This window comes from Pongo pygmaeus, chromosome Y (assembly GCF_028885625.2).
Source record: "Pongo pygmaeus isolate AG05252 chromosome Y, NHGRI_mPonPyg2-v2.0_pri, whole genome shotgun sequence".
Taxonomy (NCBI): domain Eukaryota; kingdom Metazoa; phylum Chordata; class Mammalia; order Primates; family Hominidae; genus Pongo; species Pongo pygmaeus.
The window spans coordinates 29,419,147-29,491,235 of record NC_072397.2 but is presented as its reverse complement, the minus strand read 5'-3'; the positions used below and the strand labels follow the sequence as shown (position 1 = coordinate 29,491,235).

General features: G+C 40.0%; 1 pseudogene; it reads right to left on the bottom strand.

The window, feature by feature from the left end:
- Window positions 1–42,160: 42,160 nt before the first annotated feature.
- Window positions 42,161–48,142, bottom strand: LOC129025720 (adenylate kinase isoenzyme 6-like; annotated as a pseudogene).
- Between the last annotated feature and the right edge of the window lie 23,947 nt (window positions 48,143–72,089).

The window sequence follows — 72,089 nt, the reverse complement described above, 5'->3', positions numbered from 1 at the left end:
TGTGAAACTGCCTTGTGACAGTGGATACAGCTCACAGAGTTAAAACTTTGTTTTGATTCAGCAGTTTGGAAACAGTAGATTTTGTAGAATCTGCAAAGGGACATTTCAGAACACAGTAAGGCCTATAGTGAAAAACCGAATATCCAATAATATAAACTAAAAAGAAACTATCTGTAAAACTACTCTGTGATGTGTGGATTCAGCTCACAAAGTTAAACCATTTTTTAATTTAGTGGTTTGGAAACAGTCTTTTTGTAGAATCTGTGAGGGGACATTTCAGAGCACAGTAAGTCCTATAGTCAAAAATTGAATATCCCATGATAAAAACTAGAAAGAATCTATCTGCAAAAATGCTTATCAAGTTTCCATTCAGCTCACAAGGTTAAACAATTCTTTTGATTCAGCAATTTGCAAACAATTTTTGTGTAGAATCTGTGAAGGCACATTTTGAGACCACTAGGCCTACAGTGAAAAAGTGGACATCTCACAATGAAATCCAGAAAGAACCTATGTGAGAAACTACTTTGCTATTTGAGGATTCAGTTCAAACAGTTAAACTGTTTTTTTGATTCTGCAGTTTGGAAACACTGTTTTTGTAGAATCTGTGAAGGTATGCTTCAGGGTGCCAAGTCTACAATGAGAAACAGAATATTCCTAGATAAAAACTAGAATGAAGTTATCTGTGAAACTACTTCCTGATGTGTGCATTCCACTCATAGATTTAAACCTTATTTTGATTCATCAGTTAGAAAACACTCTTTTTGTAGAATCTGCAAAGAGAGATTTTGGAGTACAGTCAGCCCCATAATGATAAAGTGAATATCCCATGATAAAATCTAGAAAAAAACTGTCTTTGAAACTGCTTTGTGAATGTGCATTCAGTTCACAGAATTAAACTGTTCTTTTGATTCAGCAGTTTGGAAACACTATTTTTGTAGGATATGTGGAGACATTTCTGAGTGTAGTAAGGTCTAAAGTGAGAAACCAATAATCCCACAATAAAAATTAGAAGGAAAATAGTTTTGAGTCTGCTTTGTGATGTGTGCACTCAGTTCACAAAGTTAAACCTCTCTTTCCATTCAGAGGTTTCATTCAAAAAGAGTTCGGAAAAACTCTTTTTGTAGAATCTGCGAATGGACACTTTTGAGGACATTGAGGCCTATAGTGAAAATGTGAATAGCCCATGATAAAAATCAGTAAGAAGCTGTCTGTGAAACTGCTTTGTGATGTGTGGATTCAGCTCACAGAGTTTAGCTTCTGTTTTGATTCAGTAGGTTAGTAACACTCTTCTTGTAGAATATATGAAGGGACATTTCAGAGAAAAGTAAAACCTATAGTGAAAAACAAAAAGTCTCATGATACAAACTGAAAAGAGGCTATCTGCAAAAATGCTTTGTGATGTGTGCATTCAGTTCACAAAGTTAAACTTACCTTTGATTCAGCAGTTTGGAAACACTCTTTTTGTAGCATCTGCTAAGGGACATTTCACAGTGCAGTAAGAAAAAACCTGAATATTCCATGTGAAAAAGAAAGAAGCTTTCTCTGAAACTGCTTTCTGAAGTCTCCCTTCAGCTCACAGTGTTAAAATTTTTTTCTGATTCAGTGTTTGGAAACACTCTTTTGTAGAATCTGCAAAGGGACATTTTGGAACCCAGTAGGCCTACAGTGAAATGTACAATATCCCATGATATCCAGAAATAATCTGTCTGTTAACCTGCTTTGTGAAATGTGGATTCAGCTCACAAAGTTAAACCACTCAAATGATTTAGAAGTTTTAAATACTCTTTTTTAGAACCAGAGAAGGGACATTTTGGAGTACAATAAGGCCTACAATGAAAAACGAAGTATCTCTAGGCAAAAACAAGAAAAAGTTATCAGTGAAATTGCTTTCTGGTGTGTACTTTCAGCTCACACAGTGAAATCTTTCTTTTCATTTTGATTTTGTATAATTTGGAATATATTGAGTCCTGTAATAAAAAATTGAATATCACATGATAAAAACTAAAAGAAGTTACCTCTGAAACTGCTTTGGATGTCTGGATTCAGCTCACAGAAGTAAACCTTTCTTTTCATTCAGCAGTTTGGAAACACTGTTTTTAGAACGTGCAAAGGGGCATTCTGGTGGACATTGAGGCCTACAGTAAAAAACCTAGTAATCAACAATAAAAACTAGTAAAAAGCTATCTGTGAAAATGCTTTGTGATGTGTGTATTCAGCTCACAAATTTAAGTCTTTCATTTGATTTGGAACGATGGAAACTTTTTTTCTAGAATATGCGAAGGGACACTTCAGAGCACAAGAAGGCCAACAGTAAAAAACAGAAGATCGTGTGATAAAAACAAAATGAAGCTATCAGCACAACTGCTTGGTGATGTGCGCATTCAGCTGAGAGAGTTAAACCTTTCTGTTGATTTAGCAGTTTGGAAACACACTTTTTGAAAAAATCTGCAAAGGAGCATTTCAGAGACAACCAGGCTGAGAGTATCTCACCATAAAATAATAAAATCATAATAAAACAGAATATCCAACAATAAAATCTTAAAGAACCTATATGTGAATCTTCTTTTGGAATGTCTCAATTCAGCTCACAGAGTTAAATCTTTCCTTTGATTCAGATATGGAAGCACGCCTTTTGTGAAGTCTGCTAAAAAATATTTCAGGGTACAGTGAAACATTCAGTGAAAAACATAATATCCCATGACAGAAACTAAAAAGATGTTGTCTGTGAAACTGCTTTGTGATATCTGCATTCAACTCACAGAATTAAACTTTTCTTTTGATTCAGCAGTTTGGGAACAATCTTTTTGTAAACTCTGCAAAGAAATATTTCAGAGACAACTTGGCCTGTAGTGAAAAACATAATATCTCACAATAAAATCTAGAAAGAAGGTATGTGTGAAACTGCTTTGTGATGTGTGGATTCAGCTAACAGAGGTAAATTTTTCTTCTGATTCAGCAGGCTTGAAACCCTCCTTTGGAGAATCTGAGAAGAGAAATTTCAGACAACATAAAGGCCTTTTGTGAAAAACTAAATATTGCTGATGAAAACTAAACAAAAAAAAAACTATCTTTGAAACTGCTTGAGGTATCTGCATTCAGCTCACAGAGTTAAATCTTTCTTTTTATTCCACAGTAGGGAAACTCTCTTTTTTTAGAATCTATAAGAAACATTTCAGAGCCCACCATGTGAATAAGAAAATATTGAATATGTTGTGATAAAATCTACAAAGTAACTGTCTGTGAAACTGAATTATGAAGTGTGGATTCAGCTCATAGAATTAAACTGTTTTTTTGATTCAGCTGCTTTGAAACACTCTTTTTGTAGAATCCATGAAGGGATATTTCAGTATACATTAGGCCTATAGTGAAAAGCCAAATATTCTGTGATAAAAACTAGGAAGAAGAAATCTGTGTAATTGTTTTGTGATGTGTGCATTCAACGCACAGAGTTAAATCTATCTTTTGATTCAGCAGGTGGAAACACTATTTTTATAGAATCTGTGAGGGATATTTCAGAGAACAGCAAGGCCCATACTGAAAAACCAAATATCCCTAGATAAAAACTAGAAAGAAGTTATCTGTAAAACTGCTTTGTGATGTATGCATTCAGCTCTGAGTTAAACTTTTCTTTTCATTCAGCTGTTTGGAAACTTTCTGTAGAATCTGCAAAGGTACATTTCATCCAAAAGACACATGAAAAATTGCTCATCATCACTGGCCATCAGAGAAATGCAAAGCAAAACCACAATGAGATACCATCTCACACCAGTTAGAATGGCAATCATTAAAAAGTCAGGAAACAACAGGTGCTGGAGAGGATGTGCAGAAATAGGAACACTTTTGCACTGTTGGTGGGACAGTAAACTAGTTCAACCATTGTGGAAGTCAGTGTCGTGATTCCTCAGGGATCTACAACTAGAAATGCCATTTGACCCAGCCATCCCATTACTGGGTCTATACCCAAAGGACTATAAATCATGCTGCTATAAAGACACATGCACACGTAAGTTTATTGCAGCACTATTCACAATAGCGAAGACTTGGAGCCAACCCAAATGTCCAAGAATGATAGACTGGATTAAGAAAATGTGGCACATATACACCATGGAATACTGTGCAGCCATAAAAAATGACGAGTTCACGTCCTTTGTAGGGACATGGATGAAATTGGAGATCAACATTCTCAGTAAACTATTGCAAGGACAAAAAACCGAACACTGCATGTTCTCACTCATAGATGGGAATTGAACAATGAGAACACATGGACACAGGAAGGAGAACATTACACTCTGGGGACTGATGTGGGGTGGAGGGAGGGTGGAGGAATAGCATTAGGAGATAAACCAAATGCTAAATGATGAGTTAATGGGTGCAGCACACCAGCATGGCACATGTATACATATGTAACTAACCTGCACATTGTGCACATGTACCCTAAAACTTAAAGTATAATAATAATTAAAAAAAAGCTACATTTCAAAGTGCATTAAGGCCTGTAGTGAAAAACGAATATCCCTAAACAAAAAGTAGAAAGAAGTTATCATAGAACTTCTTTCTGATGTGTGCATTCAACTCACAGTGTTAAACCTTACTGTTGATTCAGCAGCTTGAAAACACTCCTTTTGTAGATTCAGCAAAGGGAAATTTGGGAGGGCATTGAAGCCTATAGTGAAACATTGAATATTCCTTGATAGAAAATTGAAAGAAACTCTGTAAATCTGCTTTGTCAGGTATGGATTCAGTTTACAGATTTAAACCTTTGTTTTCATTCAACAGTTTGGAAACACTCTTTTTGTAGAATCTGTGGGAGACATTTCAGAGTGCAGTAAAGTGTATAGTGAAAAAATGATTACTCCACAATAAAAACTATAAAGAATTTATCTCTGAATCTGATTTGTGATGTGTGCATTCAGCTCACAGAGCTAAACCATTATTTTCATTCAGCAGTTTGGAAACACTGTTTTTTTAGACTCTACCAAGAGATATTTCGGAGTATATTGAGGTCTTCAGTGAAAAACTGAAAAGCCCAGGATAAAAACTAATAAGAAGCTATCTGTGAAACTGCTTTGTGATGTGTACATTCAGCTCACAGAGTTAAGCCTTTGTTTTTATTCAACACATTGGAAACATTCTTTTTGTAGAATCTACGAAGTGATATTTTGGGGCCCAGTAAGGCCTACAGTGAAAAACAGAATATCTCAAAATAAAAACAAGTAAGAAGCTGTTTGTGAAACTGCTTTGTGATGTGTGCATCCAGCTCACAGAGTTAAACTTACCTTTTGATTCAACAGTTTGGGAACACTCAACAGTTTCTAGAATCTGCGAAGGGATATTTCAAAGAGCATTGAGGTCTATACTGAAAAAATGAATATGCCACTATTAAAACTAGAAAAAAATCGGCCAGGCATGGTGGCTTATGCCTGTAGTCCTAGCCTTCTGGGATGCCTCTGTGGGTGGATCATGAGGTCAGGAGTTCAAGACTAGCCTGGCCAAGATGGTGAAACCCCATCGCTAGAAAAAAAAAAACAAAAATTACCCAGGCACAGTGACAGGTGCCTAAATCTCAGCTACTTGGTAGGTTGAGGCCAGAGAATCACTTGAACCACGGTGGGAAAAGTTGCAATGTGCCAAGAACAAGCCTCTGCACCCCAGCCTAGGTGACAGAGTGAGACTTCATCTCAGAAAAAAAATAATCTAGGAAGAATCTATCTGTGAAACTGCTTTGTGATGAGTTTATTCAGCTCACAGAGTGAAGCCTTTATTTTGATTCAGCAGATTGGAAACACTCTTTTTACTCTATCTATAAAGTACATTTTGGGGCATAGTAAGGCCTACAGTGAAAAACAGAATACAGAATATCCCAAAATAACTAGTAAGAAGCTATTTGTGAAACTGCTTTGTGATGTATACATTCAGCTCAGAGAGTGAAACCTTACTTCTGATACAGCAGTTTGGAAACACTCTTTTGGTAGAATCTGCGAAGTGACATTTAGGAGCCCACTGAGGCAAATAGTGAAAAACTGAATATCCCAAAATAAAAACTTGAAAGAAACTATCTGTGAAACTGCTTTGTGTTGTGTGTTTTCAATTCGTGGTGTACAGCATTACATTTGATTCAGCAATTTCAAAACACATTTTTTGTAGGTTCTTCGAAAGGATATTTCAAGGCCCAGAAGGCCTGTACTGAAAAACACTATATCTCATGATAAAAACTAGAAAGAAGCTGTCAATGAAACTGCTTTGTGATGTGTGCATTAGACTCATAGAGGGAAACCTTTCCTTTTTTTTAATTCAGCAGTTTGGAAACACTCTTTTTGTAGAATCTGAGAAGGTACATTTATGAGGGTTTTGAGACCTATAGTGAAAAACCAAAAATCTTCTGATAAAAACTAGAAATATGCCATCTGTGAAACTGTTTTGTGATGTGTGGATTCAGCTCATAGAGTTAAACCTTTCTTTTAATTCAGCAGTTTGGAAACCCTCATTGTGTAGAATCTGCAAAAGGACATTTGGGAATGCATTGAGGCATATAGTGAAAAACTGAATATCCCAAGACAAAAATTACAAAAAAGCTATCTGTGAAACTACTTTGTGATGTGTGAATTCAGCTCACAGAGGGAAACTTGTCCTTTGATTCAGCAAGTTGGAAACACTCTTTTTGTACTATTTGCAAAGGGACATTTTGGAGGGCATTGAAGCCTGTAATGAAAACCTGAATATACCATGATAAAAACCTAGAAGAAGCTATCTTTGAATCTGCTTTGTGATGCATGCATTCAGCTCATAGAGTGAAACCTTTTGTTTGATTCAGCAGTTTGAAAACACATTTTTTGTAAAATCTGCAAAGAGTGTTTTGGAGCTCTTTGAGGCATATAGTGAAAACGTGAATATCTCTAGATAAAATCTAGAAAGAAGATATTTGTGAAACTGCTTTCAATATATGCGTTCAGTTCACAAAGTTGAATCTTAGTTTTGAATCAGATTTTTTAAACGTTTCTTTATAGAGTCTTTGAAGAGACAATTTAGAGACCACAGAGCCCTATAGTGAAAAACCAAATATCCTGAAATAATAACAAGAAAGAAGACATCTGTGAACCTGTTTTGTGACATGTGCATTCAGTTCACAGAGTTAAACCTTACTTTTGATTCAGTAGTTTTGAAACACTCTTTTGGTAGAATCTTCAAAGGGATATTTCTGAGCCCACTGAGAACGAAAGTGGAAAACTGAATATCATGAAATAAAATATCCTAGAAAGAATCTACCTGCCAAACTGCTTTATGATGTGTGCATTCAGTTCACAGAGTGAAAACTTTCTTTTGATTCAGCAGCTTGGAAACACTTTTTCTAGAATCTACAAAGGGACATTTTGGGGTAAAGTAAGGCCTACAGTGAAAAACAGATCACAAAATAAAAACTAGCAGGAAGCTGTTTATGAGACTGCTTTGTGATGTGTACATTAATGTCAGATTTCAACCTTACTTTTGATTCAGTAGTTTGGAAACACTCCTTTTGTAGAATCTGCAAAGTGACATTGCAGAACCCACTGAGGCCTACAATGAAAAACTGAATATCCTGAAATAAAATCTAGAAAGAAGCTATCTGTGAAACTGCTTTGTGACATATACAGTCAGTTCTCATTATTCAATGTAACATTTGATTCAACAGTTTGAAAATATTCCTCTTACAGTATCTGCAAAGAAACATTTTGGTGCCCACTGAGGCCTATAGTGAAAAAATAGGTATCCTAAAATGAAAATGAGAGTGTGTCTGTGAGACTGCTTTCTCATGTGCGGACTCAGCTTTCAGGGTTGAATATTTCTTTTGATTAAGCAGTTTGGAAACACCCTTTTTGTGGAATCAGCAAGGGGACATTTCAGTCCACTGAGACCTATAGTGAAAAACAGAATACCCCATGATAAAACTAGAAAGATATCTGTGAAACTGCTTTGTGATGTGTACATTCAGCTCACAGATTTAAGCCTTCCTTTTGATACGGCAGATTGGAACGGCTCTTTTTGTAGAATATGCAAACGGAAATTTTGGAGGGCTTTCAGGCTTACAGTAAGAAACCGAATATCCCACAACAAAAACTAGAAAGAAGCTATCCATGAAACTGCTTTGTGATGCATGGATTCAGCTCACAGAATGAAACCTTTCTTTTGATTCTTTACTTTGGAAATATCCCACGATAAAAACTAGAAAGAAGTTATTTTTGAAACTGCTTTGTGATGTCTGCGTTTGGCTTATAGAGTTAATCCTTTCTTTTGATTCAGCAGCTTAAAAACACTCTTTTTGCAGAATCTCCAAAGGGAGAATTTAAAGCCCACAGAGGGCTTAAATGAAAAACAAAATATCCTGAAATAAAAACAAGAAAGGAGCTATTTGTGAACCTGTTTTGTGACGTGTGCATTCACTTTACCGAGTTAAACCTTACTTTGGATTCAGCCGTCTGGAAACACTCTTTTTGTAGAATCTGTGAAGGGATGTTTCTGAGCCCACTGAAGCGTGTAGTGAAAAACTGAATATCTTGAAATAAAAACTAGAAAGAAGCTGTTTGTGAAACTGTTTTGTGATGTGTGCATTCAGCTTACAGATTTAAGCCTCAATTTTGATTCAGCAGTTTGGAAACATTCTTTTTGTAGATTCTACGCTGGAACATTTCAAAGGGCATTGAGTCCTATAGTGAAAAACTGAATATGCTTTGATAAAGACTAGAAAGAAGCTATCTAGGAAACTGGTTTGTTATGTGTGGATTCAGCTCACAGAGTGAAACCTTTCTTTTGATTAGGCATGTTGGAAACACTATTTTTGTAGAATCTGCTAAGGAAATTTTCTCAGCCCACTGAGGCTTATAGTGAAACACAGAATATCAAGCCATAAAACTGGGAAAGATGCTGTCTGTGAATCCAGTTTTTGAGGTGTGAATTCAGCTGACAAAGTTAAACCTATTTTTGATTCATCAGGTTAGAAACAGTTTTTTGTGGAATCAACCAACGGACATTTCTCACTCCAGTGAGACCTATAGTAAAATCTCAAATATCTCACAATACAATTTAGAAAGAAGCTATCTGTGAAACTGCTGTGTGATATGTGGTTTCACCTCACACAGTTAAAGTTTTTTTTATTTCATTCATTAGTTTTGAAACATTGTTTATGTAGAATCTGTGAAGAAACATTTCAGAAACACCTGAGGCCTTTATTGAATAACTTAATATCATGTGATAAAAACTAGAAAAAGCTATACGGGAAACTGCTTTACGATGTGTACATTCAGCTCACAGAATTAAACTTTTCTTTTGATTAAGCAATTTGGAAACACTATTTTGTACAATCAGCAAAGGGTGATATTGCAATGCAGTGAGGCCTATGGTGAAAAAAAAATGCATATCCCATGATAAAAAGTAACTGGGAGGCACCCCCCAGCAGGGGCAGACTGACACTTCCCACAGCTGGCCAGGTAGCACAACAGACCTGCAGCTGAGGGTCCTGTCTGTTAGAAGGAAAACTAATAGAAAGGACATCCACACCAAAAACCCATCTGTACATCACCATAATCAAAGACCAAAAGTAGATAAAACCACAAAGATGGGGAAAAAACAGAGCAGAAAAACTGGAAACTCTAAAAAGCAGAGTACCTCACCTCCTCGAAAGGAAAGCAGTTCCTCACCAGCAATGGAACAGAGCTGGACGGAGAATGACCATGACGAGCTGAGAGAAGAAGGCTTCAGATGATCAAATTACTCCGAGCTACAGGAGGATATTCAAACCAAAGGCAAAGAAGTTGAAAACTTTGAAAAAAATTTAGAAGAATGTATAATTAGAATAACCAATACAGAGAAGTGCTTAAAGGAGCTGATGGAGCTGAAAACCAAGGCTCAAGAACTATGTGAAGAATGCAGAAGCCTCAGGAGCTGATGAGAACAAATGGAAGAAAGCGTATCAGCCCTGGAAGATGAAATGAATGAAATGAACCGACAAGGGAAGTTTAGAGAAAAAAGAAAAAAAGAAATGAGCAAAGCCTCCAAGAAAAGTGGGACTGTGTGAAAAGAGCAAATCTGCGTCCGATTGGTGTACCTGAAAGTGATGGGGAGAGTAGAATCAAGATGGAAAACACTCTGTAGGATATTATCCAGGAGAACTTCCACAATCTAGCAAGGCAGGCCAACATTCAGATTCAGGAAATACAGAAAACGCCACAAAGATACTCCTCGAGAAGAGCAACTCCAAGACACATAATTGTCAGATTCACCAAAGTTGAAATGAAGGAAAAAATGTTAACGGCAGCCACAGAGAAAGGTCGGGCTACCATCAAAGGGAAGCCCATCAGACTAACAGCAGATCTCTCGGCAGAAACCCTATAAGCCAGAAGAGAGTGGGGACCAATATTCAACATTCTTAAAGACAAGAATTTTCAACCCAGAATTTCATATCCAGCCAAACTAAGCTTCATAAGTGAAGGAGAAATAAAATACTTTACAGACAAGCAAATGCTGAGAGATTTTGTCACCACCACGCCTGCCTAAAAGAGCTCCTGAAGGAAGCACTAAACATGGAAAGGCACAACCGGTACCAGCCACTGCAAAATCATGCCAAAATGTAAAGACCATCGAGACTAGGAAGAGACTGCATCAACTAACGAGCAAAATAACCAGTTAACATCATAATGACAGGATCATATTCACACATAACCATATTAAGTTCACATGTAAATGGACTAAATGCTCCAATTAAAAGACAAAGATTGGCAAATTGGATAAAGACTCAGGACCCTTCAGTGTGTTGTATTCAGGAAACCCATCTCACGTGCAGAGACACAAATAGGCTCAAATTAAAAGGATGGAGGAAGATCTACCAAGCAAATGGAAAACAAAAAAAGGCAGGGATGGCAATCCTAGTCTCTGATAAAACAGACTTTAAACCAACAAAGATCAAAAGAGACAAAGAAGACCATTACATAATGGTAAAGGGATCAATTCAACAAGAAGAGCTAACTATCCTAAATATATATGCACTCAATACTGCAGAACCCAGATTCATAAAGCAAGTCCTGAGTGAACTAAAAAGAGACTTAGACTCCCACACATTAATAATGGGAGACTTTAACACCCCACTGTAAACATTAGACAGATCAAGGAGACAGAAATTCAACAAGGATACCCAGGAATTGAACTCAGCTCTGAACAAAGTGGACCCTAATAGACATCTACAGAACTCTCCACCCCAAATCAACAGAAAGTACATATTTTTCAGCACCACACCACACCTATTCCAAAATTGACCACATAGTTGGAAGTAAAGATCTCCTCAATAAAAGTAAAAGAACAGAAATTATAACAAACTATCTCTCAGATCACAGTGCAATCAAGCTAGAACTCAGGATTAAGAATCTCACTCAAAACCGCTCAACTACGTGGAAACTGAACAACCTGCTCCTGAATGACTACCGGGTACATTAGGAAATGAAGGCAAAAATAAAGATGTCCTTTGAAACCAAGGAGAACCAAGACACAACATACCAAAATCTCTGGGATGCATTCAAAGCAGTGTGTAGAGGGAAATTTATAGCACTAAATGACCACAAGAGAAAGCAGGAAAGATCCAAATTTGACACCCTAACATCACAATTAAAAGAACTAGAAAAGCAAAAGCAAACACATTCAAAAGCTGGCAGAAGGCAAGAAATAACTAAAATCAGAGCAGAACTGAAGGAAATAGAGACACAAAAAACCCTTCAAAAAATAAATGAATCCAGGAGCTGGTTTTCTGAAAGGATCAACAAAATTGATAGACTGCTAGCAAGATTAATAAAGAAAAAAAAAGAGAGAAGAATCAAATAGATGCAATAAAAAATGATAAAGGGGATATCACCACTGATCCCACAGAAATACAAACTACAATCAGAGATTATTGCAAACACCTCTATGCAAATAAACTAGAAAATCTAGAAGAAATGGATAAATTCCTCAACACATACACCCTCTGAAGACTAAACCAGGAAGAAGTTGAATCTCTGAATATACCAATAACAGGAGCTGAAATTGTGTCAATAATCAATAGCTTACCAACCAAAAAAAGTCCAGGACCAGATGGGTTCACAGCCGAATTCTACCAGAGGTACAAGGAGGAGCTGGTACTATTACTACTGAAACTATTCCAATCAATAGAAAAAGAGGGAATCCTCCCTAATTCATTTTATGAGGCCTGCATCATCCTGATACCAAAGCCTGGCAGAGACACAACAAAAAAACAGAATTTTAGACCAATATCCTTGATGAACATTGATGCAAAAATCCTCAATAAAATACTGGCAAACAGAATCCAGCAGCACATCAAAAAGCTTATCCACCATGATCAAGTGGGCTTCATCCCTGGGATGCAAAGCTGGTTCAATATATGCAAATCAATAAATGTAATCCAGCATATAAACAGAACCGAAGACAAAAACCACATGATTATCTCAATAGATGAAGCAAAGGCATTTGACAAAATTCAACAACGCTTCATGTTAAAAACTCTCAATAAATTAGGTATTGATGGGACGTATCTCAAAATCATAAGAGCTATCTATGACAAACCCACAGCCAATATCATACTGAATGGGCAAAAACTGGAAACATTCCCTTTGAAAACTGGCACAAGACAGGGATGCCCTCTCTCATCACTTCTATTTAACATAGTGTTGGAAGTTCTGACCAGGGAAATTAGACAGGAGAAGGAAATAAAGGGTATACAATTAGGAAAAGAGGAAGTCAAATTGTCTCTGTTTGCAGATGACATGATAATATATCTAGAAAACCCCATTGTCTCAGCCCAAAATCCCCTTAAGCTGATAAGCAACTACAGCAAATTTTCAGGATACAAAATCAATGTACAAAATCACAAGCATTCTTATACACCAATAACAGACAAACAGAGAGCCAAATCATGAGTGAACTCCCATTCACAATTGCTTCAATGAGAATAAAATACCTAGGAATCCAACTTACAAGGGATGTGAAGCACCTCTTCAAGGAGAACTACAAACCACTGCTCAAGGAAATAAAAGAGGATACAAACAAATGGAAGAACATTCCATGCTCATGGGTAGGAAGAATCAATATCATGAAAATGGCCATACTTCCCAAGGTAATTTACAGATTCATTGCCATCCCCATCAAGCTACCAATGACTTTCTTCACAGAATTGGAAAAAACTACTTTAAAGTTCATATGGAACCAAAAAAGAGCCTGCATCACCAAGTCAATCCTAAGCCAAAAGAACAAAGCTGGAGGCATCACACTACCTGACTTCAAACTATACTACAAGGCTACAGTAACCAAAACAGCATGGTACTGGTACCAAAACAGAGACATAGATCAATGGAAAAGAACAGAGCCGTCAGAAATAATGCCACATATCTACAACTATCTGATCTTTGACAAACCTGAGAAAAACAAACAATAGGGAAAGGATTCCCTATTTAATAAATGGTGCTGGGAAAACTCGCTAGCCATATGTAGAAAGCTGAAACTAGATCCCTTCCTTACACCTTATAGAAAAATCAATTCAAGATGGATTAAAGACTTAAACATTAGACCTAAAACCATAAAAACCCTAGAAGAAAACCTAGGCATTACCATTAAGGACATAGGCATGGGCAAGGACTTCATGTCTAAAGCACCAAAAGCAATGGCAACAAAAACCAAAATTGACAAATGGGATCTCATTAAACTAAAGAGCTTCTGCAGAGCAAAGTAAACTACCATCAGAGTGAACAGGCAACCTACAAAATGGGAGAAAATTTTCACAACCTACTCATCTGACAAAGGGCTAATATCCAGAATCTACAATGAACTCAAACAAATTTACAAGGAAAAAAAAAAAACAACCCCATCAAAAAGTGGGCAAAGGACATGAACAGACACTTCTCAAAAGAAGAAATTTATGCAGCCAAAAAATGCATGAAAAAATGCTCACCATCACTGGCCATCACAGAAGTGCAAATCAAATCCTCAATGAGATACCATCTCACACCAGTTAGAATGGCAATCATTAAAATGTCAGGAAACAACAGGTGCTGGAGAGGATGTGGAGAAATAGGAACACTTTTACACTGTTGGTGGGAATGTAAACTATTTCAATCCTTGTGGATGTCAGTGTGGCGATTCCTCAGGGATCTAGAACTAGAAATTCCATTTGACCCAGCCATCCCATTACTGGGTGTATACCCAAAGGACTATAAATCATGCTGCTATAAAGACACATGCACAAGTATGTTTATTGCGGCATTATTCACAATAGCAAAGACTTGGAACCAACCCAAATGTCCAACAATGATAGACTGTATTAAGAAAATGTGGCACATATACACCATGGAATACTATGCAGCCATAAAAAGTGATGAGTTCATGTCATTTATAGGGACATGGATGAAATTGGAAATCATCATTCTCTGTAAACTATCGCAAGAACAAAAAACCAAACACCGCATATTCTCACTCATAGGTGGGAATTGAACAATGAGAACACATGGACACAGGAAGGGGAACATCACACTTTGGGGACTGTTGTGGGGTGGGGGGAGGGAGGAGGGATAGCTTTGGGAGATATATCTAACGCTAGATGACGAGTTAGTGGGTGCAGTGCACCAGCGTGGCACATGTATACATATGTAACTTACCTGCACCTTGCGCACATGTACCATAAAACCTAAAGTATAATAATAATAATGATAATAATAATTAAAAATATATTTAAAAAAAACTAGGAAGAAGTATCTGTGAAATTGTTTTGTGATATGTGGATTCAGCTCCCAAAATTAAACCTTTCCTTTGATTCAGCAGGTTGGAAACACTAGTTTTGTAGAAACTGCAAAGGGACATTTCTCAACACACTGAGACTTATAGTAAAATCCGGAATGTCCAGCCATAATAACGGGAAAGATACCATCGTAAATCTGCTTTGTGAGGCGTGGATTCAGCTGACAAAGTTAAACTTATCTTTTGATTCAGCACCTTAGAAACACTTTTTTTGTAGAATCTGTGAAGGGACATTTCACACCTTGCTGCGGCCTACAGTAAAAAATCGAATATCCCACCATAAAACCTAGAAAGAACCTATCTATGATAATGTTTTATGACGTGTGTTTTCTGCTCACAGAATTAAACCTTACTTTTGATTCGACAGTTTTGGTACACTTGTTTTGTAGAATCTGCCAAGGAACATTTTCGAGGGCCTTGAGACTTATAGTGAAAAACCAAATATCATGTGATAAAAACTAGAAAAAAAAAACTATCTGTGAAACATCTTCGTAATGTGTCATTTCAGCTCAGAGAGTTAAACCTTTCTTTTGAATCAGCAATTTGTAAACACTCTTTTCGTAGAATCTGCCAAGAGATATTTCAAGGTACAGTAAGGTCTCTAATGGAAAACAAAATATTCCACAATACAAACTATAAAGAAGCTATCTGTGAAACTGCTTTGCAATGTGTGCATTCATCTCCAAGAGTGAAATCCTGCTTTTGTTTCAGCAGCTCTGTAACACTCTTTTTGTAGAGTCTATGAGAGCCACTTTGCAGGCCACTGAGGCCTATATAAAAGAACCGAATATGCCACAATGAAAACTAGAAAGTTGTTATCTGTTAAACCACTTTGGAAGGCATGGCTTTAAAAAGTTAAACTTTTTTTTTTTATTCAGCAGGTTGAAAAAACTCTTTTTCTAGAATCTTCTAAGGAACATTTCAGAGCCCACTGATGCCTATATTGAAATACTGAATATCCCATGATAAAAACTAGAAAGAAGCTCTCCACTTTGTGGTGTGTGAATTCATCTTAAATAGCTAAAACTTTCCTTTGATTCAGCATATTGGAAACCCTCTTTTTGAAGAATCTACAAAGGGACATTTTCGATCCCATTGAGTCCTATAGAGAAAAATGGAATAGCCTTCAAAAAAACTAGAAAGAATCCAACTGTAAAACCGCTTTGTGATGTGCAGATTCATTTCACCGAGATAAACATTTCTTTTGTTTCAGCAGGGTGAAAGCACTGTATATATAGAATTTATGAACAGATATTTCAGAGTTTTATGAGGCCTATTGTGAAATACTGAATATCTTGTGATAAAAACTACAAAGAAGCCATTTGTGAAACTTCTTTGTGTGTGTGGTTTTATCTCAAAAAGTTGAACTTTCTTCTGATTCAGCTGGGGGGAAACAATCTTTTTGTGGAATCTGTGAAAGAAAATATTGGAGCCCAAATTGCCTACAGTGAAAAACTGAATATCTCACGATAAAAACTAGAAAGAAGCTATCTGTGAAATCACTTTGTGGTGTGTGGATTCAGCTCACAGAGTTAAGCCTTTCTTTTGATTCAGCTGGTTGGAAACCTTCATTGTGTAGAATTTGAAAGGAGGCATTTCCATTCCCAGTGAGGTCTATAGTGAAAAACCAAATATTCTGTGACAAAAACAAGAAACAAACTTTCTGTTGAATTGTTTTATGATGTATGCTACTATTGCACAGAGTTAAAACTTACTTTTTATTCAACATGTTGGAAACACTCTCTTTCTAGAATCAACAATGGGATATTTTGGAGTCCATTGAGGCATATAGTGAGAAACTGAATATCTCATGATAAAAACTAGAAACAAGATATCTCTGAAACTGCTTTGATATGTGTGGACTGATCCTACGGAGTTAAAAATTTATTTTGATTCTGCAAACACTCCTGTTGTTGAATGTACAAAGACATTTCTGAGCCCATCAAGGACTATAGTGAAAAACAGAATATCATGTGATAAAAAGTAGAAAAAACTTATCTAGGAAACCACTTGGCACTGTGTGAGTTGGTCTAACAATGGTAAGCCTTTCTTTGATTCAGCAGGTTGGAAACCATCTTTTTTTAGAATCTATTAAGGGGTGGCCAGACATGGTGGCTCTTGTCTGTAATTCTAGGGATGCTAAGGAGAGTGGATCACAAGGTCAGGAGCTCAAGACCATCCTGGCTAACATGGTGAAACCCCATCTCTACTTAAAAAAAAAATAGCCAGGTATGGTGGTAGGCATTTGTAGTCCTAGCTACTTGGGAGGCTGAAGCAGGAGAATAGTGTGAACCTGGGAGGTGGAGTGTGCAGTGAGCTGAGATGACGCCACTGCATTCCAACCTGAGTGACAGAGTGAGACTCCATCTCAAAAAAAAAAAAAAAAATCTACTAAGAGACATTTTGGAGCCCATTGAACCCTACAGTGAAAAACTGAATATCCCACAATAGAGACTAGTAACCAGATATCTGTGAAACCACTTTATGATGTATGGCATCTCACAGAGTTAAGACTTTCTTTGATTCAGCCAGTTCCAAACACTCTTTTTGTAGAATCTACAAAGGGACATTTCAAAGCCAATAGAGACCTATAGTGAAAAACTGAATATCCTACTATGAAAACTAGAACAAACTATCTGTGAAACATCTATGTCATGTTTGGATTGATATCCAAATATGAGTTAAACTTCTCTTTTGATTCAGCAGGTTAGAAATACTCTTTAAGTAGAATTTCTGAAGGGACATATCAAAACCCATTGAGGCCTATTTTGAAAAACTGCATATCTCACAGTAAAAACTAGAAGCAAGGGCAGGCACTGTGGCTAAAACATGTAATCCCAGCACTTTATGAGGGTAACTCACCTGAGGTCGGGAGTTTGAGACCATTCTGACCCACATGAAGAAACCTTGTCTCTACTAACAATAGTAATTGCTCTGGGCATTATGATGCACATTTATAATCCCAGCTATTCGGTAGGCTGAGGCAGGAGAATTGCTTAAACCCAGGAGGTGGAGGTTTCAGTGAGCAGAGATCACAACGTTACACTTTAACCTAGTCAATAAGAGCAAAACTCTGTCTCAGAAAAAAAAAAATAATAATAATCCAAAAACAAGTTATCTGTGAAACCTTTGTGTGATGTGTGGATTTATCTCACAGAGATGAACCTTTCTTTTGATTCAGCAGGTTGGAAACTTCTTTTAGTAGAGCCTAAGAAGGGACATTTTAGAACCCATGAAGTCTATTAAAAAAATGAATATCCCACGATAAAAACAAGAAACAAACTACCTGTGAAGCCTCATTGTGATATGTGGATTCATCTCACAGAGATAAACCTTTCTTTAGATTTAGCACACTGGAAACACTCTTTTTGTAGAATATATAAATGGACATTTCAGAGCCCATTAAAGCCTGTTGTGGAAAACTGAGTAACTGGAGATAAAAAACAGAAACAAGCTATCTGTGAAGCCAATTTGGGATTTGTGGATTTATTTCAGAGTTGAACTTTTCTTTTGATTCAGCAAGTTGGAAACACACTTTTTTTAGAATCTATGAAGGGGATATTTTGGAACTCACTGAGGTCTATAATGAAAAATCAACTATTCCATGACAGTAAATGGAAACAAGGTATCTGTGAAATTGCTTTGTGGTGTGTCCATTCATCTGACAGAGGTAAGTCTTTCTTTTGATTCAGCAGGTTGGAAACACACTTTTTTTTTAGAATCTATGAACGGGACAATTTGGAACCCTTTGAGGCTTATAATGAAAAATCGAATATTCCATGACAGTAGCTAGAAACAAGGTATCTGTGAAATTGCTTTGTGCTGTGTCCATTCATCTCACAGAGGTAAGCCTTTATTTTGATTCAGCAGATTGGAAACACTATTTCTTTGTAGAATCCACAAACGGACATTTAGGGGCTCATTAGAGCCTACAGGGAAAAACTGAGTATCCCGCAATAAAAACAAGAAACAAGCTATCTGTGAAGCCACTTAACAATGTGTGGATTCATCTCACAGAGGTAAAACTTTCCTTTGATTTAGTAGGTTAGAAAAATTCTTCTTGTAGTATCTACAATGGGACATTTCAGAGCCCATCAAGGCCTATGATGAAAAACAGAATTTCCCATGATAAAAAATATAAGCAAAGTATCTGTGAAACTGCTTTGTGATACATGGATTTATATCACAGAGTTAAACCTTTCCTTTGATTCAGCAGGTTGGAAACACTCTTTTTTGTAGAATCTATGAGGGGACATTTGAGAGTCCATTGCTGCCTGTAGTGAAAAACTGAATATTCCATGATATTAGTCAGACGGGCTTCCCTTTATGGGTGACCCGACTTTTCTCTCTGGTTGTCTTTAACATTTTTTTCTTCATTTTAACGTTGGTGACCCTGACAATTATATATAATTCTCTGGATTCCTCTTCTCAAGGACTATCTCTGTGGTGTTCTCTGTATTTCCTGAATTTTAAGGTTGGCCTGTCTTGCTAGGTTGGGGAAGCTCTCCTGGATAATATCCTGAACTGTGTTTTCCAGCTTGGTTCCATTGTCCTTTTCACTTTTAGATTACCAATCAAATGTATATTTGGTGTTTCCACATAGTCCCATATTTCCTGAAGGCTTTGTCCTTTCCTTTTTAGTCTTCTTTATATAATCTTGTCTTCTCACTTTATTTCATTAGGTTGATTTTTAATCTCTGATTTTTTCCACTTGATTTATTCTGCTATTGATACTTCTGTATGCTTCACGAAATTATCTTTCTTTGTTTTTCGGCTCCATCAGGTCATTTATGTTCTCTAAACTAGTTATTCTAGTTATCAATGTGTCTAACCTGTTTTCAAAGTTGTTAGATTCCTTACATTGAGTAGAACAAAAATTTCTTTAGCTCAGAGGAGTTTCTTATTACCCATTTTCTGAAACCTATTTCTGTCAATTCATCAGACTCATTCTCTGTCCAGTTTTGTTCCCTTCCTGGCGAGTTGTGATTTTTTTTTTTTCCTGAAATGGAGTCTCATTGTATCACACGGGCTGAAGTGCAGTGGTGTGATCTCGGCTCACAGCAACCTCTGCTGCCTGGGTTCAAGCAATTCTCCTATTTCAGCTTTCCATGTAGCTGGGGATACAGGTGCTCACCACCATGCCCGCATTATTTATTTTATTTTTATGAGAAACAGGGTTTCACCGTGCTGGCCAGGCTGATCTTGAAGGACCTGACCTCGTGTTCCACCCACATCAGCCTCCCAAAGTGCTGGGATCACAGGCATGCACCACAATATCTGGCCCATGCTTTTTATATATGGTCAAAGAACAATCAGACCCAGTTATTGGTGTGGCAATTTGCTAGGCAACAAGGGAGTGAGGAACTTGAAAGTTGAGGCAAGGGCAATGAAGAAGACACAGTTGTCCCAGGCTGTGTGCAGGCAGCCTGAACTGCCCTCCTCCTTGCGGCCTCAGTTTTCAGAGTAACAGTGTCTGCTAGGTGATGCCTGATAGCTGTACTCTCCTAGGTGGTCCCCACAACTAATCAACCAGGGTCCCTGGAAGACATAGCTTAAGTCCCCAACCATCAGATCACCTGGAATTTCCAATCAGAAATGAGAGACTGACTGGAAATTCTCATTTAAGGTCCAAACAAAAAGAATCAGTGGCACACCCAGCAGGACTAAGACAATTCTTAAAAGAATCATTTCTGTGTTTTGGGTGCAACCATGTATTTCTGTAAAACAAAATTACTTATTGTAAATGTTACGTTTTTACCTCATTATGTGTATGGTTCTATGATAGACAGACCAGGAGACTTGTCACCTCAGAGTCCATAAGACCATATGTTGACATCTTCAATTTCTATTTAGATTGAATTCAAACAAGCCGGCCAAACACTCTGCAGTGAAACTCTCATAAAGACAAGTGATTGAAAAAGGGAAAAGAACAAAACAAAACAAAACAACAACAAAAAAACAGTGCTGTCAGGGGAACTGATTCATGCCTGTCATCCCTGCACTTTGACAGCCTGAGGGCAGGTGGATCCCTTGATCCCAGGCAATCCAGAACAGCCTTAGCAATATGGTGAAACCTCCTCTCTACAAAAATACAAAAATTAGCTGGCTTCATAAACTTGACTCAGAATTAATAAATAAATCGATTAAAATTTAAGATAAAAAATCATAAATGCTGTATTCTCTTAATTTTCTTCCTACCCTGAGAAGAGCATAATATAGCTGTTCTCTGTGTGACTGTCCATCTGTTTGTGACAGAGTCTTCCTCTGTCTGTCACCCAGGCTGCAGTGCAATGGCACCATTATGGCTGACTGCGGTATAAACCTCCCCAGGTTAGGTCAGTCTTCCACTTTGGCCTCCCGAGTAGCTGGGACAACATAGGAATGCACTTCGTGTTTTGGCTGTGTTTTCCAAGACTTGATTTGAGCTCCTGTGCTAAAGCGTTCCTACCTCCTCAGCCTCCCAAAGTGTTAAGGTTGCAGGTATTAGCCACTGCACCCGGCCAGACTTAATACATCTGGTCTCATTACACCTTGACCCATGAAGAACTCAAATCAAGGGAGAATCACACGAGACTTTCAGCATTCGTTCCCTAAAGCGGGGAGGTGGATGACGGCCAAATTTCCTGTACTTCTGTGGTTTTAGGTGGCCACGTGTAGAGGATAGATTTCAAATGTTTCTGTAGAGGCACAAGCCACAGTCATGTAGAGCAAAGGATGGGGTTTCTAGCAGTGTCTTAAGGGCCAGGAAGGTCTGGGATCTGTCAAGGCCCGTGTTCCACAGGAGGAAGGTTCTATGGAATTCAGGGTAGAAGGAGCCATCAGTCCTCATTGAGTTCTATCCCAAGGCCCCACTGTGTAGACCAAGTCAGAAGGAACAATCCCTCATCCTACATGCCACATCCCTCCACTGAACTTGAAAGCAGATCAATTTTCCAAACATGAGGTGACTCTTGGTTGGAAATGGATGACAAGTGGCTAGCCTTCCCTGAGTCAGTAGGATAAAGAAATCATTCTGTGGCATAGAATGAGGTATGGCTCGAAACTTGAATCTCCATTTAAAACCAATGAAGATGAGCAGGTGCGGTGGTTCATGCCTGTCATTCCAGCACTTTGAGAAGCTAAGGCAGGCAGATCACGAGTTCAGGATTATGAGACCAGCCTGGCCAACATGGTGAAATCCCATTTCTATTAAAATTAAAAAAATTTAGCTGGGTGTGGTGGTGCGTGCCTGTAATCCTAGCTTCTTAGGAGACTTAAGCAGTAGAATCACTGGAACCCAAAAGGCAAAGCCACTGTAACTCCAGCCTGGGGGACAGAGTGAGACTCCATCTCAGAAACAAACAAACAAAGCCAATGAATGTGTTTAACTCAAAGTGTCATGCTCGGGTCTATTGACAGGATACATTAAGCACCGGGGAAATGTCAGGGCATGGGTTGGAAACTATTTTGTGGCCTCAAGGGAGGGTTTGAGAGGTAGTCCCACAAACCTGACAGCCCAAGGAATCCCCTGCACTCAAGAAGCGATATTCACTTCTAGTCTGTAGCCACCCATGAGGGATAATTATGTTGTCTACAGAACTCCTCGTGAAACGGGCTCTCACTCCATTGAATGGAAATGGGAGAATCTGTTTCCTAGCATGCAGCGGCAGATGAACAATGATCCAGACACTCGCATGAGAAGAATGTCAAGCTGTACTCACACCGCGTGGTTTTGTAACCTCCAACGTGTGTGCTGGTGGGGGGCGCTGTGGACAGAGGAGGGGAGAGAGTGGTGGTGTCCGGCATGTGCCAGAGACATGGGACATGTTTGGTTTGGTCAGAGTCTAGGGAAATCATCAACTGTCAGGATGTCTTGCCTTCTGCTCTCCTCTCTGTCCTGCTCTCCACATCTTCACAGTGTAGTGGAGACGATGTAGGTGGAGTTTGCTATCACATTGGACTTAAGCAAAGGAAGGCCACCCTCCTAGGGGTTTCCCTGGAGTGGGTGCCTTGGGCAGGCTCACAAAGATGCTGATGGTGACAGTGAGATGGATGTATGGTGGAGGCCACAGGCCAATGTAGAGGTAGGCATTTGACCTCTTTGTGGGTGGTCAGCTTTGTGGAATCCCATGCATTCTTCCAGAGAGTCATTCAGCGCTAGCAAGCATGGTCTCCAGGATCACAGCTCCCAGCAGAGGCACTTTTGTTCACACAGAATCCTGGGAAGGAAAGTTCTCAGCAGGCTTAGACCACCTATCTGAGAATAAAGCAACTTCTGGGTGGTTTTCCAAAGAGTCAGTGGTTCCACAAGGGGCCATGGGAGTTCTGGAAATTGAGAGAAGTGTTTGGAGATATATATTTTAGACACAATGGACAGAGCTTGGTCATGAGCTGTTTAGGATATGGGGGATACAGATTGAGAAAACCCTACTAGCTTCCTATGTGAAAAGAAATACGATTTATTGTGACAGTATGTCTGGGTCACAGCCGAGGCAAGCGAAAAGCAAACCCAGATTTTAGGGTTGGATTTTTACTAGTATGTAATATCTATGAGATAATCTATGAGATATCCAAGCCCAGAAATGAACTCTCCAGTTCTGTACAGTTTTCTGTATCGAAATCAAATCTGGGATTTCTAAAGTTAAGAATTCAGCCTTGGTAAAAGATTAGATTAGATCAACCTGAGCCTATACTAGAAAAAAGACAGGAAGGGAAGAATAGGACAGAGAAAGAAAGATACAAAGAGAGAGAGAGAGGCAGAGAGAGATAGAGACACAAAAAAGAAACAGAAAAAGAGAGAGATGTAGAGAAAGAGGGAGACAGATGGACAGACAGAGAAAGAGAATGACAAAGAGAGACACAGAGAAAGAGAGAGAGAGAGAAACATGGATGAAGAAAGAATGACAGGGGACAGAAAGACTGAGAGAAACAGAGACAGGAAGAGAGAGATGCAGAGAGAGAGATGGAGAGAGAGACAGACAAGGAAAGAGACAGAGTGAGAGTGACAGAGAGGGAGAGAGAGAGGGAGAGAGAGAGAAGAAGAGGAAGGGGGTACTCAAGAAATAATTACATGTATTTTATAATGCTCTGATGCTATAAACGGTGGCCGGAGTATGCTTTGAAAACAAGAACATCAAAAGCAACAGCGGCAGCAGCAACACTCACTTACAGATTTTTAGAAAGTAAGATGTAATGAATTATAGTTTACATCAACTCGTTCTCACTATACGTTGAGAGATTTGCAAAAGTGCTAGTTAACAATGGAAGAAAACAGCAGTTAAAATGTCCTGGGGAAAATATACATCTTCCTAAAAATTGGTGAATTCTACTTCAGCTGTAAATAAATATGAAAAGCAAAAAACGCAAACAAAACAAAACAAGCAAACAAACACGGGCCAAAGTATTGTCTCTGGAAATCTAAAACCAGCAAAAGGCTTTGTAGAAAGCGTTTCTATTTTGGGCAAATACTAATAGGCCCAGGGAAGAGCGGTGAGGCCCTTCCCATTTTGAAAATATGCTGGCCTGAGAGAGGAGAAAATAAAAAATAAAACATCCTGATAAAATGTGATTGAGACCCAGCCCTGATGTAGCTTTCCTAGGGAGAGAGGCCTGAGGAGCAAAGGGGGAAAAAACTCATAACTGCAGTCTTTCCCGCCTGCCGGTCCACTTGTCCATGCGGGTCAAGCTTTATGTCATCGATCCAAACTGCCTCTAGGGAAGTGGGACTGTTCTGCCCCCATCTTCAAAAACTGTGGCCAATGAGTGAAGCCTGACCACCAATGTAAATGTCAGCCTCGTGAGAATGAGATCACCGGCGAGGGGTGGGGGAAGGGGAGAGAAGACGGAGGCACACCCGGATGACTCTAGAACGTTTCCAAGCACGGTGTGGGAGTTGTGGGGGTTGGGGGAAACCCACCTAATGCTAAATTAAGGTAAAATGGCTTGGGGGTCAGGGGTGTGACTTAAAAATTAAAGTCACCCCACATAAAGCCAAAGTGGAAGAGCCTATTAACATTAAAGAAACCAACACATGAAGAAAAAATAATGCGCTGATAAAAGAACCACAGGGGCTCTGCCAAGGCGGAAGTTCCCTAGGAATGAGGGAGAGAGTGAGGAGCCTTCAGAAGGGAGGGAGGGAAGCCAGTAGCCCCAGGCTCTGTGAAGTCGGCCAGACCTCTCTCCGTGCCACCTCGACTTTCAATAACAGAGGCCGCTAGGTGATGCCCGAAGACAACCGATGCTTGCAAGTGTGAGACAGCATGGAAAAGAAAGGAATGATGCATCCTTCTGGGTCAGGGTGGAGGTTGGGGAGGAGGGGCGGAAGAGGTACACTCCAGTCACTGGCCTCTTCCAGATCCATCTCACATCGGGTCGTTTCTGGTCCCAGGGAGTACTCTCAGGCAATGCCCATGACTAGGCGACAACATCCCCACCGAGGACACAGCTTACGTTTCTGCCCATGGAAACTTCTGGAACTTCCATTCCCCCAGAGAGAAAAGTGGACCACAGCACGGGTGTGCGGATGGAGGCTAGGGCTGGAGGTGGGACCTATCTAAGGCAGAAGTCCGGTCAATAGCTTTTCAGGTTACACTCCAGACCCAGGACCTCAAAGTGTCTATACCTGTCACAGTGGAACAAAGTCCATGAAATCCATGCTCCCAGACACAGCATGGATTTCCCAGAGAGGACAGCTTATACCACATTCCCTCCTGTCCTGGGGCCAGTTTTCACTCCTGAAGTACCCATTTCTCAATCGTGTTCCCCAAAGGCCACTCTGTCGTGAATGAGTCAAAAATCTAGTTCGGTGAATCCCGGAGCATCCACATCCGACCAATAAGATTGGAGTCCGCACACTACACATCACTCCCCGCAATGTCTCTCCACGAGAACATCACCGCCATATTAGCCTGGCAGCGATACAGTGCCATTTACTAGAAATCACACAAGAGTTTCACTCTTGTTGCCCAGGTTAGAGTTCAGTGGCACAACCTCTGCTCACTGCAACCTCTGCTTCCCAGGTTCAACCAATTTTCCTGCCTCAGACTCCTGAGTACCCAGGATTATAGGCATAACGCCACCACCCGCGGTTAATTTTGTATTTTTAGTACACGCAAGATTTCTCCATATGTGTCTGGCCGGTTTCGAACTCCCGACCTCAGGTGATCCGCCCACTTCGGCCTCCCAAAGTGCTGGGATTGCAGGCATTAGCCACCGTGCCCCACCAAGTGCACAGAATTTTATGCAACAATAATGAGCTTTCTTCCTCATTGCCTTCACTAAGTAAGATTTTGTTTAACCGTTTATTTTTAAACTGAGGAGTTTGTCAGGGAAATACCAGAAGCAGACTCCACAAGAGACAGGGGGAAAAGTCTGAAAATGCCCCTTCCATCCAAGTGCAGTCCTGGCCTCGACCTCCCGAAATCATACACCGAGTGAGGAAGCCCAGCACGGCCTGTCTGTCTAGATTTGTCTCATGCTCTCTAAGCATGGCACTCCTGCCTTTGGTAGAAGTTGCGGGGCCCTCCCCAGAATGGGGATACTCAGAACCTACAGTCAAACAAAACACACCCTGTGGAACTCAAGCATAGACATGGACAATTTACCCATCCTCTTGGGGCCTTCGTTCTGTAGACTCCCGTGAAGACAGGTCCCAGAAACATGTCTGCCTATTCTTTTATTCATCTGCCTCTGACCAGTTGAGGTTTCAGATGAACCTTCAGGGGGAGGAAGGCAAAGCACTCTCCCTGCCCCCACGTGACCTTTTTTGTGAGCAGTGAAAAATGACAGTCTCCCAAGGCAAAAATCTCTAGATACCCCGATCCGTTTCTCCCTTCCCAGTGGGATTCTAACTTGGGGTGACACACAGTCTGCTAGTCACCAACAACAGCTGTGGTAACCACACCGTCTAAAAGCCAAGAAGATAGAAAAGAAAAGAAAACAAAACAAAACATAACTAACTTACTTAACTGAGTAACTAACGAGGAGAGGGAACTAAGGGAGTCAATCTATAGCAGAAATGACACACCATTCGCAACATAAGGGCCACAGTGAAAGGTGGCAAAACATGTGCTTTTAAAGGCTGAAATCTCAGTGGCTCATGCCTGTCATGCCAGCATTTTGGGAGGGCCAGGAGATTTGAAGTCAGGAGTTCGAGAAAAGCCTGGCCACCATGTCAAAACCCCGTCTCTACTAAAAATACACAAATTAGCCTGTTGTGTCTGTGTGCATCTGTAATCCCAGCTACTGAAGGCTGAAGCATGAGAATAACTGGAACCCAGGAGGCAGAGGTTTCAGTAAGCCGAGATAGTGCCACTGCACCCCAGACTGCACAGCACAGCAAGAGACTCAGTCTCAAAAAAAAAAAAAAAAAGAAAAGAAAAAGACTGAAATACCCGCCCCTCTTCCTTCCCTTTTCTCTTTTAGAACCTATGGTTATTTGCAGTTTCTGATTCCTTAAGTGGCAGAATATGTTCCATGGGGCTAACTGTGGCTTTCTTTCATTGCCACTGAATGTCCCCTATAAGGCCGGATATCCCCTGCCTCAAGTCAAGGAGGTGGTGTTTGGTTTTGTTTCTCTCTATTTCTCGACATTTATTTCTTGTTCAAGCATACATGTGCAAGATTGTTATATAAGTAGCTTCTGACTGGGGGGTTCAGAGTGCAGATTATTTCATCACCTGGGTACTCAGTGCAATACCAGACAGTTTTCGTGTTTTAATTTGAACCTATCTCTCCTACCACTCCTCCTACCTCAAGTAAGGCCCCATGTCTGTTGTCGCCCTCTTTCTGCCCACGTGTTCTCATTATGTAATTCCCACTTACAGATGAGAACATGCAGTATTTAGTTTATTGTTGGTTTCATATACAGTGATGGTGATAAAAGAGACATGAGAGTAAACCAATCCTGAGGACACTCCCCTACATCCTCAGCACACACATCCCTCCCCACACACACTCTCACCCCTGCATCCCTTACTGAAGCCCAAGAAAGGAAGAAAGACATAAAATAAAGTAAGAGGTCAGCCTCCAAGATGGTGGAGCCGGGTGATCTCAAAGGGTGAGCAAGTGGTGGGGGGCAGGGGATGTTGTGGCCAAGCTAGAAAATGTGGGAGACTGACTTTCTAGCCCCATCCCACCCCGCAGTTTTTGGGTGGGGTGGCTCCTGAAAAAGCTTCTGAATGGAGAGAAGCATGAAGCAGTGGAAGTCGCCAGCTAGGAATTCAGGAAGGGAATAAAGCTTTGTGCACGTGAATGGGACTTTGGAACACGGTACTGTGGCTTCTAAAGTGATGCTCCTTGCCTCGCGCAGAGCAAGACTCTGTCGAAAGAAAGAAAGAAAGAAAGAAAGAAAGAAAGAAAGAAAGAAAGAGAGAGAGAGAAAAAAGAAAGAAAGAAAGAAAGAAAGAAAGAAAGAAAGAAAGAAAGAAAGAAAGAAAGAAAGAAAGAAAGAAAGAAAGAAAAGAAAAGGAAAAGAAAATTCAGTACACTCGTCATGGTTGTGATTACCGGGAGGCCAGGCAAATTGGCTCACACCCATCATTCCAGCACTCTGAAACGCTGGTACAGGAGGATTGCAATGATGTGATGAGACTCTGTAGAAAAAATTTAAAAATAATCTGGGCACAGTGGCGTGTGCCTGTGTTCCCAGTTACTCTACTCTGCAGGCTGAGGGGGAGGGATTGCTTGAGCTAACGTGTGTCCAGGCTGCAGTGCATGAGCTATGATGGTACCACTGCACTCCAGCCAGGATGACAGAGTGAGACGCTGTCTCTGAATCAATCAATCAATCAAATCACTGAAAGGACCTCTCTATTTCTTACTTTCAATGGATATCTCTTTAGGACAGATAGGCATGGTGGCTCACCCCAGTTATCCCAGCACTTAGGGAGGCCAAGGCGGGAGGATTAAAATAAAGAAAAAAAGAAAAAAAAGAAAAATGTGGGGGAAGGTGTATCTCCTTGTCTGGTGACCAAAATTACACAAACCCAACAAGGAAGGAATGTGTGTAGAATTTGGTAAATTCATCCTGTTTTCTTAAACTATGGTAGAGTGTTGTCATCTTAAAGATGAGTGTGGCTGGGGGTGGGGGTGGCTCACGTCTGTATTCCCAGAACTTTGAGAGGCTGAAGTGGGTGGATCAGGAGGCCAGGAGTTCAAGATCAGCCTGGCCAAGCTGGTGAAACCATGTCTTTACTAAAAATACAATATCAGCAGGGTGCAGTGTTGGGAGACTGTAATCCCTGCTACTGGGGAGGCCCAGGCAGGAGAATCACATGAACCCAGGAGGTGGAGGTTGCAGTGTGCCAAGATCAGGACACTACACTTTTGCTCCAGGTGACAGAGTAAGAATCCATCTCAAAAAAAAAAAAAAAAAAAAGATGGGTGGACCAGCCCGGCCAACATGGCTAAATCCCATTCATCTCTACTAAAAATGCAAATATCAGCCAGGCATGGTGGCACACACCTGTGATCCCAGACACTCAGGAAAGCTGAGGCACAAGAATCACTTGAGCCTGGTAGGTGGAAGTAGCAGCGAGCCTAATTCGAGCCACAGCACTCTGTCCTGGATGACAGAGTGATATCCTGTCTCAAAAAAAAAACAAAAAACAGAAAAACAAACAAACAAAAAAACAAAAATGAGGACATACAGGGTGCAGGGTGGCTGAGGCCTGTAATCCCAGCACTTTTGGAGGCTGAGGCAGGGGGATCATATGATCAGGAGTTCGAGACTTGCCTGACCAATATGGTGAAACCCCATCTCTGCCAAAAATACAAAATTAGCTAGGATTGGTGATACACTCCTGTAGTCCCACCTGCTCGGGTGGTTGAAGCAGGAAAATCGCTTGAACCTGGGAGGCAGAGGAGCTTACACTAATGCATTCAAGCCTGGGTGACAGTGGGAGACTACATCTCAAAAAAAAAAAAGATGGAAATTATAGATCCCAGAGTTGACAAATGCGTAGATCCACTATGAGATGCACATGGAATGGTAGCCAAGCTTGAATTGCAGTTTTCTTTTTATTATTTTTTATTTTCATTTTTATTTTTATTTTATTTTTTTTAGCTCTGTCACCAGGCTGGAGTGCTGTGGTGTGATATCAGTTCACTGCAATCTTCGTATCCCTGGTTCAAGTGATTTTCCAACCTCAGCCCCCAGAGTAGCTGAATTTAGAGGCACACGCCAACATTCCCGGCTAATTTTATATTTTTAGTAGAGACAGAGTTTCACCTTGTTGGTCAGGATGATCCTGATCTCCTGACCTCATGATCTGCCCGCATTTGTTTCTTTCTCTCTTTCTTTCTTTCTTTCTTTAATTCTTCCTTTCTTTCTTCCTTCATTTCTTCCTTTCTTCCTTTCCTTCTTTCCTTCTTTCTTTTCTGTCTTTCTCACAGGATTGCCCAGGTTAGAGTGGGTCATGACTGACTGCAGCCTCAAACTTTCAGGCCTCAAGTGAACTTCTCCTTTTCTCAGACTCCTGAGTAGCTGGGAGTACTGGAATGAACCACCACACCTAGCTAATCTTTTTATCATTTCTATTATTATTGTTATTTTGAGACAAGGTCCCACTCTATCACCTAGGCTGGAGAGCCGTGGCATAATTTCAACTTACTGCAACCTCTGCCTCCCTGGTTCAAGCGACTCACCAACCCCAGCCTCCTGAGTTTTTGCCATGTTGGCCAAGGCTGGTCTCAAACTCTTGGCCTTAAGTCCATCCACCTGTCTTGGCCTCCTAATGTGCTGGGATTACAGGCATGAGCCACTGCACCTAACTGAATTTTATCCACTCTGTCTCATGTATTCTCAAAGAAATTGCTTGGAAGTAGATGCTAGCATAATCCCCAATGTGCATATATGTCAGGGCTGGGGAGAGCTGAAACAGAGTGATTTTTCTATGGTCACAGAAATGAGAAGAAAATGAATTTTCTAATCCAGCTCTCTTCTCTCAAACCTGGGGACCTGGCTGTATTTAGATATTTTCAGGGGGTAAGGGGCTGTGTGTTTGCATAATTGCATACAGATGAAGAGTTGACATGGGATAGGAAGGTGAGCAATCAGCAGCTGTGCAGAGACTTTGCACACATTTATAGAAGAAAAGGGCTCAGGGGATGATGGAACCTTGAAGAACTAACACACTCCTCTTGTGAAACTTTGAAAACTAGACACCCACATTCTAGAGACAGCCCTGTACATAGCTCATTTCATGGGATATGCTTAAGAGAACACTATGTTCTTATTTCATGGTGACATTCGTAAGCTGTTGCCTTAGAAGGGTCCAAAGTGAGAGCCTTTTAAAATAATACAGGTATTGGCTGAGCCCACATCCTTGATATCTGTGTCCACTTGGCAAGAGGTACCCACAGGTAATGCAGTGTATCCCAGAGCAGATATGTCCATGCCAGGCCTCTCTTGTCATCTAATCTGGGAAACCCCATCTGCCCCCACATAACCATGTGTTGCATGGGGAATAGGAAGGGGGGGGGCTTTTCCTGACAGGTGCAGGTTGTCAGGTGTTGGAACTCTGGTGAGTCTGTCATGTCCACACCCAGGTCATGGCTGGTTGAATAAAAATTTGAGTGTTGGGGACCCAGTGTGGCTACTCAGATGTGAATCCCAAGGCCTTAAGCTGTACTCTGGTTTCGTCATGGGCTGAGGGACTATGAAGATGTTCCTATGTGCCTAATCTGGGGAACAGAATTTTTTTTGAGACAGAATCTCGCTTTGTCACCAGGCTGGAGTGCAGTGGCTCAATATCCACTCACTGCAAGCTCTGCTTCCTGGGTTCATGCCATTTTCCTGCCTCAGCCTCCCAAGTAGCTGGGACTACAGGCTTCTGCCACCACATTCAGCTATTTTTTTTTTTTTGTATTTTTAATAGAGACATGGTTTCACCGTGTTAGCCAGGATGGTCTCAGTCCACTGACCTCATGATCCACCAGGCTCAGACTCCCAAACTGCTGGATCTACAGGCGTGACCCACCACACCCAGCTGGGAGCAAAATTTACAATGGGGATGTCACCTTGTGGAAAAACAAGGGAGACCATTAACATTTTTTTGTTTTTTGTTTTTGGCTTGGCTTGGCTGCTGAGCATTCTCTTTACTGAGCTGTGTCAAAATCAATGAGCAGCTGTTTGATGAGTTCAAGTCCCCTTCTCCTTGGACAAGGGGCAGTTTCACCTTACCAACAAGAATGTCTCACAGAGAGCTATGGTGAGTACAAGCACATTGGAGTGTCTACAGACAGGGGCTTGACAAGGCCAGGATGGGTCCAAAACCCAGACCCAAATATGGACTCTCTCTCGGCTCTGTCTTAGAGCTTTTTTCTCAGAGTGACCCAAAGTTCTGCCACCAAAAGTATCTGGCCTTCATTAGTCCCAATGGCAACTTTGTTAGGTGTAAATTCCCTTTTCACATACTTATAGAAATACCAGAGGAGACCTTTGTGTTGTTTTTACTTTACATTAGGCTATATTTATTCATGTTGCTACAGTTTGTATTGTTTTAATTATTTACCCCAGTTATCATCTGTAGCAGGCAGTTTCACTCTACTGCCAGACTTTCTCTGAGACTTAAAAGCCACCACTATTCCTAGGGAGGTTTTTACACAAAAATAGGGAAGAGGTTACATGAAAAAGGGGTTACTTTTTTCCCTGCATTTGCCTGCAATGTGTCACCTCAGATAGCTCATCCCTGTAGGCCTTCAGTGTAGAAGCTGTGCTTTCACATGTCTTTGTATTGTTCTATAAAAGAAGGTCATTTCCCAGAGTGGCTTAGCCTTTCAATGTTGGTAGAGCCTGCCATGATAACATTCTGTTTTCATTTTAGCTGTAATGAAGAAAACTTATCTGTGTGTCATGATTGGCTGTAGCAGTTTGCTTGGGCTTCCATAATCCAGTACCGTGTACTGGAAAATTAGTTTCTCAATGGAAACTGAGTTTCTCATAATTCTGGAGGCTAGAAATTGGACAACAAGCTATTGGCTGAAGTGGTTTCTCTAATGCCTCTTTCTACTTGAGATTAATTGACCACCTTCTGTTTATGTTTTCAAAGGGTCTTCTCTTGAATCTCTCTGTCTTTACTCTTTTTAAAAGGACTCCAGTCATGTTAGATTATGGTCTACTTTACTGAACTTACTTAATCATAGTCACCTCTTTAAAAATTATATGTCCAAACACACACTCACTCACAATTTGAGGCTAACTACATTAGCCTTAGAATGTCAACATATAAATATTAGAATATCAACATATAAATTTGGGAGAATGGACACATTTAAGAACATGATATGTATTAATGGTAGATTGCCAGGGAACTGATTACTGGGTAAAAGGATAGACATGTGTAAAATTTTTAAAGCTTCAGCCAGATGAATTTCCACAAAGTCTGTGGCAAGTACATTGTCATCAACAGTCCCTGAGTAAAGCTGCTTCTCTGAACACAGCTTCTCCTGGATATTAACATTCTTTTAATTTTCTGACAATCTCATATCTGTGGTGCCAATAAAAAACACATTGTTTCTTTTATTTCCATTTTTCCAACTGATATGTTTAAGTTACTTATTAGTTGTTATTTTAAATATAGATATGGATTTTCTGTTCCTCAATTTATCGCCTCAGATTTCTGATTCTGTCATCAATCCTGCAGTCTCCCAGCAGTTATCTTCTTACCAGGTCTGAAAATGTTGTGTCTCTTTCTTAAGATTTTCTTTTAATATTAACGAAAGGAGAGCCAGGCATGGTGGCTCATGCCTGTAATCCCAGCACTTTGGGAGGCCGATGTGAGCAAGTCACAAGGTCAGGAGATCGAGATCATCCTTGTTAACACAGTGAAGCCTCGTCTCTAATAAAAATGCAAAAAAATTACCCGGGAGTGGTGGCAGGCTCCAGTAGTCCCAGCTACTCAGGAAGCTGATTCAGAAAAATGGCATGAACCCAGGAGGCTGAGCTTGCAGTGAGCTGAGATCCTGCCACTGCACTCCAACCTGGGTGACAGTGTGAGACTCTGTCTCAAAAAAAAAAAAAAAAAGGAAGAAAAAATTATTGATTTAATTCTTTCTAAGTTGTCTTGCCCTGTTCACTGTCTCCAAAATGGAGAGGAAATATGGCTTCTCCAGTTTCTTGCACTCAATGTCAGAAGCTTCTGTGTTTCAGGTAATTTACAGGAAATTTCATGCAGCCCTCTCTGGAAGGTTCTTAGGTCTGACCCATGTGCTGATACAGCAGCCATTTGAAATTGCGTAGCCTGTGTTTTCTCATCTCTACACTGAGGACTTTTTGGAGAACTCAGTGTAAAAATGCACTTCATACAGGCTATTAATGCTGATGGATGCTGTTGCATCACAATTGACAAAGTTACAGAGGATTTCTTGTAGCTAGTAGTGTTTAGATTACCCCCAAACCCATATCAAATTTTTTAAAAAGTCTAAAATTTTTTTGTCAGGGACATGCATGTCCTTCACATTCACAAGAAGGAATGTTTGTGACCAGGTGCGGTGGCTCATGCGTGTCATCTCAGCATTGTGTGGGGCCAAGTCAGGCAGAGCACTTGAGGTCAGGAGTTCAAGTGCAGTCTGAACAACATGCAGATACCCATTTTCTACTACAAATGTGAAATTAGTTGGGCATGGAGGCGTATGCCTGTAATCCAAGCTACTCGGGAGGCTGAGGCAGGAGAATCACTTGAACCTGGGAGGCAGAGGTTGCAGTGAGCCGAGATCATGCCATTGAACTCCAGCCTGGGCAACGAGAGTGAAACCACATCCCCCCCGCCAAAAGAAAGGAATGTTTCGTGCATTTACACACGACAGTTCTTTCTCCTTCTCAATACAGCATGGTGCATGTAGGAATGGACTCCCAACTCCTGGCTTCAGAATGCTCAAAGACATGGTGGTGTACTTTGAGTGACAGATTGGTTTGGCTGAGATCAACTGTAATAAAAGAAAATGAATCTTGGGAAAAAGTTTGAGAGAACTTCAGAATTTCTAGGCCAACCAATTGTGTCAGATTCTCTCAGAACAAAGCCTCTATGTAAAAACTGTGACCAGTGATTATTTTAAATGGCCAAGTTTAATGGACATATATAATGTAATATAATATAATCAGCCAAAAATTACAACATATACAAAGTATTAGGGTAATATAACAAAATAATATTAAAAAAATAAATACCCAGAAATCTACCCTGAAGAAATAGAGAGGTATAAATTACATACAAAATTTTAAAATAATTATCTAAATGGTGCTCAGTGAGCAAAATGTGAGCACAGACAATGAAATAAAATCAGGAAAATAAGAACATAAACAATAACATAAAAATATTAAAGAGCAAATTATGGAGTTGAAGAATATAAAAAGAAAAAATGCCTGAGAAATTATCAAGCCTAAGTATAAAACATAAAAATTAAAAAGTTCAACAAATTTTAACTAGGATAAACACAAAAAGATTCCTAATGAGAAAAATTATAAGCAAAGTTTTGAAAGTCACAGACTAGTAGATAATCTTGAAAGTCAAAAAAGAAAAGCTATGTGTCTTTTATACGGGTGCTTCTATGAGATAATCAGTGAATCTAGCTGCAGGAATCTTGCCAGCCAGAAGGGACATGGGTAATATTGTCAATGTGCTGAAAGAACAAATAATTTTAAGCAATAATACTATATCCAGATATACTATTTATCAAAATTAAGAAAAAGTAAAGTCTTTTCATGATGACAACATACTGCAATAGCATATCACCACTAGGACTGCACTACAAGAAATGCTAAAGAGAGATTTTCTCATGACAAAAATGAAGTGATGATAAATAGCATCACAAAATTAGATGAAAGTACATAACTCTCTGGAAAAGAAATATGCAGGCACAAAAATAAGATTCTGATGAATTCAAATGATGGTTCAGAAAACATATGTAATTATGAAATATAATTTTAAAAAGCCTAAAAATAAGTAAAAATATTTGTTAATGATATATAATTTAAAAAGATATTAGTGACATCAATAATATTAATTTGAGGTGGATGGAAAGAGAAAGAATATTTGTTTGCAATTAAAATTAGTGTTACTGGCCGGGCATGGTGGCTCATGCCTGTAATCACAGCACTTTAGGAGGGCGAGATGGGCAAATGATGAAGTCAGGAGATTGACACCAGCCTGGTCAACATGGTGAAACCCCCCGTCTCTACTAAAAATACAAAAAATTATCCAAGCATGGTGGTGGTGCCCTGTAATCTCAGGCCCTGGGGAGGCTGAGGCAGGAGAGTCATTTGAACTCAGGAAGCAGAAGTTGCTGTGAGCTGACATGGCACCATTGCACTCCAACCTGAGCAACGGTGTCAGACCACATCTCCAAAAAAAAAAAAAAAAAAAGTTTTATGAAATCCCCATGGTAACCGCAAGAAAAATATTTGCAGAGATACATACAGCACACAAATACATTAAAGAATGCCACTACAAAAATCAACACAAAAGGGAAGATTAAAAGGAGTGGGTAAAGTGGACCACATAGCTATAAAAATCGGAGAAAACAATGACAATATGTTCTTCAATTTCAAAAATGTAACTTTATATTATGAACTTAAATTTTCAATCAAAACATGTAAATTGAAGAGAGGGATTAATAAACAACAACAACAACAGCAACAACTTTATCCTGTCCGTAATTGACTCACTTTAGCTTTAATGTCAAAACTAGGCTGAAAGTAGTAAGATCAAAATCGACTTTTGATGTAAATGGAAATCAAATGAGAGCAGTGCTGGTCAGATCCATGTTAGGCAAAACACATTTTAGTCATAGTTCATGAAACAAACTTTAAGTCAGCTGGGCATGGTGGCTCACGCCTGTAATCCCAACACTATGAAAGGCCAAGGTTGGCAAATGATGAGATCAGGAGATGGAAACTATTCTGGCTAACACGGTGAAACCTCATCTCTACTAAAAATACAAAAAGATAGCTAGGAGTGGTGGTGGGTGCCTGTAGTCCCAGCTACTCGAGAGGAAAAGCAGGAGAATGGCGTGAATCCAGCAGATGGAGCTTGCAGTGAGCTGAGATTATGCCACTGCACTCCAGCCTAGGCAACACAGTGAGACTGTTTCTCAAGAATAAAAATAAACTTTTAGTCTAAACTGTCACAGGAGACAAGGAAGGTGATTAAATAATAATAAGAGGGCTCATTCACTTAGAACTTATGAAATTTTATTATATATGTGTGTGTATATATATATACATAAATTTTTCACACCAGTGTTTCAAAATGCACAAAGCAAACATTGAAATAATTATTACAATAGACAGAAAAATAATAATAGTACAATACTTTAATTCAAATTTTTAATAATAAATAGTAAAGCTAGCCTAAATATGAATAAGGAAACAGAAATTATGAAAACACCAGAAAAAAATTAGACCTAATGAGAATATACAGAATAAACAACAACAGAACACAATTTTCTCAATAGTTCATAAACATTCTCCTAGATACACCACCTATGAGGCCACAAAACAAGACTTCACAATTTTTTAAGAATAGAAATCTTAAAGACTATTATTTCTGATCAAAATGGAATAAAACTAGAAATCAACAACAGAAGAAAACAAAAATATCAGCACAAATGGAAATTAAACAACTCACTTTTGAGCATGATTGTGTTCAAAGTTTGTAAGGCTTCATCTTGTGAAAATGTTCATACTTCCTAGTGAACTGAAGATTCAATGCAATCCCTTTTAAATTAAGTTTTTTTTTTTTTTAAGAAATAGAAAAAGTAACCAACAAATTATATGGAATCTCAAGGGATAAAAAAGAGCCCAAAAAATGTTTTAAAAAAAATAATGTTATTGATGTCACCTTTTCTTATTTCAAAGCACATTACAAAGCTACAGTAATAAAAATAGTTTTGTTCTGGCATAAAAGTAGAAAAGATTTCCAATAAAACAAAATGTGGCACAGATGAAAACCTTGCACATATGAGCATATAGTTACTGGAACATCTATACATATTGAAACATTATTCACAAAAGCAAATATTTGAAAGCAAAAAAAACTTTCCTCACCAAATAAATGAATAAATACAATTTGTGATATAAAAGTAATGGAAAACTACTCAGCATTTAAAAGCAGAAAATCTTGTAACATCCACAATAAAGATAAACCTTGAGCACATGATGCTAAGTAAATTTACCCACAATAAAACAGATACTCTATGATTCCACTTACATGTAATATCTAAAGTATTGAAACTCTTAGGAACAGAAAATGGAATGGTTTTCATCAGGAGCCAGGTGGTAAAAAAAAAAAAAAAATGGGTATTATTAATTTATATTGAGTTTTAGTTTTGCAACAGAAAAAAGTTTTACAGATATGTTGCATAACAATGTAAATACACTTAACATGGCTAAATTGTATAAGAAAAATATTTAAGATTCTCAATTTTATGTGATGTATTTTTACTACAATTAAAATTAACAATGACACCTGAGGGCAGGTGGCTCAGACCTGTAATCCCAACACTCTGGGAGGTCAAGGTGTTCACATCACTTGAGATTAAAAATTCAAGATCAAGCTGGCCCCATTTCTACTAAAAATACAAAATTTAGCCAGGCATGGTGCATGCCTTTAATCCCAGCTATTCAGGAGGCTGAAGCAAGAGAATTGCTTTAACTGGGGAGGTGGAGGTTGCAGTGAGCTGAGATTGTGCCAATGCACTTTGGGTGACAGAGCAAGACTCTGTCTTAAAAATAAATATGACAGCTAACAGAGATAGAGTTACAAATTTTCTAAAAATTTACCTTCAAACCACAAAACAGTTTCTTTTACACTAAGATATTATAAGATAAAGATGTTGAAATTAAGACAATTTCCATGAATATCACCTAGACAGAATCAATTGTTGGCCACCAGCCAAGAAGAAAAATATACAAATCATAAACAAAATAGCGGTAATGTTTATACTAGCAAACAATTAGATGATTATATTGACAAAGGAAGTAGAGCTGATTCATAATTGACTTTTGCCTCACACTGTATTAAGATGTACTGAGTTGACAATTGTCATACAAAATTATAGCATGTAAATTAAAACTAAAAACAGTAAACTGATATAATCTGGCCTGCCCTAAAAAAATGAAACAGATACAAAATTGCAAACAAAGTTAAAATTAACATTAACCCCCAAAATTCTGATTTGAATACTGCAATTCAAAACCATAATAAATAGGTAGAAACTAGAAACACAACTGATGTGAGGCAGCCTACTCTGAAAAATACAGAATTATAAAATACAAAACATAATGAAGACCAACTTTTACCCATAAAATCCTCAATAAACAGAGAAAAAATTCTAGATAACTACAATTTTCAACTCTGACTGTGCATCCATGAAAAGCATTAATTTTGAATTGTTTCATACAGTTAGGGCAACAAAATTTCAAAGAAAACACATTATAATTATTCATAAAGAGCTTTGATGAGAAAGTTTTAGAAAATAAGCATTTAAGTAATACTAAAGAAACTTCAAAATTATGCTACTGATACATTGATATGTTGCTGCTTTGTTTTCCCGTTTTTTTTTTTTTTTTTTTTGAGATAGAGTTTTACTCTAGTTTCCCAGGCTGGAGGGCAATGATCTCGGCTCACCACAACCTCCACCTCCCAGGTTCAAGCTACTGTCCTGCCTCAGCCTCCTGAGCAGCTGGAATTACAGACATATGCCACCACACTCAGCTAATTTTGTATTTTTAGTAGAGATGGGGTTTCTCCATGTTGGTCAGGCTGCTTGTCTCAAACTTCTAACCTCAGGTGATCCGCCTGGCTGGGCCTCCCAAAGTGCTGGGATTACAGGTATAAGCCACCATGCCCAGCCCATTGCTGCTTTTCTTACAAAATGATAAGGCTGTAATCTAGCCTTTAGAAGAATAGTCTTACATTTCTAAATATAATAATTATATATATTTTAAATACTTTACAAAGAAATGATATATAAAATAAAATTGGGAATAAGTTGTGCTCTTATTCAGCTGAAAGTTGAGGAAACTGGAAGAAAATGCTAGTAATAACATTGTGCCTAAAGTCGATGAAACATACAAGACAAATATTTTAATAAGTTACATAATTATATACAATATATATTTGAGAATGTTTTATTGTTTTATTTATGTATTTATATTTTGAGGCAGAGTCTCACTGCTGCCCAGGCTGGTGTGCAATGGAAGGATCTTGGCTCATTGCAAACTCCACTTACCAGTTTCAAGTGATTCTCTTTCCTCAACCTCCCAAGTAACTACGAATACAGGTGCATGCCACCACACCTGGCTGATTTTTGTATTTTTAGTAGAGTTGGGGTTTCACTATGTTGGCCAGGCTGGTCTCAAACTCTTGGCCTCATGATTTGCCCACCTCTGCCTCCCAAAATGCTGGGATTATAGGCGTGAGCCACCATGCCAGGCCTTAAGCATGCTATTGTAGAGCTGAAACTAAGATTACAGACAAATTACAGACATATGACAATTCAGAAAGTGAAAACACAGTGATAATAATCTTCATGTTAAAGAAGACAGAATCACAAAATAATAAGTGAGAAATAAGGTAATAATTGGAAATTCAATGTATGTAGAGCAATGTTCTAATTTCCCCAATGGGAAAAGTTTTTGTAAGGAATCCATAAAATGAATACATACAATAAACCATCTTACATTACAGTAGATATTATTGGCATGTACAGTTTAAATTTTTAAGATTAGGTCCTGATAAGAAAAAAGAATTCTCCATAAAATAATTTTCTTCTATTTAACAAGATACTTTTGTACATAAAGGTTTTCCATCAATTTTTTGGTAGAATTATGTTTTAAACCTTCATAGGATGTGAAATTATAAAGCAGAAAACATGTGTCGTCTCTCTCTGGTGTTCCTGGAATTTCTTTTTTTATCGTATAATCCCATTTATATGAAATATCCAGAATATGCAAATCCATAGAGACAGAAAGCAGACTAGTAATTGCAAAGGGATGAGGAGGAAAGAATAGAGTGTGACTGCTAAAGCATATAGGATTTTCCTTTATCATCACTGCCTCCCCACAGTGGTGACAGTCATAACCTTATTAGTAAGCTAAAAACCAATGGATTATATATTTCATTTATGTTTGTTTGTAGAGTCTAAGGTCTCACTATGTTGCCTAGGCTGTTCTTGAATTCCTGCCCCAAGCAATTCTCCACCTCAGCCTCCCCAGCTACTGGGATTACAGGCATAAACCACCATATCCAGTTCTGAATATACACATCAAAATTGTAAATTTTATTGTATGATATGTATATCTCAGCTAAAAAAAAAAAGAAAACAGGGAGTTCTGTACTGATATGATATAATCTCCAAATATATTAAGTAAAAAAAGAGAGATACAGAATAGTGTGTGCAATGTACTACTATATTCTTAAAAAAATTATACACACATATATATATACACTATCCAGGCATAAAACCTCTCAAAAGACATACGGGGAACCAGTAACATTATTTCCTAAAGCGAAGGATCCTGGAGTGCCTGTGGATATTGTGGTCTGGAAGGGAGACCTAACTTTTCAATATGCTCTTTTGTACCTTTTAAATTTTGTACAGAGTACGACACATCCCTAATTTTCTGATTTATAGAAAGAAAAAAGGAATACTCTGATGCTTTCTCTTTAGTCTTTAGTTTTATTTTAAGAGATCATCTGCATTTTTTCTGTAATAAACTTAAAACATATCCACCCATTTTGTCAGATTTATTTATTCCTTAGCGATTTGTTGTAAAAGTACAGTTTTTGTCTCAATCCTTAATAATACTATATTCATTATATTTCAGGTGTTTGGGTTTCTCATGGAGGAAAAGAAACACAGGCATAAACCTCTATACTATCCAACTGCTACTCCTGCACATGATTTGAATAAAGTGTTACTGATACTTGAACAATTTGTATGATGTCGGCAGAGTAATATCAACAAGAATCATTATAAAGTAGCTGGCCTTATAAGTCAAGAGTTATGATATTTGATCCACTGTTAATACATTTCTAGATCTGATCTAGATTATTTTCTTAATTATTTATTTATTTATTTATTTATTTATTTTTATTTCTTTTGAGATGGAGTCTCACTCAGTTGCCCAGGCTGGATTGCAATTGTGCGATCTCAGCTCACCGCAAGCTACACATCCCAGGTTCACGCCATTCTCCTGCTTCAGCCTCCTGAGAAGCCAGGTCTACAGGCACCCACCACCATGCCCCGGCTAATTTTTTTTTTTTTTTTTGTATTTTCACTAGAGATGGAGTTACACCGTGTTAGCCAGGATAGTCTTGATCTCTTGACCTCGTGATCCACACACCTTGGCCTCCCAAAGTGCCAGGATTACAGGCGTTAGCTACTGCACCCAGCCAATCTGATCTACATTATTTTCTGGATCTTCTGGTATATTGCAGGGCAACTGATGCATGATTTCTTCCTTGTGGGATGTTGTGGCTTCTTCATAAAGAACCTGAATAATCTCACACTGAATATTGTCTGTTAGAGTCTTCTTATTATAACCCCTTGTTTCAAGTATTTCATACAATATATTGGTATCTGTCCTCAGCACAAAAACTACATGAAACCAGCATTTAAGGAAGAAATCAAAACCGTGGTAATCAACAATAACTCCACCTTCTCTCATTTGGTTATCTAACTCATCAACTACTCTGTCTTCATCTAAAATGGGACAATCATACTCTTCATCATAGCCATCATACAATTGCTCTTCTCAAGATAAATCACCCACATTAATGTATTTCAGTCCTGATATTGATGCAAGTTCTGTGCCTAGTAAGGTTCTTCCAACCCCTGGGGTACTGGTGAGCAGGATGCTGAGAAGCAATGATGGCTTGCTGTGATGGCACCGAGTGCCTTGTTCACATGTCCTTTGCACTACTGTTCTTGGAATTTCTAAAACAAATCCTGATGCCTCTCAATACCTCCACAACTCCCTTCACACATTTTTGACTTGAGAAACCACATATTTATTTAAAAATTGCATAACATAGAGGTCTCCAGAAATGTGTGCATATTTCCCCAGTTCCCAAAACTAATGAAATCTAGTCAGATCATGTAGATTCTTACAGATTCTGGGAGGACTTTTGTTTTCAGTGTGAATGCACTGGAAGATTCTGGGAGGGAGAAAGGAAGCCGTAGAATATTGAAGAGCATAGTAAGCATGGGACAGGAACATGTTTCTCTGTGACAGCAAGAAAAATAAAATTAGGCTTTTCTAAAACAATTTCCATTAGAACAGAGATGACCAAACCATATTTAAACTCTTGTTTCTCTGTGACCTTTGGACCTCTCCTATGGGTTACCTGCTCATTTATTTTTACCTTGCTTTGTATATGGCTGTTGCCTCCTCTCTTTTCACAATGCAGGAATTTTTTCTTTGCTACAGACTATCCACCAGAGTTTTTTTTTTTTTTTCCCCACAATAGTAATTGGGCTCACCAGAATATGCCCAACTCCCAGCGTCTTCCTCAGGAAAGAATTAAAGCTGTAGTGTATGTGTTGAAATGTTTTTCCTTTCAAGAGATTGCCTAATGAATAGACATGGAGTGCTGAAGGACATGATGGAGTCATACAGATAACAGTTGTGTCTGATGAGAAGAAAGGAAATTGCAGCACTAGAGAAGCTGCAATACCACAGAGAGTCAACTGGGGAAGAAAATAGGTAATCAATCTAAAAACAATGAAACAAATTATATTTAACTGAGAAATACACACAGATTCAGAGAAGAAATACCTGAGAATGCATCTGTGAAGCCCCCAGAATCTATAGCCTGGATGACTGCTGTTAATATCCCCCTTTACTAAGGCAGTTTATTTATTTATTTATTTATTTATTTTTGAGAAAGAATTTTGCTGTGTAGCCCAGGCTGGAGTGCAGTGGAGCAATCTCAGCTCACTGCAACTTCCGTCACATGGGTTCAAGCGATTCTCTTGTCTCAGTCTCCTTAATGGCTGGGATGAGAGTTGCACACCACAATACTCAGCTAATTTTTTTTGTATTTTCAGTAGAGATGGGTTTTGCTATGTTAGCCAGCCTGGTCTCAAAATCCTGGCCTCGAGTATCTTCATGTCTTGGTCCCCCAAAGTGCTGGGATAACAGGCCTGAGCTACTGTGCCCAGCCATGGCAGGCTTTAAATGCTAGATTTGGTGGACATTGTATAATTTTCCAGATCTTATGAAAAAATTACAAGTCATACGAAGAATTTGGGAAATACACTTCACTGGAAGAAACAAAATAAATATCCAGAAATTGACTCTTAAGTAATGAAGATTTTTGCATATGTGATAAAGAATTGAAAACAATTAAAAGTTCTCAGTGAACAAAAATAAAACAAAAATAAACAATTGAATAACATTTAAAAATAATAAATGACCAAAATGTGATATCAACAAAGATATGAAACCTTTTTCTAAAAACCCAACAGAAATTGTGGCATTGAAGGATCCAATAACTGGCATTTACAAATTCACTACAGAGACACAACAGCAAAAAATGGATCAAAAAAAGATTCAGAAAATTAAACATATATTATTCACAAATATTTAGGCCTGGAAACTAGTTTTTGAAAAAAATGGAAAAAAATGAGTGTGAAATATGAGACTTACTGGACAACATCAAGTAGACCAATATATTCAGAGAAGAGTCTTATAAAAAGAATATAGGAAGAAAATGACATAAATGTTATTTGGAAGGAAAAGAGGAGATTCTGAGAACCTTACACGTTTCTGTGATGAAACAAAAATAATAGTAACCAAGAATAATTGATCTGGAAAACACTGTACTTCAAAAATTAGAAAAAATAAAACATTTTTAAGTTTAAAATAAAAAATCTAATGTTGCTTACTACTAAAATAACCCTAGAAAAAATGCATATGATAGTCAATTATGTTGAAACATTAAATGATGCTGGACAGCATCATAAAACCATATGAAAATATAAAGCTCTCTATTAAATATAAGTATATACACTGATACAAAATTTGCTATTGTAATAAAAATGGTGTATTAAATTCTTAAATCTCTGTGAAAATACACACAATATATAGTGACATAATTTGTAACATTAGTAAGAGAGTGGGGAAAGTAAAAATGAATATATTTTGTATGCTGTTAACTTGAATTTGAAGGCAAAAGCTGTTTGCCCTGGGGACCTTAGCACTGGGCGAGGGATGAGGTAAACCTGCCATTTTGTCTCCCTTAGTTTTTCCATCTCCCCCTACTCTGCATAGGGATTTTTCTTGGTCTGGAGGAATAGTCAGTGTGGACAGGCTCTATTCTGCACACACAGACAGGTGTAGGTAGGCATGGCATCTATAGAGGGGGCCTGGGATTCTAAAAAGAATTAAATATTCAAAAAGTGGAAACCTGAGAATTTTGGGAAAGATTCTCCGGGCTTTGGGCTGGGGAAATGGTAAGTCTTTGCTTCCAGCCATGTGGTTTCTCATCAGAGTTGTTGGGACCATCTTCCTGCAGGTGTCCCTTAGGGAGATGATGCAGGAGATTTAGCCAGTGCTGATGGTCCATGAAAAAATGTGTCACTGCACTTGCTTCTCACTGCACCTGGACAGAAACACGCCAAACCACTTCCCAGGGCTGCAAAACAGTGAGGAGATGGAGGAGGTCTCAGGGCTGTGTATGAAGGAAGGCTGGATTGGAAGTTGGGTAGACTGCCTAGAGGAGGGACCTCAAAAGAAGGGCCAGGCAGGACTTCCCCAATCCTTGGATGTCTTGTGTCACAGATAAGCATATGAATGTAGGATTGGAGCACACGCCTGCTTCTCAGCCTGTCACACCAACACCTTATAACTTCATAGCCCACAAGTTAAAGAGCGGAGTTGTGATTCTAAAAAAATCAGGCAGTATCAAGCCAGCCTTCATATAAGCCCAATCAAATTCTATAAAGATAAATGATGTCTTGCGGAAAAAAGAAATACAAAAAACTTAAAAAGATCCACAGTATTTGAGTGGGGAAATCTGCCCAGTACAGCACCAACTGCTGTGGTGAGATTCACCTGGTTGTAAAGCAAAATTTCTCAAGTACTCATGTTCCCTGGGGAAAAGCCACTCATGTTCCCAGGGTCTACCTGCTTGCTAAGAGGAAGTGTGGAAAAGATTTGTAGCTCAATGGTGCCCATAGTTGATCACAGAACCTTTCCTCTTTCCCAAAACAGCCACCATTAAAATTCAGTGAAACACAAACTGGAAGATAGTCCTGAATTTGGAGGCCCTGGGGAGTCCTCAGCACACCCCTGCATTAGGGCTGCCCAAAAAGGCAGCTCTAAATGCTCCATCTACCCAAGACACTAGTGAATAAAAAGCAGTTAGCCTTGTCAGCTCTTCAAGACCCACATGTGATTCAGAGGCATTTGTCAGAAGATTCTTTGTAAGAAAGGATCTCTGCCCACTAGCAGACAGGAGTGTGTGTCTGTGTGAGTGTGTGTGTGTGTTGAAATTAGAACCCCACCTAATGTGTTCATTATGGAATTTGAAAATGGAAGCCTAAAGTTGAAAATTGAAATCACCCACGAGAGCATCTTGCAAACTATTTTCTGTGCTAGATGCGATGTTTTAGGGTACAGGGCACTGGTAACATCCTACTTCCCTCTCCTTGAAAGAACTACACACACTATTCAAGGCCTGCTTCCACTTGAGCCGCTCCCAAGAGCAGCTTAAGAGCCTGGGCCCATCTGCCAACTTTAGCAGGGCTGACTAAAGCTGCTTGTTTTTCCCGAGTATCTTCTCCAATGACCTGAGAGGTGGGGGAGACATTGGGGCCAGGATTGAAAAGAGGGATGGGGAGCATGGAGGCCAGAGGCTGAGGACCAGGTTTTCCCACCTGGAGGGGTCTGGCCTAGAGGCACTCAAACCAGGGTCAAATTTAGGTGGAGAGATCTGGTCTTGGGTGGCCCTGTGCTGACTACCAGCCTTGAGTCCCTCAAACAGTAGGAAGTGAAAGAATGGCTTGCAGATGAGCCTCACTGACAGTGTGCCACCTGCGTACATCTTGCCAGGGACCCAGGAGGGACCATGGTGTCTCCAGAGCCAAGATTGGAAGGTGGAACTCCCAAAGGGAGCAAAGAAGAGGGTCCTAAGTGAAATGAAGACCTTATTTCTGCTTGACCATTCTTGAAGCGTTTTCAGTGCCTAAAAGTAATTAGCATGAGCATCTGGAAACCACTTCCTGGAAACTGCAAGATGCAAAGGGATTTCATGTACCTCTTTGTAATTACAGATTAGGACAAGAAGTGCCCCATCACTGCATCCGCATGGGGCTTTTACTGGATCCAGTAAGTCTCTGCCAGCTCCCTACAAACTCCTGGGATGTCATTTTTTCTGGGTCTGTGGACAGACATCCAGGGCACTTGCTCAGTGCCCACTTCCTCTTTGTAGGCCTACAGCCTATTGCTCAACCCCAAGCCCACTAGCCCTTGCTTCCTAAGCCATTCGCCACTGAAGCTGCTCAAGTACCACAGCCTGAACTTCACAAAACACTTTGTCATGCCAAGAAAGAAAAGGTAAGGCTGCCAGGCATGGTGTCTCATGCCTGTAATCCCAAAACTTTGGAAGGCCAATGTGGGCAGATCACAAGGTCAGGAGCTTAATATCAGCCTGGCCAATACAATGAAACTCCACCTCTACTAAGAATGCAAAAATTAGCTGGGTGTGGTGTTGCATGCCTGTAGTCCCAGCTGCTCAGAGGCTGAGGCAGAAGAATTCCTTGAATCCAGTGGGTGAAGGTTGCAGTGAGCTGAAATCATGTTGATTCACTCCAATTTGGGTGACAGAGTGAGATTTCTTCGCAAAAAATAATAGAATAGAATAGAATAGAATAGAATAGAATAGAATAGAATAGAATAGAATAGAATAGAATAGAATAGAATAGAATAGGATGAAATAAAATAGAATAAAATATAAAATAAAATAAAATGTAATGTCACTGTTTCATCTCCCCCTGACCTGTGTCATGTTCCAGGGGCTTACTGGATGAACCAGCCAGCCAAAACTCCAGAGTTTCCACCCAAACAATCTGCCCCCACTGCTTGAGTTCCCTCTAGGGAGCTGTCAGTATGACAGGGGGCATCCACAGGAGTGGTGGCAATTTGCTTCTATCTGACCTCAGGGCAGATTATCAGGGCAAGAACATTCTAGAGCAGATGGAAGTCTCAGAAAAGTAGCCTATGGCAGTGTTCTGGGCCCAGTGGGCTCTGTGTCTCCCTCTCCCCTGATTGTCATGAGGTCCAGAACCACACACTCACCCAGATCACTGCTCCATTGCACGTGTGCAGCTGGATGGCTCCCCAGGCAGAGGCTGCCATGGACCGTGTGCACACAGAGAATGCCTACACCTTGAGGCTGTACTATGAGGAGAACATTCCTGAACAGGGTCATGCAGACTGATCCTGCCCTCAGTGGGAAACCCCTGCCTCCTGAGTACTAGACAGAATTCTGTGCACTTTCCTGGAGGCTCCATGCTGGGTCTTTTCATTTGGAAATTTGAGGTTGTCCATAGGGAGGTAACAAAAGAGACTTCTCCTCCATTTGGAAAAAAAAAAAAAAAGAAGAAAGAAAGAAAAAGGAGACTTCTAAGAGCACATTGTGGGGCACAGGCTGAGCCTTTGCCTCCCACCCTGGTCCCTCTATGGTCCCAGGACTGAAAGAAGGAGCTGCAGACAATGAGGGAACTGCTCTGCAAGAACTGGCCTGAGTGGCTGCTTCAAAAAAGAACCACAGTCAAAGTGCCTACAGACCCTAGTGACTGACTGGCAGCCTCAGTCCCACCTACCATCTGCAGGCAGGTTTTCTTGCTGGCAGAATGTAACCAAGGAAAGCAGGAATAAGTCCAGCCCTCTCGGTCACCCCAAAGGCTGTCTGGGGTTCCTTGCAAGGCCTTCTAGCTTTCTGCTTCTTGGAAGACCACCCAAGCATCTCTTTCTGGCCTTGGAGACTTTGATTCCCTGGAAGGAGAAGGCCCTACTTTTCACTAGGCTAAGCGGCCAGATCCATCCAGCTCTCCCCTTTCAGTAGCAACCAATGGGCTCTCACCTGGGCACACACTGCCCAACCTTGGCCCTTCTAAGGCAGGAGCTCATTTGTCTCACAGGTTCAGCTTACTAGGGCTTAAAAGTTATCAGTGCTGTTATTAAGATTGAGAAATTAGGGGGAAAGAGTTGCCTTGAAAAATTTCCCCTAATCTTATCTTGGAGATCATCAGCACCGGTGACAGCATAGGCAGGGCTGCTGAGGATGCTGGGGGAGAGTGCCCAGCCTGTCCAGCAAGCTGGTCCTTGCCAGAGGTGGCTCATGACCCAACCCCTGAGAGAAGCAGACAGACATCCCAGTAAAGAGCTGGGGTGTATAGATCAGGGCAGCCCAGGCACACTGATGGTGGCTTGGCACTACCTCCCATTAAGGGGTGTCACCACAGCTGACTCTTGGAGCCAGGGGGTGATTTTCAATGTGTGCAAGGCAGTCAGCTCCATCAGCTATACAGCTTTCAGCACTCAATTCACCTTGGACATCTCACCAGAAAGCAGTGGGGACTGGCCAATGGAGAAGCTTTGCAAAGTGGGACAGAGCATCATGGGGTGGGGGATCTGGGGCCTGCCTGCTCATCTGAGCATTCTTCCTGAGGGTGTGCTTTGCAACCAAACAGTGACTGTTTTCATGTTGTCTATTTATTTATGGGCTTAAAATATCCTAATATTTCATTTATAGTAGTTTCAGGCTTGTATTTCTGTATTTGTAAAAATTTTATTAGAAGAAAGTCCACTTCGGACAACAATATTTTAGAAGATCTTAAGGTGGCATAGACTTTCATGTCACAATAGCTACTGTTGACCTCTTTTTGCTACCTTTGTACAAAGTATACACAGAAAGTGCAGCCAGAGGAGATGAGGCCAAGTGTCTAGAGCAGAACTGCCTGGGCTTGCTTGCTTGTCTGCCATCATGTGGACTCTGGCTGTGAGGCGGTGCCCACCCTGGATCTACACACCCCACCCCCTCTCCTGAGTAACCAACACAAGGCAGTGCTAATTAGCAGGTGAGTGATGGGCATCAGGCAGCCCAATACCATCTGGGAAGATTTGAACATCATCTAGGCTGGGGCTGTGGGGAGCAGGAGCTGTGGCTCTCTTCACTTGTTATGGCACCACCCACAGATGCATCTGCCCTGTGCTGTTTCTCCAGGAATCAACTGCCCATGGTCCTGAGCCTGTCATGCCATGCCTGCTACCTCACACTGCCTGTGTTTGGAAAAACATCCTGAGATGGTACTGCTGGATGTGAGCACTGGCAAGAGGACAGCACCTTTGTCTTGGGGGATTAGGAGCTGACCAGATAGCTCCCGACTGCCTCTAGAACAAGTGGGGGCTGGTTCTGCAATTAATGACATCTCCCAAAAGATGTGTTGGCAATAGCTCAAGGAATATTTGATGCAGAGGCCTAAATGAAGACACATGAATGGAGTGTGTGGATATCAGTTAGCAGCTGGGAAATAGGTGCCTCCAAGGTCTCATCCTCTAACAACTGTGGAACATGCCCAAGCCATGAGTGTATACACCTAGAGTGAATATATCTGGCTTTTGCTTTTGCTGCCACTATCCCCAAGCTCAATCTCACTTAAAATCTGGATTTTAAATAGAAAAGATAAGAGGCTTTTTTGTGTCCTGGAATAGGAAGCCAGAGATCTGTGTAGGGGTGGCACTGGGTGCACATTAGTTTTGTGACAGGATGAGGGTTGCAGTGTTTTTTTTAATCATCATAGGCCTGGTCTGGTTGTAACTCTGAGTGATGGGGAGGAAGTCAGCAGTGGTGGTCATGTAGATATCTACGTGCCCAACCCTGGCCTGCCTGCTCTCAGACATATCTAGAGGCAACACCACAGGCCCTGACTTATCTCCTTACTCCTTGTATATCAGATGGGAATACCCAGAAGCTACAGTCTGAATGTATTATTCTCCCATTTTGACCTGAGCCACCTAACACACACTGGGGGTGGGTGGGTGAAGGGCCCAGGGGAAAGCAGGGCTGGATCATGGATCCTGGTGGAAATTTAGAGATACAGGAGTGGTTGTCACCTCTCTGTGGAGCCCAGCTCCCTACCTGATCCTTGCCACACAGCCCCATCTACAGAGAGCAGCTCTGGTAAGTTTGGGGATCCCTAAGGCCCGAGGCTGCTCCCTGTCACCCCTGTCTGTGCTCCTTACCTTTCCTGCTGTCAGAGCCCAACATGAAGGGAGAGGTTGATGCCCTGTGAGCCTGAAGGAGTTGTGTCTGACTGGGGCTTCTGTCTGGGGTTTTGCATAGAGTTACCTATGAATATGGTCTGTCCAGATACCTTATTTCAAAGGAAGTGAGCATGAACTAGCAAGTGCAGCAACCCCACACTTGATAAATAAATTTTTCTTGTCTTTAAACCATCACATTTTCATTTCACATTGGAATAAGGGAAGTGAAACCTGCTGCAGCAGCCTCACCCATGTGTTCTGTAACCCAGACTCATTTGGTTGTGAGGGCTGTTGTCAGAAATGTTATGAAAAGAAGAATATGTATAAATTTAATCAAATGTAAAATTATGCTTATAATGTCATTTATGTGGGAGATAAGAGGGTGGAGTAACAGGCACTTAGTTGGAGTTCACCCAACTGTCGCTTTCCAGGCTCATGAGTGTGGCTTTGGTGAACCTCACCTGACATTGGGGACAGAAGAGAAAAGGCCAGCATGAAGGCTAGGTGGGGGAGAGGTGCCAGGCTGTGGGGCTAGGCCCTGGGCATGCTGAGCCTGTTAGGTCACTGGACATCTAACTGCCCAGGAACTGGCCCTTGACACATGAGTTGAGGTAAGAGGATTGGGCAGCACTCTTCAGGAGTCACGCTGCTGGGAGAATGGAGGAGAATCTACAACTGGTCATACTAGGGTAAGTTTTAGAGTGATCTGGACACTCTTGGAGAGCTAATGAGTTGGGAGGAAGGCAGTCCCTCAGGTGCATCTGATGACTGGAGCCTATGGTTCTCGGAGGGGAGGGGTTGTCTGTGGGGGTGGCATGACCCTATGAGAGGAAGAGTTTACAGCTTTTACAGCTGGTCGCTCTTGCTCAGCAATCCCTCCTCAGAGTAAGCATGTTATCAGCCACGTGTATAAGTGAATGTCTTTTGAAGTGTTTAGAGAGTGCTCTATCTCTTAGAAATTCCTTTCCCCTGGCCTTGTCCAGTGAACACAGTTCACACAGCTAACACCTGTTCTTGAGATGTCTTCACCATGCAAAGCTGAGAATGGATTGGGTTTAGTTACCGTTGTGCCTTCTCCTCACCTGAGAGGCCTATTTTCTTTGGTTGATTCCTTAACTGTATTACTGTCGGTCACCTTTTGACAACTCCAATGACAAGTGGCTGTTGCTTCATTAAAAAAAAAAAAGAAGGCTATGAATGTGAAACCCTCCTCTTCTACTCTCTTTCTCTTAGGTGAAAGATTTTCTTTTTTAAAAAAGGGTACATAGTGGTATCCCAGCAGGTGGAGTGTGAGAACTGACTTGTGCTAGGCTATGGTGTCATTGTGGATGGGCACTTCTTCAAGATGGAAAACCAAGTCTCACTGAGTTGCAAGAGCCATACTAGCCCTTCTCCACATCCCCCACTGTGGGCTTTCACTTATCTCCCATGCTTGAATTTTTTAACATACATATTTTTATATATGTATACACACACATACATACACATACAGGTCTTGCTCTGTCACCCAGGCTGCAGTGCAGTGGCTGAATCATGGGACACTGTAGCCTCAAACTCTTCAGCTCAAGTGATGCTTCCACCTCAGGCTCTCAAGTAGCTAGGACTGCAGGCAAGCAATGCTACACCCAGACAATTTGTAAATCTTTTTCTTGAGACTGAGCCTACTTATGTTGCCCAGACTGGACTTGAACTTCCAGGATCAAGCAATCATCCCACATTCAACTCCCAAAGTTTTAAGATTGCAGCTGTGAGCTACCAAACTCAGCCAAAAATATATTTTTTAAAGAACCGTTACAACCAAATTATAAGTTATGATTGCACCACTGCTCTCAAGCCTGGGCAGCAGAGCAAGACCTTATATCCAAAAACAAAGCAAAATGAAACAAAAAAAAATACTTACAACCAAATTAAACTTTGAAGATTATATCATCTGTGTCCAGCCCTGCCCTTCAAGCTATCAGAGTTAAATATAATGATTATTGAGAAAACAGTTAGATAGTATTAAGAAATTTCTGTGTATTCTCCAGCTGAGACTGAGGTATTCTAAATGTGGCCCAAATATTTTCTCACCACTACCTTCAGAATGTAAACTAGCAAGTCAAATCTGGGCACCTGCAGAGGACAGTTGGTCGTTTTCAAGTAGAAAGAGAATTACCCCCATTAATAAGAGTAATACGGTGATTCTCAAAAACAGAAGTCAAACTGAGATGCAGCACAGTCAGGGCACAACTACCATGGCATAACCTCCTCACACAGAATGATTGAGGAGCCTTTCTTAGATTAGCAAATTTGGGCAATATAATTCTCGCTTATTCATTCCCGGCCCTTGCTTCCCACCTGATTCCCAATGGCCACCTCACGATGTGGTCAGCAGTGGAGTGCAGTGTGGTAAGAGAGGGGCTCAGGGATGGGACGGGGGTCTTTACTGCATTATCAAAATGCCTAAAAAGTTGTGAAAAAGGTGTCCAAATGTTCTTCTTCCTACCTTTAAATAGCTGTTAAGATGCATTATGCAACAGATTCTGGAGGGGAAAGAACAAGTGCATTTCAAGTCTCAGCTCACTTCTTAATTAGCTGTGATACTCTGGACATGTGACTCAAACTATTTGAGCCTGTTTGCCTGTTCACCCAAGACAATCCTAAGCAAAAATAACAAAGCTTGTGTCATCATGCTACCCAACTTCAAACTATATTACAAAGCTATAACAGCCAATACAATATGGTACTAGTACAAATCAGATATATAGACCAATGGAACAGAACAGACACCTCAGAAATAACACCATGCATCTACAACCATCTGATCTTTAATAGTCCTGACCAAAACAAACAAAGGGGGATAAAAATTCCTGTTTAACAAATGGTCCTGAAAAAACGGGCTAGGCATATGCAATAAACAGAAACTGGACCCCTTTCTTACATCTTATAAAATCATTAACTCAAGATGGATTAAAGTTTTTTGTTTTGTGGGTTTTTTTGGGATGGAGTCTCACTTTTTTGTCCAGGCTGGAGTACAGTGGATTGATCTCAGCTCAATGCAACCTCCATTTTCAAATAGAAAAGGAAATATCTTTCTAGCAATTCTCCTGCCTCAATCTCCTAAGTAGCTGAGATTACAGGTGCCCACCCCTACATCTAGAAAATTTTTGTTATTTTTAGTAGAAACAGAGTTGCACCATGTTGACCAGGCTGGTTTCGAACTCCTGACCTTGTGATTTGCTTGCCTCAGACTCCTAAAGTGCTCAGATTACAAGGGTGAACCACTGCACCTGGCTGGATTAAAGTCTTAAATGTAAAAACCCAAACCATAAAAACCCTAGAAGAAAACCTAGGCAATACCATTCAGTACACAGGCACTGACAAAGACTTCATGACTAAAACACTGAAAGCAATTGTAACAAAGAAAAATTGACAAATTAGATCCAATTAAACTAAAGAGCTTCTGTACTGCAAAAGAAGCTGTCATCAGTGTGAACAGGCAGCCTACAGAATGGGAGAAAATTTTTGCAGTCTATCTATCTGACAAAGGTTGAATATCCAGAATCTAGAAGGAACATAAACAAATTCACAAGAAAAAAACAAACAAACAATACCAGGAGAAAGTGGGCAAGGGATATTAACAGACTCTTCTCAAAAGAAGACATTTGGCTAGGTAAGGTATCTCGGGCCTGTAATCCCAGCACTCTGGGAGACTGAGGCAGGAGGATCATTAGACCAGCCTGGCAAACTTGGGGAAACCTCGTCTGTACTAGAAATACAAAATTAGCTGGGCGTTTGGGTAGGCCCCTGTAATCCCAGCTTCTCAGGAGGCTGAGGCAGGAGAACCAGTTGAAGCTGGGAAGCAGACATTGCAGTGAGCTGAGATCCCACCACTGCACTGCAGCCTGGGTAACAGAGCAACACTTCGTCTAAATAAATAAATAAATAAATAAATAAATAAATAATAAAAAAGATATTTACGTGACCAAAAAGCCTAAACCTTATTTTCACTGGTCATTAGAGAAATTCAAATCAAAACCACAATGAGATACAATCTCCCACCAGTTAGAATGGCAATTATTTAAGTTAGGAACCAGCAGATGCTGGTGAGGCTGTGGAGAAATAGATATGATTTTACACTGTTGGTGGGAGTGTAAATTAGTTCAACCATTGTGGAAGACAGTGTGACAATTTCTCAAAGAAACAGAAATATCATTTGAGCCAGCAATCCCATTACTGGGTATATACCCAAAGCATTATAAATCGTTCTACTATAAAGACACATGCACACGTATGTTTATTGCAGGATTGTTTACAATAGCAAAGAATTGGAACCAACCCAAATGCCCGTCAATGATAGACTGGAGAAAGAAAATTAGGCACATATACACTATAGAATATTCTGTAGCCATAAAAAGATGAGTTCATGTCCTTTGCTGGGTCATAGATGAAACTGGAAATCATCGTCCTTAGCAAACTAACACAGGAATAGGAAATCCAACACCACATGTTCTCATTCATAAGTAGAAGTTGAACAGTGAAAACACATGGACACAAGGAGGGAAACATCACACACTGGGGCCTGTCTGAGAATGGTCAAGAAAAGGGACAGCATTAGGAGAAACAGCTAAAACATGTGGGGCTTAAAACATAGATGGCGGATTGATAGGTGCAGTAGAGGGGCACGGTGGCTCATGCCTGCAATCCCAGCACTTTCTGAGGCGGAGGTGGGTGGACCAACTGAAGTCAAGAGTTTGAGATAGGTGCAGCAAACTACTATGGCACATGTAAACTTATGGAACAAACCTGCACGTTTTGCACATGTATCCCAGATTTTAATTAAAAAAAAAAAAGCACTAAGGCTGATGGGGAGGGTGGTAGGGGCAAGCGTGGGGGTAGGGGCGGGAGTGGGTGTGCCCTGGAACTTTATCCGTCAGTGTAGGTGGCGTGGGAACCGCCCAATCAGGCACGCAGTTGGAGAGGAAGGGATGGCGTGGCTTCCGGCGTTTGGCAGGAACTTTTTCTCTCCCTTGCACGGGAACTTGGGAACCATCTCTCCTCTTCCGCCTTCTCCACGTTGGGAGCTCCAGGAGACTTCCTCACAGTCTCTGTTAATAGCTCACAGTCTCTGTGACGCATAGCTAAGATACCAGGACATCCTGCAAGCTGTGAAATGGTGAGTATGGGGGTTCGGCATCCCAAGAGAAGAGATCAGGCTGTGAAACTGGCAGGACCTGCTCCTCCACAGTCATCTCCTGTGTAACACGGTGAAACCCCATCTCTATACATGTATGGATATATTCCCTGACCCTTAATTATATTCCATTAATGTGTATATACTGATCTCTTTTCTACAACTTGGCAGAATTTGATTATTAGTGTTAACAGTTTTATTATTACTTAGGATTTTAATTATATATGTAAAATTATAACATCTATGTGTAGAAATAAGCTTATTTATTTTCCAATTGGAATGTTTCTTATCTTGTATTGCTCAATTATTCTCACCTGATTTGTATTGCAATTTTGATCAGAAGTAATGAACGCAGCTATGCTTGTCTTGTTCCTGATCTTAAGGAGAAAGCATTTAGTCTTTCACCATTGCATGTAATGGTAGTTTTGAGGTTTTTTAGGTACTTTTTTATGTTAAGGAAGTTTTAGTCTATATCTAGTTTACTAGATGCTCTTATAAAAACCTTTTGCATTATGTCAAATTTTTTCTCCATCAATTGAGATGATAATTTTTTTTCCCTAAAAATCATTCTACTGAGTTGGTATATTGCATTGACTAACTGCAATTGTTAGAGTGAGAAAAATTGGTTTACATCTTTTAATGTTTAAAACAAATAATCAGTGAAGCCATCTGATTCTCGACTTTTCTTGTTAGTATGATTTTGATAATTTATGCAGTCTTTTGCTAGTTACAGTTTGTATTAGACTTATTCAGGGAAATAGAAGGAATAGAACAAATATCTACCTCTTTGTGAATATCTATGTCTGTGTTAATATATGGGACAGAGCCCTTTTGGGTTGTCATGGCGGTATCTTCTGCACAGGATGCCTTTCTCAGCAATCTCTGGGCTGGTTTAGAGAACCGTCTGTTCTTCCACTCACCTCATTTCAGTGCTGGCCCTTGTTGGCAACAGCAAGCTTCTGCCCTGCACCAGAGGAAACAGAGTGTGACCGGATTAAAGCCTTTTTGTCAATCTCCTATGTGGAGCTCTGCAAAGACAGTAACTGGCAGCCAGATTTGGAAGACTCAGAGCTATTTCTGGCCATCAGTGATACTCCTTATACCCCATGAAACTTTCTGCTCCCCAGATGAGGCATAGACTTATGTCTGCACAGACCTTCAGCCTTGGAAGTCACCAGATAACAGCTCCAGGGCACAGAACAATCAATTCATGTGGATGAGTACCACAGCTGCCTTTGCCTTCCTCCTTTGCCAGCCATGACCTGGTATGTAAACGTGAGCTATCAGTATTCTAACAACCCAACAATCTGCTCCTCCTCAGAATGGGACAGCCTCATATGACATTCCCCTACACACAAAATTTAACATTAAATAGTTATCCTTTTGTATTTGGCTTGTTTTATGTAGTATAATGTCTTCAAGTTTCATCCATATAGTAGCATGTATCAGCATTGCAATTTTTTTTTTTTTTTTTTTTGAGATGGGATCTCTTTTTTCACCGAGACTGGAGTGCACAGCAATGCAATTATGACTCACTGCTGCCTCAATCTCCCCAGCCTCAAGTGATCCTTCTGACTCACATGGACCTCCCCTGTGGCTGGGACTGTAGGCACACACCACCAAGGCCAGCAAATTTTTGTACTATTTGTAGAGATGGAATTTTGCTATGTTATAAAAATTGGTGTGAAAGTATCAGTGCATAAGTGAATAAAATTTAAAAACCCAAACACATCTGTGCATGCAGTTCTTAAATTGAATAACAGAGATCAGGCATGGTGGCTCACACTGTAATTCCAAAAGTTTGGGAGGCTGAGATGGGCACATCACTTAAGCTCAGGGGTTCAAGACCAGCCTGGGCAACGTGGCAAAACCCTGTCTCCACTAAAAATTTAAAAATTAGCTGGGCATAGTGGTGCATCCTTGTAGTCCCAGCTATTCTGGAAACTGAGGAATGAGAATCGCTTAAGCCCCAGAGACAGAGGTTGCAGATTAAGTCACTGCATTTAATTAGTTTGGATACACCTGTAGTTGAAACATATGGAAGTGGTCATCTGTTGCTGAAACATACAGTAATTCTATATGGAACTTTCTGATATACTGCCAAACTATTGATCACTGTTGATAAACCATTGGTCACAGTTGATAAACCATTCTCACCAGCCATGCACCAGGGTTCCACTTCACCCATATCCTAGCCAGTATCTTTTTCGTTTTTGCTGTTTTGGTTTTTATATAGCCACCTTAATAGATGTAACGTGGTAGCTTATTGTGGTTTTGATGTGCATGTCCCTCATGACTGGTGATGCTGAGCATTTTTCTGTAGGCTTATTGACCCAGTATAGATTCAAGTCCTCTTCCTTTTTATAAATACTGTTGTTGTTTTGTTTTGTTGTTGAGTCTTAGAAGTTCTTTATATATTCTGCTTATTATATTACACCTTATGTACCTAGTCAGATACATGATTTGCAAATCTTTTCTCCCATTTGCTGGTTGTTTTTCACTCTGTTGTTCATGCTTTTTGTACCAAATTTTAGTATAAGTGAGTTTTTTTTTTTTGGTATCAAAAAACATGAACAACAGAGTGTTTTCATATCAAAAAAACACAAAAGATTCACATTTTCATCAAGTCCAATTTATCTGTTTTTCATTTTGTGGCCTATGCTTTTGGTGTAACAGTCAAGAAACAATCAGCAAATTTAATGTTGTAAGATTTTTGCATATTCTTTTTCCTAAGAGTTTTTAAAGTTTAACTTTTTAAAACTTTTACAGTAGGTTTGGGGGTACATGTGAAAGTTTGTTACGCAGTAAACATATGTCACAGAGGTTCACTGTACATATGATTTCATCATCCATGTATTAAGAACAGTACATGATAGGTATCTTTTCTGCTTCTCTCCCTCTTCCCACCCTCTAACTTCAAATGGACCCCAATGTCTGTTGTTTTCCTCTTTGAGTTCATACATTCTTATTTAGTTCCTACATAAAACTGTGAACGTGCGGTATTTGGTTTTCTGTTCCTGTGTTAGTTTGCTAAGGATAGTAACCTCCAGTTACATCTATGTTGCCATAAAAGACATGATTTCTTTATTTTATGGCTGCATAGTATTCTGTAATGTGTATGTGGCACATTTTCTTAATCTAATCTGTTACAGATAGTATTTAGGTTGATTCCATGTGTTTGCTGTTGTCAATAGGGCTGCAATGAACATTTGCATGTATGTGTCTTTAAGTTACAAAAATTTCTATTTATCTGGGAATATACAGAGTAATGGGATTGCAAGCAGAACTATTGAATGATGGTTCTGCTGTTAGCTCTTTGAGGAATTGCCAAACTGCTTTCCATAATGGTTGAACTAATTTACATTTGCACCATAAGTTCCCTTTTCTCTACAACCTTGCCCACATTTATTGTTTGACTCTTTAACTATAGCCATTCTGACTGGTGTGAGATGACATCTCATTGTGGTTTCTTTCTTTTTTTTCTTTTCCTATTTTGACATGGAGTATCACTCTGTGACCAGGCTGGAGTGCACTGGCATGATCTCAGCTCACTGCAACCTCAGTTTTCTAAGTTCAAATGATTCTCTTGCCTCAGCCTTCTGAACAACTGGGACAACAGACGCACACACCACACCCAACTGATTTTTGTATTTTTGGGAGAGACTGGGACTCACCATGTTGGCCAAGATGGTCTTGATCTCTTGACCTCGTGATCTGCCAGCCTCAGTCTTCCAAAGTGCTGGAATTACAGGCTTGAGCCACCGAACCTGGCCATCTCGTTGAGGTTTAAATTTTCATTTCTCTAATGATCAGTGATGCTGAGGTTTTTTTCATACTCTACTTGGTGACATGCATGTCTTCTTTTGAAAAGTGTCTTTTCATGTGCTTTGTCCACATTTTAATGAGATTTCTTTTATTGTAAATTTAAGTCCCTTATAGATGCTGAGATAGCGGATCTTTTTCAGATGCATAATTTGCAAATGTTTTCTTCCACTCAGTAGGTTCTCCATTTTCTCTGCTGATAGTTTTATTTTCTGCTACGCAAAACTCTTTAGTTTAATCATATCTTACTTGTCAATGTTTGCTTTTCTTACTATTGCTTTTGGTGTTTTTGTCATGAAATCTTTGCACGTTCCTATGTCCAGGATTGAATTGTCTGAATTGTCCTCTAGTGTTTTATACTTTTCAGTTTTATATTTAAGTCCTCAATCTTGAATTTATTTATCTATTTATTTATTTATTCATTTATTTATTTATTTATTTATAGTATATGGTGTAAAGTAGGGGTCTGGCTTCGTCTTCCACATATGGCTAACCAGTTATCCAGGCACAATTTATTGAATAAGAAATCTTTATCTTATTGCTTGTTTTTTTCAGCTTTGTTGATTATCACATGGTCACAGATGTGCAGCCTTATTTCTGGATTCTCTATTCTGTTCCATTTCTCTATGTGCCTGTATATGTATCAGTATCGTGCTGTTTTGGTTACTGTAGCCTTGTAGAATAGTTTGAAGTCAGGAAACATGATACCTCCAGCTTTGCTCTTTTTGCTTGAAATTGCCTCATCTATTTGTGCTTTTTTTTTTTTTTTTTTTTTTTTTTTTTTTTTTTTTTTTGCCCCCCCACAGAGTCTTACTCTCTCACCCAGGCTGGAGTGGAGTTGCAGGATCTCAGCTCACTACAAGCTCCACCTTCTGGATTCACACCATTCTCCTACCTCAGCCTCTTGAATCACTGGGTTACTACAGGTACCCACCACTATACCTGGTAATTTTTTGTATTTTTAGTAAAGACAGGGTTTCACTGTGTTAGCCAGAATGGTCTTGATCTGACATCACCATCTGCCTGTCTCAGCCTCCCAAAGTGTTGGGATTACGGGCATGAGACACCACTCCTGGCCTTCTGGTTTTATATGAACTTTAAAATAGTTTTGTCTAGCTCTGTAAATAATTTCATTGGCAATTTGAAAGGAATAGCATTGAATCTGTAAATTGCTTTGTCCAGTATAGCCATTTTAAACATACTGGATCTTCCCATCCATGAGCATGGGATGTCTTTCCATTTGTTTGTGTCTTCTCTGATTTCTCTAAGCAGTGTTTTGCAATTCTCATTGTAGAGCTCTTTCACCTCCCTGGTTAGTTGTATTACTTGATATTTTATTATTTTTGTGGCAATTGTGAATGAGATGGCCTTTCTGATTTGGTTGTCAGTGTTGCTATCTCTGATGGAGAGAAATGCTAGGGATTTTTGCACATTGATTTTGTATCTTGAAACTTTGCTGAAGTTGTTCATTGACTAAAGAAGTTTTAGAGTTCTAACTACAGGGTTTTCTAGATATAGAATCTTGTTGTCTGCAAACAGAGGTAGTTTGACTTTCTCTTTTCCTGTTTGGATGCTGTTTATTTATTATTTTTTTCTGTTGCCTGATTGCTCTGGTCAGGACTTCCAATACTATGTTGAATAGAAATGGTGAGAGAGGGCATTCTTGCCTTGTACTGGTTTTCAAAGGTAATGCTCCCAGCTTTTGCCCATTCAGCAGAATATTGGCTGTGGGGTTGTTATAGATGGCTCTTATTATTTTCTGCATCTATTGAGATAATCGTGTTTTCTTTTTAATTCTGTCTATGTGATGAATTACTTTGACTGATTTGCATATGCCAAATCAATCTTGCATCTTAAGGAGGCAGCCTACTTGACCATGATGACTATCTTTTTGATGTGCTGCTGGATTTGGTTTACAAACATTTTGTTCAGAACTTTTGTGTTGGTATTCATCAAGAAAGTTGGCCTAAAGTTTTCTACACTTCTTGTGTTTCTGCCAGGTTTTCATGTCAAGATAATGCTCACTTCATAGAATGAGTTGGGGGGGAAGTCTCCTCATATTTTGGGGATAGTTTCTGTAGGAATTGTACCAGCTGTTCTTTGTACATTTGGTAGAATTTGGCTGTAAATTCATAAGGTCCAGGGCTCTTTTTGATTTACAAGCTATGTATTACTTATTCAATTTCAGAACTCGTTATTGGTCTGTTTAGGAAATCAGTGTATTCCTAGCTTAGTCTTGAGAGGGTGTGTGTGTGTCTAGGAATGCATTTATCTCTTCTAAGTTTTATACATAGTGTGTATAAAGTTGTTCATGGTAGTACTGATCCACATAAATAAAAACAACCATCAGAAACCACTAAAGTTTTAACAGTCATTTTTATGTCTTGAATCGATTTTTATTTTAACTTTTTACATGGAATGTGATAAAGATTTAAACTTACCGGTTTAAATTTGGACTTGTTTTCCCAGCCTCACTTGTTGAACAAACTATCATTTCCTTTACATAATGGTTTAAGCACACTTGTCAAAAGACAATCAACAATTTATGCAAGGTAATTTTTTTTTGGAGTTACCTATTTTATTAATTTTCTCTCTATCGTTGCTTTTATGCCAGTATCAAACTTAATTATAGCAGCTTTTTATGTTCTGGTTTAAAATGTGAGCCACCTGGGTTTGTTCTTTTCTTCAAGATTATTTTGGATATTCAGAGTACCTTCAAATTTCATATGAATTTTAGAATGGGCTATTCTGTTTTTGCAGAAGAAAAGTTGGAAAAAATTAAAAATTGGGATTACAGTACCTTTGTAACACTGCCTTTGCTAATATTGTCATTTTAACTTTATTAAGGCTTCCAGTCCATGAACATGGAATTCCTTGCCTCTTATTTAAATATTTTTTAGTTTATTTTATAAATATTCTTATCTTGTAGTTTTCATTGTACAAGTTTTGTACCTCCTCATTAAATTTATTGCTAAGCATTATATTTATTTCAATGTTGTTGCAAACAATTGTTTTCTTAATTTACTCTCAAATTTATTGTTGGTATATGGAAATGCAGTTTATGTTTCTGTATTGTAAAAATAATGATTTTATCTCACAAATCTAGATTAGCAATTCATTCAGAATAAATATACTATTTACACTGGTAGTCATTTAGCTATTTCCAATAAGCCAGCTAATTTCACTGTGATCTAAATATGTTCAATTGTGTTTTATTTTCATTTCCTCTCACCTGTCATTCACTCAGCCAGAATTACATCATTTCACACATAGAACTTTAATTTCTGGTACCTGGTGCAGAGGTTTATGCCAGTAATATCAGCATTTTTAGAGGCCAACATGGGTGGATCACCTGATATCAGGAGCTTGAGACCAGGCTTGCAATTATGGTGAAACTCTGTCTTTACTAAAAAAACAAAAATTAGCTGGGCAGGGTGGCAGGAGCCTGTAGTCACAGCTATGATGCAGGAGAATCAATTGAACCTGGGAGGCGGAAGTTGCAGCGAGCTGAGATCGCACCATTGCACTCCAGCCTGGGAGATGGAGTACTCCATCTCAAAAAAAAAAAAAAAGGAAAAAGAAAAATTCCATTTCTCCAACTTCCATTTCTCTAATGTCCCTAAAGTCCTTGGTAATTGTATTTATTCCTGTCTCTTACAATCTTTGACAATCTCACAACACAAAACAACAAAAGCTAGTCTTCATGTCAAAAATCTTCAATGGATCTTTTACATCAGAATATTGCTTAGTGTAATATTTAATGGAAAGTATGCATGCTGCTGAGATGTAATTCTCCAAAAGTCTTTTAGAGTTTGTTGTTTATTGTTTTTTTATGTCGCATATCTCTCCTTTTCCAGGGTATTTTTCAAAGATTTTTGTACAGGAATAGCCTGGAAAAAGGGTAGTAATTTTTTCTTTTCAGATGAATGGCAGATAAATTACTCAACCAATATAAAAAAGACAGGTTTTCTCTGTGAGGCAAATGTTGGACAGGTTTGCATGTAACCTACTTTTACAAGATTGAGGTTTCTTAATCTTGAGGTTGCTCAGCTGTGATACAAATCTTCCACATGTGTAATGTGCATCTGAGCCTTTTGAAATCCCTCCAAAAATTGTAGTATGAAAAAGAAGAAGTAATACAAATATGACGATTTTGCTTCCAGTTCTGCAGTCAATCTTAAGTATTTTTGTCATTAAAAACATTTGTTTCTCAACTACGTGTGACCCGGAAGTCCCCTCTTTGCTTTGAGAATTCCCGCTTTTGCTTCAAGTTCTCCTGCCTTTGCAGACCGAACCTATGTTAATCTTGCACACATTGATTGATGTCTCCTGTGTTCCTAGAATGTATAAAACCAAACTGTTCTGATGACCTTAGGCACACGTCTTCAGAACCTCCTGAATCTGTGTCACGGGTGTGTGTCCTCAAACTTGGCAAAATATACTTTCTAAGTTCTCTGAGACCTGTCTCAAGTTATTAGGGTTCACAATGGAGAGTGCATTGTAGCTCCACCCTGGGACTTCTCATTAACAAGTACTGTCCTGAATCTCTCCAGATGCAATGAAACCAGGTATATGTTAATTGTATGAAACTAAATGGCACTTCTTTGAAGTATATGAATGAGTGTTGAGGAAAAACCACAAACAACCCACCTTTCAAAGAAGCAATAACGCTGAATTCTGTGATGTTCTCAGAGTCAGCTTGTTTCCTGAGTCATCTCCACCAAATTTGAAAACATTCCAGGGTAACCTATTTTCCCTTCAGCCTTTGGCCCTCTCCTTTCTGTCCCCAGCACCCTCCCCTCAAGACTTGCAGCAATCATATTTTCTGATTCTGCAAAAGCAGATGGGAGACCTGAACTCTGCTCACTGAATCCTCTACCTCCCGAGTTCCAGCTCTTCTCCTGCCTTAGCCCCACGAGTAGCTGGGATTAGAGACAGAGGCCACCACATCCAGGAAATTGTTTTTTTAGTAGAGATGGGGTTTCACTATTTTGGCCAGTCTGGTCTCAGGTGAACGGCCCTTCTTGACCTCCCAAAGTGCTGAGATTACAGGCATGAGCCCCTGCACATGGTCTGAGAACTAGGGATTTTTAATGACTTTTTTGAGCATGAAATCCTTTGAGAATATTATAAAAATTAGGAGCTCTCTCTAGTAAAATGCACACATACACACGGAATGTTCCCAGAGCCTCTGAAGCCCCGCCATGCATCCCTGGCTAAGACTACTTTGTCTAGAGGATATATTCTACTTATAGTGCTATTCATCACAAAACAAGTTGCCCGTCACGACCTGATGTTGAAATGCACACTTGGAATCTTGCAATCACATAACCTCAAGTGTTCGGTCAAGAAAGACAGAATCCTCCCACAGCAATGTGGCAAAAACTTTGCACAGAATGCCAAGGCCTCCTTCTGGACTGTTTAGGATTCCTCCATACACTTGAGCACATACACAACAATCTGAGATGCGAAACTCACAAAAATTGGTCTTAATCTGAGCAAATCAGCATCTTTCAGAAGCTGCAAGGAAATGAAGCATCAGAGAAAGTGAAAATTGTCCCTAACAATAGCTCAGAAAATAGGGCTGATTAGGCAAATTGTAGAACCGAGTTTCAGTGACTCCCAGATGTCATGGATCACCAACTACTGTTACCATCCTCTTAGGAGCATCCTGCTTACCTGTTTGCCAGCCAAACTCAGTAGAACAGATTTTAGCATCAGGCAGGCCTGGATTTAAATGCTGGCATTCTTTGCAGTATAAATTTGTGGAGGCTGCTTAGCTTCTCTCAACCTTGGTTACCTCATCAGTAAAATGGGACTAACAACAGAATCTACCTCATAGGATTATTGTGAACATTAAATTAAATAAGACATGTAAGGTACTCAGCACCCTACTCAGCAAGTGAGAAGTAGTTATTAATATGGCTGTTACTATGGACAGTAGCAGAGGGCAATAAAAACATAACTCAGGAGTTAGGAAAACTGGATTCCAGGCCAGACACGGTGGCTCATGCCTGTAATCCCAGCACTTTGGGAGGCCAAGGTGGGTGGCAGATCACTTGAACCCAGGAGTTCGAGATCAGCCAGGACAACCTAGTGAAACCCTGTATCTATAAAAAAATCGAAAAAAATAGCCAGGTATGGTGGTGCCTACTTCTGGTCCCAGCTACTCAGGAGGCTGAGATAGGAGGATCGTTTGAGCCCAGGAGGTTGAAGCTAAAGGGAGCTACGATTGCACCACTGCACTCCAGCCTGGGAAACATGGCAAGGTCCTGTCTCCAAAACAAAAAAATAAACAAAAACGCTTCATTCCACGTTTTGACTCCAATTACTTGCAGGTTTATCTTTGTATAGGTTACTAAACTCTCCCATTTTTAGTTTCCTCAACTGAAGCAAAGGGTTAACCCCTACTTCAAAGTCCAGTTCACAATGGCTCAAGCCTTTAATCCCAGCACATTGGGAGTTCGAGGTAGGCTGATCACTTAAGGTCAGGAGTTAAAGACCAGCCTGTTCAACATGGTGAACACCTGTCTACTAAAAATACAAATATTAGCCAGGTGTGGTGGCACACACCTGTAGTCCAAGCTACTTGAAAGGCTGAACAAGGAAAATTGCTGTAACCTGGGTTGCAGTGAGCTGAGGTCACACCACTGCACACCTGTCTGAGTGACAGAGTGAGACTTCATCTCAAAAAACAACCAGCCCCGGCAAAAACAAACAAACAAAGTGAATTTCAATGAGCTAATAATGCATGTGCTATATGTGCTTAAACATGCCTGGTACATGTTAAACACCCCGTAAACAGTGACAATAAAGATGATGATGGTACTAATAGTAGTTAATATTCACAAAGCTCTTACTAAATGCCAGGAACTGTTTTAAGCACTTTTCATGTATCAATTTTTATTTAGTTGTCATAACCAATAAGGTAAGTCCAATTACTGTCTTTGGATGAGGGCTGCAACACTCAAATAAATTGTGCTAGATCATAGAGCTGGTAATTTTTTTTTTTTTTTTTTTTTTTTTTTTTTTTTTTTTTTTGAGACAGGGTCTTGCTCTGTTATCCAGGATGGAGTGCTGTGGCATGATCACAGCTCATCACAACCTCAACCTTCTGGGATCAGGTGGTCCTTCTGCCTCAGCCTCCTCAGTAACTGGGAATACAGGTACGTGCTGTCATGCCCAACTAATTTTTAAGTTTTTTTTAAAGATGTTGTCTTGCTATGTTGCTCAGACTGGTCTCAAAATTCTGAGTTCAAGCAATCCTGCTTCCTTGGCCTCCCAAAATGCTGGGATTACAAATGTGAACCAACATGCCAGACAAAATCTCAACCTAGAGAGAGCTTGAGACTGTGCCCTAAACCACTGTTTCCTTGAGAATAATGTGTCAACATCAGCCCTGTATATCAGAGATTCAAGATCACTTCATATCAAGGAATATGCCCTGACATTCACATAGGTTCTTTTCTATTTTCCTTAAGTGTCAGCCAGCTTGAGAAATAAAGGGACAGAGTACAAAGTAAATTTTAAAGCTGGGCATCCGGCGGAGATATCCCATGTTGGTAGGTTCCGTGATGTCCCACAAGCCACGAAAACCAGCAAGTTTCATTAGGGAGTTTCAAAAGGGGAGGGAGTGTGCAAATAGGTGTGGGTCACTGACACTAAGTACTTTACATGGTAATAGAATATCACAAGGCAAGTCGAGGCAGGGTGAGATCACAGGTCCATAGGTTGGGGCCAAATTATAATTGCTAATTAAGTTTCAGGCACCATTGTCATTGATAACATCTTTTCAGGAGACAGGGTTTTGATAACCGGTCTGATCAAAATTTATTTGGTGTTAATTTCCTCTTCCTAAAAAGCTTGGGAGTGCTGTGGGAGACTGGGGTCCACTTCACCCTGCAGTCTCGACCATAAGAGATGGCCATGCCCAGGGGGGCTAGTTCAGAGACCCATCCCCAGGTTTCCATTCTCTTTCTCAGGGATATTCCTTGCTGAGAAAAAGAATTCAGTGATATTTCTCTCATTTGCCTTTGTAAGAAGATAAATATGGCTCTGTTCTTCCCAGCTCACCAAACATTGCTCTTATCCTCTTCTTTTTTTCAAGGTGCCCAAATTTCATATTGCTCAAACACACATGCTGTACAATTTGTGTAGTTAATGCAATTATTACAGGGTCCTGAGGTGATATACATCTTCCTCAGCTGGCAGGATTAAGAGATTAAAGTAAAGACAGTCATAGGAATTCACAAGGGTATTGACTGGGGAAGTGATAAGTGTCCATGAAGTCTTTACAATTTATGTTTAGAGATTGCAGTAAAGACAGTCATAATAAATTACAAAAGTATTAATTTGGGGAACTAATAAATGTCCATGAAATCTTCACAATCTATGTTCCTCTGCCATGGCTTCAGCCATTCCCTACATTTGGGGTCCCTGACTTCCGGCAAAATCTCTCCCTTTCTTTTTATATAAATGTGTCATGGTGATGAAGCTTTGTTCATGCCTTGATTTTGACACAGGATTCTTTGACTGGTCTGGCACACTAAAAACAAGCCGATTAAACAAAGAAGCACAATTCCAAAATTTACTACAGTAGGGCCCCCAATAGACTTAATCCAAATCATGGGGTTTAATCCATAAATATTTTATGCCACCTGATCTAACACCTCAGCTCTAGGCACAATGGATAAGTGAGCTTGAGAGGCTTCAAAAATTTGTTTCTATAATTTAGTTATTATCAGGCCTCTGAGCCCAAGCTAAGCAATCATATCCCCTGTGACGTGCATATACACATCCAGATGGCCGGTTCCTGCCTTAATTTATGACATTCCACCACAAAAAAAAAGTGAAAATGGCCTGTTCTTGCCTTAACTGATGACATTGTCTTGTGAAATTCCTTCTGGCTCATCCTGGCTCAAAAGCTCCCCCACTGTGTACCTTGTGACCCCCACTCCTGCCCACCAGAGAACAACCCCCCATTTTCCTTTACCTAACAAAATCCTGTAAAATGGCGCCACCCCATCTCCTTTTGCTGACTGTTTTTGGACTCAGCCTGCCTGCACCCAGGTGATTAAAAATTTTATTGCTCACACAAAGCGTGTTTGGTGGTCTTTTCACACAGACATGCATGAAAGTTAGTGTCATTACTAGGATCAAAGGACCTCCCTTGGGAGATCAATCCTATGTCCTCCTGCTCTTTGCTCCATGAGAAAGATCCACTTATGACCTCAGGTCCTCAGACTGACCAGCCCAAGAAACATCTCCTCAATTTCAACTCTGGTAAGTGGACTCATTTTGCTCTCTTCTCCAGCCTCCCTCACTGTCCCTCAACTTCTTTCTCCTTTCAATCTTGGTGCCATACCTCAATTTCTCACTTCTCTTAATTTCAGTTCCTTTCATTTTCTGGTAGAGAGAAAGGAGACATGTTTTATCTGTGGACCCAAAACTCTGGCACTGGTTACAGACTAAGGAAGGCAGCCTTCCCTTGGTGTTTCATCATTGCTGGGATGCCTCTCTGATTATTCACCCATGTTTCAGATGTGTCAGACCACGCAAGAACGCCTGCCTTGGTCCTTCACTCTTAGCAGCAAGCCCCACTTTTCTGGGGTGGGGCAAGTACCCCAAACCTTTCTCTCCATGTCTCTACACCTTCTCCGCCTTTCTGGGGGGCAAGAAACCCCTAACCCCTTCTCCTTCACCCTTAGTGGCAAGTCCTGCTTTTCTGGGGGAGTGGCAAATACCACAACCCTTTATATCTCTGTGCCTCAATCCATTATTTCCGTGCCACAACCTCTTATATCTCTGTGCCCTGATCCCTTATTTCCATGCCCCACCCTCTTATATCTCTGCACCCCAATCCCTTATTTCCTCACCCTGACCTCGTATCTCTGTGCCATGACCTCTTTCCCACATTTCTGGAGGGTAAGAACCCCCTAGCCACTTCCCTCCATGTCTCTACTCTTTTGTCTGGGCTTGCCTCCTTCACTATGGGCAACATGCCACCCTCCATTCCTCCTTCTTCTACCTTAGCCTGTGTTCTTAAGAACTTAAAACCTCTTCAACTCTCAACTGACCTAAAATCTAAGAACCTTATTTTCCTCTGCAATGCCGTTTGACCCCAATACAAACTCTACAGTGGTTCCAAGTAGGCAGAAAATGGCACTTTCAATTTTTCCATGCTGCAAGATCTACATAATGCTTGTTGTAAAATGGGCAAATGGTCTGAGGTGCCTGATGTCCAGGCATTCTTTTACACATCGGTCCCTCACTAGTCTCTGTGCTCAGTGCAACTCATCCCAAATCTTCCTTCTTTCCCTCCCAACTGTCTCCTCAGTCTCAACCTCAAGCATCACTGAGTCTTTCTAATCTTCTTTTCTACAGACCAATCTGACATCTCTCCTCCTCCCCAGGCTGCTCCTCACTAGGCTGAGTTAGTTCCCAATTTGTCCCCAACCTCTGCTCCTCCAGTTTGTAATCTTTTTATCACCTCCTCTCCTCACACATGGTCCGGTTTACAGTTTCATTCTGTGAGTAGCCCTCTCCCACCTGTCCAATAATTTCTTCTTAAAAAGATGGCTAGAGCTAAAGGCATAATCAAGGTTAATGCTCCTTTTTCTTTATCCAACATCTCTCAAATCAGATAGCATTTAGGCTCTTTTTCCAATATAAAAACGCAGCCCAGTTCATGGCTTATTTGGCAGCAACCCTGAGATGCTTTACAGCCCTAGACCCTAAAAGGTCAAAAGGCTGTCTTTTTCTCAATATACATTTTATTACCCAATCTGCTTTCAACATGAAATAAAACTCCAAAAATTAAATTCTGGCCATCAAACCCCACAACAGGACTTAATTAACCTTGCCTTCAAGGTGTACAATGATAGAAAAAAGTTGCAATTCCTTGCTTCCACTTTGAGACAAACCCTAGCCACACCTCCAGCACACAAGAACTTCCAAATGCCTGAACCACAGTGGCCAGATGTTCCTTCTCAACCTCTTCCCCCAGGAGCTTGCTACAAGTACCAGAAATCTGACCACCAGACCAAGGAATGCCTGCAGCCCAGGATTCCTCCTAAGCCATTTCCTATCTGTGCGGAACCCCACTGGAAATCAGAGTGTTCAACTCACTTGGCAACCACTCCCAGAGCCCCCGGAACTCTGGCCCAAGGCTCTCTGACTGACCCCTTCTCAGATCTTCTCAGCTTAGCAGCTGAAGACTGACACTGCCTGATGGCCTTGGAAGCCTACAGGACCATCATAGACACTCTAGGTAACTCTCACAGTGGAGAGTAAATCTGTCCCCTTCTTAATCAATATGGAGGCTGCCCACTCCACATTACCTTCTTTTCAAGGGCCTGTTTCCCTTGCCTCCATAACTGTTGTGGATATTGACAGCCAGGCTTCTAAACCCCTTAAAACTCCCCAACTCTGGTGCCAACTTAGATAATACTCTTTTATGCACTCTTTTTTAGTTATCCCCACCTGCCCAGTTCCCTTTTCAGGCTGAGATATTTTAACTAAATTATCTGCTTCCCTGACTATACCTAGGCTACACCCACAGCTCATTGCTGCCTTTTCCCTGAGATCAAAGCCTCCTTCACATCCTCCCCTTGTATCTCCCCACCTTAACCCACAAGTATAAGACACCTCTACTCCCTCCTTAGTGACTCATCATGCACCCCTTACCATCCCATTAAAACCTAGTCACTCTTGCACCGCTCAATGACAATATTTAGAGGCCCTAAGAATCACAAACTATGCTCAGCTCACTCTCTATATGTCTCGTAACTTCCAAAATATATTTTCTTCCTCATGCTTGATGCATATACTTTCTGCTCCCCGGCTCCTTCAGCTGTACTCACTCTTTGTTAAGTCCCACAATTACCATTGTTCCTGGCCTGGACTTCAATTCTGGCCTCCCACATTATTCCTGTTACCACACCTAACCCCCATGACTGTATCTCTCTGATCCACTTGATATTCACCCCATTTCCCCATATTTCATTCTTTCCTGTTCCTCACACAGATCAAGCTTGATTGATG